This window comes from Calliphora vicina, chromosome 1 (assembly GCF_958450345.1).
Source record: "Calliphora vicina chromosome 1, idCalVici1.1, whole genome shotgun sequence".
NCBI classification, from domain to species: Eukaryota; Metazoa; Arthropoda; class Insecta; order Diptera; family Calliphoridae; genus Calliphora; species Calliphora vicina.
In genome coordinates this window covers 49,686,728-49,758,816 of record NC_088780.1, presented here as the reverse complement: position 1 = coordinate 49,758,816, position 72,089 = coordinate 49,686,728, and the positions used below count along the sequence as shown (strand labels likewise).

At 30.7% G+C, this 72,089-nt stretch overlaps 1 protein-coding gene across 1 annotated transcript; it reads right to left on the bottom strand.

Annotated features, from left to right (window-relative positions):
• Positions 1-24,545: 24,545 nt before the first annotated feature.
• Positions 24,546-49,593, bottom strand: Orco (odorant receptor co-receptor). The gene is made up of 7 exons (XM_065511838.1): positions 49,286-49,593; positions 48,801-48,937; positions 48,324-48,701; positions 48,038-48,239; positions 35,336-35,540; positions 31,311-31,466; positions 24,546-24,596 (listed from the first exon to the last, which is right to left on the bottom strand). Exons 1-7 carry the CDS (start codon positions 49,591-49,593, stop codon positions 24,546-24,548), a joined length of 1,437 nt encoding a protein of 478 aa, XP_065367910.1.
• Between the last annotated feature and the right edge of the window lie 22,496 nt (positions 49,594-72,089).

Genomic DNA, 72,089 nt, shown 5'->3' with positions numbered 1-72,089 from the left:
AGACATGCGCATCCCATACCACAATTGTGGAAAATCAAATCACACCTATTCTTATGCTCTTACAATTTAATAGTCGTTGTCCACTCAACGAGATAACTACCCAGCGGCGAAAAGAAGTAGTAAGCAGGCCTTCTGGAAGGCCTTATTTAGCAGACACAAGGACTTATTGACCCATTCCATACTCATACATTTTTTACACACGATGTCCTAGCCAGCCAAGGCCTTCTTTAACAGGCCTGATAGAAGGCCTTTTTCAACAGGCCTGGTAGCAGGCCTTCTTCACAGGCTTGTTTTCAGGCCTTTTGTAAATAAATTTTGTTAAATAAATTGTATCTTTGATTAAGCCTAAACTATGTTTAAAATTTAATAACTTACCCGGCCTAAGCGATATCTTATTTATTTTAATTTTTTTATAATAAAATCCAATAATGACCAAGTAAAAAATTCTCACAACCGCTTTGTCCAAGAATTAAAGCACAACTATTTTAAGTTTACTTCTTTTTTTCTCTTCACTTTTTGCATTTTTTTGTATTTGTAGCTTTGTCTTTGGAATGTGAGTTTTTAACGGTATTTTCTGCTTGTACTACGTTTGTAGCAACAAAAAGAAGGGAGCAGGTAGGCCTTCCATAAGGTCTTCCTGAGAAGGCAAGCGAGCATGAGTACTGGATCTAAAAAAAGGTCCAGGAAGGTCTTACAGAAGGCCTTATAGCTGAAGGCCTCAACAATTTCGCCGCTGGGTAGTGGTGTATGACTTTTTCTTTATTTTTTCAGTTTTTGTATTTGTGTGTTTGTAGGTGCACTGAATAAAATAAAGAATTGAATGTGTTGGTAAGTGTATTGGTGAGAGAATTAATTTTTACGCATATCTGATATAAATAGTCTTTGATAAGATTATCTGTTTTAGTTCAAGAGATATTTAGGTTGGAACAAAGTTGGAACACGTAAAATTCCCTATCTTTTTTTTTGTAAAAAAAATTTGTATAGATTTTTATATGATCCGGAAAGAGAAGTTAATGTAAAAGCGAGCACTGTAAAGATATCAAATATACGAAATTAAATATTTGAATATAGGCTATGAAATTTAAAATCGGTGCCCAAGTTAACACATAATAGATACAACTGTATAAATTTGAATTTTTAATCCTCAAGAAAGAAAATTATATAAAGTAATCACATCGAAGCTATTAAAAGTAGAAATTTAATACTAAAATAAAAATGCTAATTTATGAAAGTTTGATACACAGTCATTTATCTTACCTTCCAATAATATATGGAAGTAGAAAAAGTTCCTCATTAAGGTGTATTCAATCCGTACAAAACAAAGCTTTAAAACTTGTTTTTAACCTACCCATAAGATTTCATACACTGGATCTGTTTAGACGATATGCAAACAATATTCTACCCATAAACGGCTTGTACAAAATGCAGCTATTAAAATTCGTATTTAAATCAATAAAAGGTCTCGGAAATTCTTCCATTCAGTTTTTTCAAAATGCCCAGGTCACAAATCGAAATACAAGACAAGGACAAAATCTGCCTGTAACAAGATGTCGTCTTGAGCTGACAAAACAACGGATACGTTTTGCTGGTTCTAATGAATTTAATAATTTGCCTGTTTCTTTAAAAAATATTTTACTTTTTTCAACGTTTAAAAAAGAGCTTAAGTTGTTTTTATTAAACAATCTAGAAACACTTCTTACGCAAACTTAAAAGATTTTTATAAATATAAATTCCATTTTTTTTCATAAGTAAATAATTTTCAATATGTTAATATGTAGTGTAAACAAAATGTAAATAAACTAGTTGCCTACTAGCCTCTTTAATGCCAATTTTGGTGCTGAGGCGCGTACTTAACATGTATTAATACTATTTTTAAATAAAAATTATTATTAAAAAAAAAAAAATTTTGGGATTTGAAATATGCATATAATTTTGTTTGTTTTCAAGTAATCAGAAAATTTCTTCAATCTTTCGAAAAAAAAATTTGACATTTTTTTCCGAAACTTCTTTGACTTTTTTTAAAAATGGCCCCTTCTTTCTCAAAAGAAAGCTTAGATATTTTCCTTGAAGATCTATTTGGTCGCTTAGTGGGATGCGAGTTGGATATCTATCAAAATAAATATTTTCTAACTCAAAATATAAAAGTTATGGATTTTTCACAAAAAAATTTTTGACGTTTTCAAGTAATCACAAAATTTCTTCAATCTTTCAAAAAAAAAATGTTTACATGTTTTTTGGAAACTTTGTTGATTTTTTTTTTAAAATGGGCCCTTTTTTAATTTTTTTTGCTCAAAGTAAAGCTTAGGTGCATTCCTATAAAAGGTTTTTGAACGCTTAGTGGAATGCGAGTGGGATATCTATAAAAATAAATATTTTATAACTCAAGACATAGAATTTCTGACTTTTTTTTTAAAAAATCTAGCTTTTTTTAATAAAGCTTAGATCCATTACTTTAACAGGTTTAAATGGACCATTTTGAAAAAAAAGTCAAAAAAATTTTTGATTTCGGAAAAAAAATGTTTTTATTTTTTTTTCAAAAGATTGAAAACAGCTATCTATACACATTTTGCTAAGAACAATAGGTAAAACAAATGGATGAGAAAAAAAACCTGTTGGACCATAATGTCAAACTCGGAGAGTTCTCGACAGATCTTATTGAAAAATTGTGTCGGAATTACTATCCAATGGAACTAACCTTAGGAGATTCATTAATCAAAAAAGTACAAAATTTGGGCCACCCTAATATACATAAAGGGTGAGTAAAAAAAAACTTATACACACTTTTCCGGCCAATACTTAGCCTTGGCGAAACAAATAATATTATATTATCTAAATCATTCACCGAAAATAAAGTAAGTGAAAGAATAATTCAAACTTTTCGAAAAAAAGTCCAATATGGATTTTTAATTTGAAGGTTCATCGTCACACTGTTTCAAAATCCCTTAAACAGTATAAGGAAGAGTTGAACATTGAAAGGTAAACTGGATCAGAAAGATATTGGTAAGGCCAAAGAAGTCGAACAACTTACTTTTTCGAAGAGCACCGAACACTTTTGTGGGAAAAGCTGCGCGTATAGTTAAATGCTCTGATTCTTTTGTACGCAAAGCCAAAGCTAATGCTGGGTTGAAGTCATATAAAGTTCACAATGCGGTAAAGAATTTAGAAGCAAAAGAACAAGCGAAAAAAATTGAGGCTGTGCCGAATCTTATATACCCTTCACCAAATTATACTTCAAAATACAAATTTTAAATATTTTTTGGTAAACAAAATTTTTTTTTGGAAAATTTTATTTTTCGAATTGTTATTTTAAATTTTTTTTTTTTAAATTTGAATATTTGAATAAATTTACATATCGAGCCCTTAGCGCCAAATTATCGTAAGCGACAAAACACAAATTTTACAGGAGAGGGTTTTTTCGATTATTTTGAAATTTATACATAGAATTAAAAATGTAATGATGCGATATAATAAATTTTGGTCAAGCTATTTGTCTACTTTTCAAAAATATTTATAACTATTGACAATTAAAAATTCATGGAATACTTTATTGAAAAATATGACAAAAAATGTTTTTTATTGAATTTTTGCATAGATACAAATTTTTCGAATTGAAATAAAATTGTTATTTATGAATAGTTTTTAATGAAATTTCACAGTTATGTAAAATTTTCTATTTAAAATGGAAAACTAAAAACGAATTTTGAAATTTATTATCAGCAATCCCGCAATTCCCAGAAAAGTGTTGAAAAATCCCAAAAATGGAAATTTTTAGTTTTTTGGATATAATATCCATACCAGGGTCGGAGGTATCGGAACCCTTTACAGAATAATTAAAAGCATATTGGGCGATCCAAAATCGGTTACTATATTTTGATATCGAATATGCGATTTGAGAATTTTTGCCCTAAATAGAAAATTGGTGTTTTTTTAATGAACCTGGTCCCTTCGGTAACAAAAATTTTTAATTTTTTTTTTCATTTAGAATATTTTATGAAAACTTAGCTTTCAGAAAGTACAAATTCCTTGTACATCCTTTTAGAAATTTTTTGTGATAACTTAAAAAGAAAAACAGTTCTTTTTTCCCAAAAAATTAGCGAAAAATCGGCTTATTAAAATTTTTAAATTCAAATGCATATAACTTTGGACTTAGTCATTATTTTTAAACAGTTCTTTTTCAGTTTGACACATACGTATGTTGTTAGTCCAATGAAGAAAAACTGGAGAAAATCGGAAAATATTTGGATACGCTGTTATAAAAAAACTGGAGTAGGTTGGGTAAAAATATTGAACATTTAATTTTCAAATGCAAATATCTCCTAAGCTATAAGAGGTAATTGATAGTTACGACTAGGTCTTTTGTAGCGCTCAATGAAAAGATGTATACGTGTAATTTTTTCTGAAATCGAAACACAAACGAAGAGATATGATCGTTTTAAAAATGTAACATACCCGAGGTGTTCTTCTTTGAGGAGCCTTGGCGCGCCCCTGGTGAGCCCATGAGGTCCACATTCAGAACTTAAACTCGACAGCACTTCTTATTTACGCGTGTGACATTTCATTCAAACCAATCTAACCATTTAGAAGTTACAGATTTATTACCTTATTTTTTTTCTATAACACTATGTGTCGCTTACGATAAAATTCGTTTACTGTAAAATGTAAACATTGACTTACGATAAAATCTTACCCCCTATATTTTTGAAGTTATTCACAATTTTGATATTCTGAGAACGCTAAAACATCAGTCGGTCCATAAAATTTTAATTTTTGCAATAAAAAAAATTAGAAAATGTCGCTTACGATAATTTGGCGTAAGGGCTCGATATTTTTGAGAATTTTTATATTGAACTGCTTAAGCTTTATTTAATTTAATACAAGTATAAGTTTTGTTTGGCACACTCTTTATCTTTATAGATAGTTATGTGTGTTTTACATACATTTTTTTTTGGTTTTAAATTTAGTACAATTGTTGCTGTAACTATAACATAGCAACATAGTTTTAATGGTTTTAATAAACATTTTTCGTTTTATTTTCATTTGTGTTTATTTTGTTTAATATTCGCTCTGTACATACATTGTAACCTATGAGATTATGCAGATACAAAGCAAACATACTTACGAAAATAAACATGTAATGTAATGTGTAATAATTGTACATCATGTAAAAACAAATACACTCATTATACCGTATAAATTATAATGAAAACCCAGTTACAACGATATTTTAGACTAAACCGGAACTTTTACGAAAACTTTGTAAATAACACAACTTTAAATAGAGCAGATATTCTGTATTAAATATATTATAAGTGTGTTAATGAGGAACATAAACCTGAACAAAATGAGTTTAGACTTACATCACTAGTTCTACATTTGTTTAGATTTAATGATAGTACCATATGTAGGGTATCAATTATTTAAAAACTACATTAAAAAGCTAATTATTGTTATTTTCTCTATGTAGATTTAACTTTTAGTAGTTTCCTAAATTTATATACGAGACTGAGAATCTTTGTATTTTACTTTTTGATTCTCATATTCTATAAATAGTTTAGTGTTTCAATTTTACTTCATACACAAAAACACATACAAATCTTCTGTCTGTCAATCCCAATTTTGATGAATGTCTTCTGATGTGTGCCAAATCCAATTTGTAATAAAAATAGTTTTCAATTGCCTTTTGGTGCTGATGCTGGCTAGGCAATATACACATAAATCTACCATGTCACCGGCATCAATGACAGGAATGGGCCCAATTTCTCATTGATTTTTGATGATAATCGATTATAAACTTCCTTTTGGTGTCAATCAAAAAATGACATAGAAAATATTCAATTAGCTGAATTTGTTTGGGATATTTATGATTATGTAAGTAGTAGATTTTAGATAAAATTGTGTGTGTGTGTTGAAGGTCAAAATATACATAAGTATTGGTTGAAAAACATAGTTTTGAGATATTAAGGAATTTTTGTTACAGTATAATGGGACTTAGGTTAGATTAGGGTGCATTCAAAAAACTGATTCCACTGTGATCCCAAGAAATAAACAGCAGGCTTCTTATCCGTTGTTTCCATATTGAACCAACCAGATACTCTCATGAAGGAATGGATGTGTTTCCGATTCATCATCGATAACTATTCTAAATACGAGAGAAAAATATATAATACTAGCTGACCCGGTGCGCTTCGCCACCCCAATTAGAAGAAAGAAATAGTACTAATAAGTGTCCCGCTACCTCGGGTCCATATAATCTTTATTTCATGTTTCTAAATTTATTGGTGAAGAAATTACTAAAAGTACCATTCGAATAAAGAAATAGTACCAAAAAGTCTACCCCTAGAATCCTAACTCACTTAGGAACATATATGTTTAATTTCATATTTCTAAGTCCATTGTTATAGAAATTTCAAAAAAGTACCATTAGATTAATGAAAAAGTACATGAAGTATCCCCTTGAATTTTCACTCACTTAGGACCATATATACTTGTAGTTTCCCACTCACTTGGGTCCATATAAGCTTTATTTCATGTTTCTAGGTTCATTGGTGAAGAAATTACAAAAAGTACCACTAGATGAAAGAAAAAGTATCATGAAGTATCCCCTTGAATTTGCACTCACTTAGGACCATATATGCTTAATTTCATGTTTCTAAGTCCATTGTTATAGAAAATTCAAAAAAGTACCATTAGAATATAGAAAAAGTACCAGAAAGTCCACACTTGTGGTTTCCCACTCACTCGGTTCCATATAAGCTTTATTTCAGGTTTCTAGGTTCATTGGTGAAGAAATTACAAAAAGTACCATTCGAATAAATAAAAAGTACCAAAGAGTCTCCCCCTAGAATTCTCACTCACTTAGGACCATGTATGCTTAATTTCATGTTTCTAAGTCCATTATTATAGAAAATTAAAAAAGTACCGTTATAATAAAAAAAAGTACCATGAAGTATCCGCTTGAATTTTCACTCAATTAGGACCATATACTCTTAATTTCATATCCATTATTATAGAAAATTCAAAAAGTACCATTAGAATATTGAAAAAGTACCAAAAAGCAGCCACTTGTGAATTCCCACCCACTCGGGCCCATGTAAGCTTTATTTCATGTTTCTAGGTTCATTGGTGAAGAAATTACAAAAAGTACCATTCGAATAAAGAAAAAGTACCAAAAAGTCTCCCCCTAGAAATCTCACTCACTTAGGACCATATATGCTTAATTTCATGTTTTTAAGTCCATTGTTATAGAAATTTCAAAAAAGTACCATTAGAAGAACAAAAAAGTACCTATAGTTCAGTTCACACATTTTGGTACCTAAATATTATCCCCTATTCCTAACACTAACTTCAATCAGATACATATCAGCTAACTTTAATGTCGATAACTGAATTAATTTAAAATGTTTAAAAAGTACCATTAGGAGAAAAGTACCAATTTGCCTTTCCTTCCTTAAACACCCCTCAAGTTTGAAATTTAACAATATTCCATTTTGCCAAAATTGTTTATGCTTCAGGCATGTCTGAAAATATTAAAATCTGTGTTAATGTGCCCAAGAATGTTTTAAAAAAGTACCAAACTGTTTACCCGGATTTGGCCCAATATACACCTTGGTACTGTAGTTCCAAATAACACCCTGTTAGTTAATTTTTGTATGGAACCAACGTTAAAAAAATTATCAAAATTGGCTTAATAATTTCAAATATAATGTATTTTCCCGATTTTATCCCCTTTTTGGTACCTTTTTTATCCCCATTGAGGTGGTACAATTTTATTCAAATAAATTTCTGTAACGTGGTGGGAGCTCATAATAAAATATTCGTATGTCTATGTCAAATTATAGAAAAACATATTTTATGAAAAAGTACCAAAAATAAACACTATTTTTATCCCTTAAATGTTCGAATTTCCAAAAAGTACCAAACTTATATTTGTTATTTTTTGATAAGTAAAGAATACGATTTAAAATTTGATTCTATGTTTATTGCTTTAAAAGATACATAGGGTGCCAAAAAAGTACCAAAATACAGTTTTTACCCGTTTTCTCCCCTAAAAGTTTCGAATTTCGAAAAAGTACGAAACACCTGTCAGCTTATTTTTTGAATAGAGTAACATGCAATTTTAAGTTTTTTTGTATCTTTATTAGTTTTGAAGATATAAGGTTACCGAATTTACCCGTTTTTACCCTTTTTTACCCCCTAAACGTTCGAATTTCCAAAAATCCCTTCTTATCGGATCGTTTTGGGTAGGGAGGAACCCACAGTTAAAATTTCGTGATTCTAGCTTCAGCCGTTTGGGCTGTGCGATGATGAATCAGTCAGTCAGTCAGTCAGTAACGTTACTCTTTTATATATATAGGGGGAATTTCATGTCAAGTGAACCAACTTTTGAAATCGATGTCTTCCGATCGGGATGAAATTTGCACCAAGGTTAGCTCTATTGGATAGTAACTCAGACACAATTTTTCAACAACATCGGTCGAGAACTCTCTGAGTTATAGGGGGTAAAATGTTGACAATTTGGTCAAACAGGGGTTTTTTCTTATCCATGTAACTTATTACCTATTGTTCTTAGCAAAATGTGTTCCAAATAGTATAGGTAGCTATTTCTTCGATCTTTCGAAAAAAAATATTTAAAAAAAAAAATAAAAAATTTTTAATATTTTTTTTCCGAAATCAAAAACTTTTTTGACTTTTTTTTAAAATACGCTATTTTTTTTTATTTTTTTTTTTTTCTTAAAATAAAGTTTAGATATTTTCCTTGAACACCTACTTGGTCGCTTAGTGGGATGCGAGTGGGATATCTATCAAAATAAATATTTTGTAACTCAAAACATCAAATTTTTGACTTTTTTTGCAAAATCAAAAACTTTGTTGACTTTTTTTTTTCAAAATGGACCCTTTTTTAATTTTTTTTTTTGGTCAAACAAAAGCTTAGATATTATCCTTGAAGACCCTTTTGGTCGCTTAGTGGGATGCGAGTGGGATATCTATCAAAATAAATATTTTTTAACTCAAGACTTACAATTTTTGACTTTTTTTTTTGCAAATACGATTTTTTTTCCAAATGGGCCCTTTTTTTAAAATTTTTTTTGTAGTCAAAAGAAAGCTTAGGTCCATTCCTTTAAGATATTTTTAGTCCCTTAGTGGGATGCGAGTAGGATATCTATCAAAATAAATATTTTGTAACGCAAGACATACAATTTTTTAATTTTTTTTTGCAAAATCAAAATTTTTTTCCAATATGGGCCCTTTTTTAATTTTTTTTTTTTGCTCAAAAGAAAGCCTAGGTCCATTCCTTTAAGATATTTTTAGTCCCTTAGTGGGATGCGAGTGGGATATCTATCAAAATAAATATTTTGTAACGCAAGACATACAATTTTTTAATTTTTTTTTGCAAAATCGAAATTTTTTTCCAATATGGGACTTTTTTTTAAAAATTTTTTTTGCTCAAAAGAAAGCTTAGGTCTTTTCCTTTAAGACCTATTTTGTCACTTAGGAAGATGTGAGTAGGATATCTATTAAAATAAAAATGTTGTAACTCAAGACATTCAATTATTGACTTTTTTTTTGCAAATTCGAATTTTTTTTCAAAATGGGCTCTTTTTTAAAAATTTTTTTTTAGTCAAAAGAAAGCTTAGGTCCATTCCTTTAAGATATTTTAGGTCCCTTAGTGGGATACGAGTGGGATATACTCAAGATATACAATTTTTGATTTTTTGGCAAAATCAAAAACTTTTTTGACTTTTTTTTAAAATGGGCCCTTTTTGTAATTTTTTTTTTTGCTATAAAGAAAGCTTAGGCCTATTCCTTTAAGATGGTTTTGATCGCTTAGTGGGATGCGAGTGGGATATATATCAAAATAAATGTTTTGTAACTCAAGACATACAATTTTTGTGTTAAAACATTTATTTTGATAGATATCCCACTCGCATCCCACTAAGGGACTAAAAATATCTTAAAGGAATGGACCTAGGCTTTCTTTTGAGAAAAAAAAAAAAATTAAAAAAGGGCCCATATTGGAAAAAAATTTTGATTTTGCAAAAAAAAATTAAAAAATTGTATGTCTTGCGTTACAAAATATTTATTTTGATAGATATCCCACTCGCATCCCACTAAGGGACTAAAAATATCTTAAAGGAATGGACCTAAGCTTTCTTTTGACTACAAAAAAAATTTTAAAAAAAGGGCCCATTTGGAAAAAAAATCGTATTTGCAAAAAAAAAAGTCAAAAATTTGAAGTCTTGAGTTAAAAAATATTTATTTTGATAGATATCCCACTCGCATCCCACTAAGCGACCAAAAGGGTCTTCAAGGATAATATCTAAGCTTTTGTTTGACCAAAAAAAAAAATTAAAAAAGGGTCCATTTTGAAAAAAAAAAGTCAACAAAGTTTTTGATTTTGCAAAAAAAGTCAAAAATTTGATGTTTTGAGTTACAAAATATTTATTTTGATAGATATCCCACTCGCATCCCACTAAGCGACCAAGTAGGTGTTCAAGGAAAATATCTAAACTTTATTTTAAGAAAAAAAAAAAAATAAAAAAAAATAGCGTATTTTAAAAAAAAGTCAAAAAAGTTTTTGATTTCGGAAAAAAAATATTAAAAATTTTTTATTTTTTTTTTTAAATATTTTTTTTCGAAAGATCGAAGAAATAGCTACCTATACTATTTGGAACACATTTTGCTAAGAACAATAGGTAATAAGTTACATGGATAAGAAAAAACCCCTGTTTGACCAAATTGTCAACATTTTACCCCCTATAACTCAGAGAGTTCTCGACCGATGTTGTTGAAAAATTGTGTCTGAGTTACTATCCAATAGAGCTAACCTTGGTGCAAATTTCATCCCGATCGGAAGACATCGATTTCAAAAGTTGGTTCACTTGACATGAAATCCCCCATAGATAATTAGTTAATACGTTTGGATCAACATTTTTCCCTTTTAACCTCAAGTGCAGAAACAGAGTATAAAAAAGGGTATACAAATATATTTAGACAAATTTCAAAATATTTGGTTGTGGGACTTATATGGGAGCTATGACCTATTATTATTCGATTGTCATAAAATATTTTTACGTGATTTTTATGTATTTATATGAGAGCTGTGGCCAATTATGGACCAATATTCACAAAACTCAGAATTATGATTTCTGAATACAAATTACTGATCTGCGTACTACTTTGGTTTAATATATGGATGGACCTATTACGGTCCTAAGTATTTAAGGGCTATTTTTGTAGAATTTCAAGAGTGGACCTTATATGGGAGCTACGCCGAATTATGGACCAATATTTAAAAATTCTTGTAATGCGATTCTTGGATACAAATTACTGATCGGTGTAAAATTTTGGTTCAGTATAGATTTTTTTTGTATACTTCTGCATGTTAATGTGTTTTCCTGAAGTGGTTCTTATATGGAGGTCATGACCAATTATGGGCCTATCATCATAAAATTTGGAACATCGATTTTTGTATATATTGAATAAATTTGTTTTGAATTTCAACCTGATAACTATATTTGTAAGAAATTTATGGATTTTAGTGATTTTCGGGAGTGGACCTTATATAGGAGCTATGGTTAAATATGGACCGATATTCACAAAATCAAGAAGTATGATTACTGGTTACAAATTATTGATCTGTGCGTTATTTCATTTTGATATCGATATGTTTTTAATATTTTTTAAGGTTAATATCTTTTTTCGGAAATGGGCCTTATAGGGGAGCTGTGACCAATTATCGGCCAATCTGCATAAAATTTGGTACAGTGATATCTATATATATGAGTATAATTTTTGTCGAATTTTAGCATGATGAATGTATTTATAAGAGATTTATGAGTACTTAACTGATTTTTGGAAGTGGGGAGCTATGGTCAAATATGGACCGATATTCACAAAATCCAGTAGTATGATTTCTAAATATAAATATATGGATGTGTGTGAAATTTTGTTTTGATATTGATATTTTTTAGATATTTATGTAGGTTATTGTGTTTTTCGGAAGTGGTCCTTATATGGGAGCTATAACCAATTATCGGCCGATCTTCATAGAATTTGGTACTACGATTTTGGTATATATGGGAATTATTTATGTCGAATTTCAACTTGATTGCGACATTTATAAGACATTTATGCTTATTTAAGAGATTTTCGGAAGTGTACTTTATATGGGGGCTATGGTCAAATAAGGGCCGATCCACGAACAATTTTGTAATATAATTTTTTTTACCACGAAACTTATTTTTGCTGATTTTTATATGGATATTCCTATTCTGTAGGCATTTATAGACCATAGAACCAAATTTCGGGAAGAAATTTGTATGGGAGCTAGGAGAAATCTTGGACCGATTCTTTTAATTTTCACCAGAGCTACGCCTTTTATCATAAAAGTAACGAGTGCAAAATTATATTAGCTGCAATATATTTACAAAAAATGTACAAAAATATGTGAAAATTATAAATTTTTTTTTGAGGTTGTCCCACATTTTCATTCATAACTTTGGTTCCACTGTACCGATTTCGCTGATTTTCAATACCAAACTGCTTAGGACAATACTAAACATTTTTCTTGCAACTCTACTAAGTTTGTTTGCGTATTTTGGACGTGAGCGTGTTTTACACAGACGGACATGGCTTAATCGAATTTCATAAGGATCAATAATATATATACTTTGTTGGGTCTCAGATGAATATTTCTCAATGTTACACACGGAATGACAAACTTATATATACCCTCATTCACCACTTATGGTGGTGGAGGGTATAAAAATGAGATTTTTATTTTAATATTTCTCAAAATATGTTAATTTTGATACTAAATTTCTTGTTCTAGTGGCCTGAGGCACATTAAAGACCTGGGGAATTATTAATAACTTTAACATTTTTTGACCACTTTCAGTTTTATATGTATTCTTTTAAATTAAATTGCAAAAGTAATTTTTTAATGGCAAAATTTTTACAAAAACTAAAAAAGTGCAATTTTTCCTATTTTAAATGCATCTCAAAACTTTAGAGGGTACGTTTTAACCTAACCGATTTACCTAAAATTTGTTCATGATGGTTTTTTTTCAATGTTCAGCAAACTGGGGATGAGACTGGCAAAAATCCAACTTTCGTTTATTAAGGGCCATCCTAATGTGGACTTGTCAGCCATGAGGTCAATAGATTTTAAACCAAGAATAATTTATGCTTCGATAAATAGGCCCATATTTCCACATGGAACTGGTTATTAGAGCAGTAGGTCTGAGTATTATGGGAATACGAAGGTCTACGGCTATATAACACAGTTTAGAATAGAGTAAATCCACCTGTTGTATATGTACATTAAAGACTATGCTCTAATACAAAACGATCAAATCAATATTAATAGATCCAGACAATCATGTTTGATAAGCAAACATTACTCAGAGAATATCAAAACTGATTACATAACGACTCAAGTCCATTGTGACATGAAGATTATCACGAGCATTCCTGCAATGGCATAAATAGCCCAAGCTGCATTTCCCAAGCAGATATATTTCCCGTATCTGAAAGAAACAAGGCTGATATCCATAAAGCGATATTACTATATTCTTTGATCATAAGACTGCTATAAAAAAAATTAGAAGTAATGCAGCTGCAGATGAATTAACACGTGTCAGAATGCATCATAATATGGAAATTGGTAAGAAAAAATTCAATAATAAATAGTTTTTGTATTTTATAAATATAAAATTGTCAAACTTCGATAACCCATTATAAATTTATAACAAAAACAAACCATAAAATTTAGCATTCACTTCATCAGTCATTGCCTTCTCTATCACGTAATCGGCTCAAACGCTTTGTATCTTTTCTTCATTCAGAATCTAGAGGACTTGAAGGATATGGACCGATTGGTAATATTAAAATACATGAAGTAATTTAGTCAACACCTGCGAATTCCGCTGTTGATAATGATGCTTATAAATGTATGGGGAGTCATGATGGATCAACAATAATAGTCTTGTAAAATACAGACATTATTTGTATGATTTATTTTCATTTCACAATGACGAAAATAAATTTACTATGTGTTTTTATTTTTTCTAACAACTTCTAAGTAATAACTCTCTACAAATCAAATAAATACAAACAAATCTACTAAATTATTAATGCTCTTAAACTTTATACTTAAGTTACATTTTAAAGAAATTTAAAATTTATAAAATTGTTATAAAATTCCAAACTAACTACAAACAAAAACTTTGTAAATTAACACATTTTGTGGCTAATTGCCACGCTGTTCATTGAGGTAAAACTTCCCAAAAATCCACAGACTAGCAGCCGTGAAAAAACACAAATCAACAGCCTAGCCTGGCCAGTTGAGTAGCAGCCCAGCATCTCCATCAGCAAAAAAAAGTTCAAGATTTTAATCGATAAATGTGCGTGTCTGTATAACTGAGTATTTTTTTGAAAACAATAACTCTGCAGTTCTTGTAGCTAATTCGGCGTTGACGAGAGTGTAAACTAAAAAAAAACAATATTCTTGCATGGATTGATACCATTTACTGGTGATATTAGTTACAAATGAGCTAGTGTATAGTTACATTTAAAACTGCAGGGAAGTTACAGGTGTGAAAGTATAGTAGTACTTTTTTTTGTTGGCACATGTTTGTGTGTATCTATATATTAACGCTATGGATCATTCCCAGCGGGAAAAACAGAGGCCCATAGTAAAGAGGCCTTCCTAAAAGCCACATTCTGCAGACTCAAAGCCACTCAACTGTTTAAATTATACACGATGTTCCATTGGAAGCCAAGGCCATGTACAATCGCTTCTATTAGAGGACTAAAACTTCTGTTAATAGGTCTGAGAATTAATGCGTATTTAAAAGTCTGCTGAAGCAAGCCTTTAAAGAGTGTTATTAGAGGAAATATTTTTAATGAATTCAGCATAAAACCTAGTGAATGAACATGTGATATCAGAAACTATTTCAAGCAAATTTCACAACATAACATTTTATAAATAACTATATTTTTTAGAAGAATTTGTACCTTCTTCTGATTTCGTGTAACGGTTTATGATAAAAAGATCAAAATAAAATTTATTTTAGAGGGACAACATACATATAGGAATAATTGCTTTGGTTTGAATTTTAAATAAAGTCCCTTTATATCATCTTCTACAAGAAGTCGCATTGGAATGAGTATTACATCTTTTAGAATGTGTAAATTTGTCTTTTAGAAGGCCTACAAAGTGAAGCCTTTGAATTTTTTCCCGGTGGGTTGCAAAATTTATAAACGACGAATTGTCTGTAACCACCAGTTGATGTAAAAATAGATGTGTGTGTTGTTAAAAAGTTTGTGGTCACTCACCATGGAAACACTACGTATGCGAGTAATTGTCGATGGTGACTAATATTTATCTAGATAATTGTAAATGATTAACAGAAAACATTTTTTCAGTCGTAACATAGGTTAGGTAAATATCAGGTGTTATCAACAAATATTTTGATACGATAAACTATACACTCGGATATTTTCGGGTATAACGTGAATTATAAATAGATATGAAAGATCGTTTTTCGCAAGCCGGATGAATTTGTAACTCTTGTGGTCCCCGTAACAACGAAACGGTACTGATGACAAATTTGATCAGATCTTGTAAAAATGGTAGGGGCCAACTTCCTCCAAATAACTTCTACAATAGTGGGTAAATAAGTTCTCGATTTTTTTTAATTTCCCGGCTCTTAACTGAGAGGGCAACACTGCTCTGTCGACAGACATCTCTCAGTTGACTCCTGTCAAAATTCGAACAAAATTCGATTGTTTGACAGCCATTGAAAGCAGACAACCATAGACAACAACTAGATAGGTAACTGAGAGCCAAAAACCTAAGTCTGTTGTCAAAAACCTAATTCATGATGTATTTTGTTATTGTATCACCCGTATGTGTGAAAAGAGAGTAATTTTTCCATATATATTACTCTCTCCTTCCGTTCTATGTGTTTATTCTATGCAGACAACCTCGTGACTTGAGGAGAAATTGGGAAAAAGTGAATTCGTCTGTTCATTAAGCATTATTTTTTGCGAAAAAAAACAATACTCAAATAAAGCCAAGTACGGGCTGCGATAAAATATCCGTATGACCAATAGTATTGTCTTTGCTGACTTCGTAGGTGATAACTGCAGGTTCGTTATGATAACTATTAACTATTCCGCAAATCTTATCATCCGCTACTCACTTGTCTCTAAACTTTAAGGCATCTGTTAGTTCAAGCCCTGTGAGATCCGAATGGCTATGGCGTATAATACTGTGCACTTATAGTGGACGAGTCAGCTGGGGGAGGAGATGAAAGTCTCATTATTCATAGAATTGAATAAAGAACATCACCTTGTATTGCATCTATTTTCACAACTATCTTTGTCTTACCAATACCCAAATTATAATTTATGACCCAGCTCTTTAGCAAGTTTCCAGTTCATTATCCGCTGATCAACTCCTAAGTCACATAAGTCTTTATGTAAGAAAGATGTCATAACATGTTTATTTTTAACAAGTTTCACCTCAAGGCCAGCTCAACTAACCTCTTGTTTATAATTACTATGACAACTTCCCTCCATACTTTCGAAAAGCTCCTAATAAGCCATGTCATGTTTTCTGATATCGATTGCTGGAGTACCTCCGGAAATATTCCATTTCGCCATTTATATGGTACTTATGTGGATTAGAGACGCTGATATGTGATCTGAACCAGAGTCCTTACTTTTAATCCAGAAAGTGAGTTTTAATAAGCTGTTCGAATGTTTTGTTACTACTTTCCATAAAGTAATCATCCGGTTTTATCCGGAGTTTATGAGTAAATGACTCATTTGATAGTACTTTCCGTAGATGCGATGCATTCGTGTCACTTTTCAAATCCCTCGTTGCTCTTCTGGTTTCTCTCTAGAAAGTATTGAATTCCACTACGATTGGTGGAATTTTGTAGGTCCATGGCGCTTAAAGCACGAGCCAAAAATTATACTATATAGATATCTTGGATTCTTGTACTAAACCAGTTTAAATTGTACGCAAAGGAAAACATGAATATCTTTCTGACCAAAATGCAGCTGCTTCCACATAGTTTCATGGCAGAACTCTTCTAAGTTAACTTGTTACAAGGCATGGCTCTTGGTTCGTTCAATCTGTACTACTCACTGGCTGCTTGGATTTGTTACAGCGTTTCTCTATCGTCAATATCAATTAAACTTGCATTAAAGCGTTAAGAATACACTAAACTATTCGGAATCGGACGAAAATGAGTTATTTAGATTTATCGTCAAAACTATTCGGATGTGTAATGTTATGTCAATCACGTCAAATATAAGTCTAAACATTTGATCGTGAGTTCAACACTCTGCTGGGTAAATTTTTTTATATTTTTTGGTGATGGTGTAGTGAGTAAGGGAGTAAATTAACAGGCAAAAATAGTTGATGTTCGAGTCGCTTCCAAGCCAAACAACTTTTTTTATACGTAAATCAATTACAAAATACTTTATTGCTGGATAACATTTGATACATTGCGAACAAAAATAAGTACTTTTTCTAGTACAAAATTAAATAAGATTTTGGTAAAACTTGCATTATTTTTCAACTTATGTTCTAAGTAAAGTTTGGTTCAACATAAATGATAATGAGTAATCAACAATCACAACCGTTGGTTCTGATACCAAATCCTTAAAACTGCAATATCACCCTCATCATCATTCTTACTTCAATTGTTCCAACATTAAAAGAAAATCCCCACAATTCGTAATATTTATTTATTTCAATAAAATTATTAATAATTTTTCTTTTTCTTCTGTATTAAATACTTAAACATAAATAATGAGAATTTTAATTAAGTTATAAATAATGTTTTAATAAGACTAAAATTTTAAATTTAGTTTTCTGTGAAGTTACCTTTAAATTAAATTAAGTTTATTGAAAAAGTTAACTGTTGTTGTTTGCAAAACTAAAAACTAAATGTAACAATTTACATTTGCAATATAAAATCTCTAACATCACTTAAAAACGAATGAATTTTGCTTTTAACAACATTTTTTAAAAAATTACCATGAATTCATCTATGTTCCAGCATATACAAATAAAATAAAAAAAGAAAACTAAAACTAAGGAATTTTTGATAAAGAAAGAACATAATACTGACAACTAAATGATTCCTGCTGATGAAGGCAACCAACAGCCAACCAATGCACAATGGGGAAAATAAAATAAGAAATGTGGAAATAAATCTGTAATTTATAAACGGATAATAGTCCGATATTAATAAATGGCTAATCCAATGACTATAGAGGATATATAGTTCAAGTTTTGAATTTGGATTTTACATCACAAATGCGGTGGTTCTTGAAACTCAATACCCCAATTTGGGGTACCTCTGGTATATGAAAAATTATTTGAACAATTTTTATATGCGATATATAAAAAATTAAATCCAAATCTTTCTTAGTAGATTTCATATACACTCCCTTCCACATAAATAGGAGCACCCCATTGTACTTTGTGCAACTGCAAAAATGTGAAAATGAATCCACAAAATTGCTGATCAACTCAAAAGAATCAGAAATGTGGTATCTAATGTTTTGCGGAGTGAGTCAAACTACGGAACAAATATGAAAGGCCGTACTAGAAGTGTACTTTCGGCAACTGATAAACGTGCAATTCTCATAGTAGCATCAAATTCTCACTACTCCTTTCACAAATTAAAGCTAAAACTGGTGTTTCGGCAAGCGTAAGAAATTTCGAAGGCTGAACATCTGAAGCGATTAAAACTTAAGGAAAAACACCACTTAAGGATGCTCCAAAAATATGCGCTTGTGTTTCTAACGAACTCACATGACTTGAAATAACCAGTGGCACCGTGTCATTTTTCCAGATGAAAGAAAATTTAATTTTGAAGGCCCTGATGGCTTCAATTATTATTTTCACGATCTCCGAGGAGCATAAATTGGATCGTTTGCATAGCACAGTGGGAGGAATTATGGTGTGGGGAGCCATATCTTATTATGGTACCCGTAAGCTGAAATTTTAGTCCAGCACCATGAACTCTAATTGCTATATTAGAGTGCTACAAGAAGCGTTTCCTCACTTTCAGAACATTTTTGGAAGCTTACCGTGGACATTCCAGCATGACAATCCAACATTTCACACTGGCTACGCTATCAAAATGTTAATGTCCTTGATTGGCTCCCTTACTCGCCGGACCTTAACTCTCTAACCCGCAAGAGTGCCTCAAGGCATGCATTATAAAACACCAATTATCACAAAAACTAATTATAATTCATTTTTTTAATTTAACTGTGACTTTAGTTACAGATTTGTTAACATTTCCCTTGAAGGTCGAAATACATTCTGACTTTTAGTTTTTGTTCTGTCAGCTGTTTTGTGAGTGATGTCATAATTTTAGCACGTGAAATTTTGTGTGTCACTTTTTTTTTAAATCAAAGTTTTACTAACTTTTAGTCCTCCGATCTATTCGAAATATTTTTTATTAGTTCTTTTTCAATAGTTTTTCAAATAAAATCGTATCAAAATTATTGTCTTTTATACCTAAACCGGCAACAATGCCCTGAGGCACATTTCACCTTTTTGCACCTGGTTCCTAAACTTAATTTGCAAATTAGTTTCTGATGGCAGCTCTGCTTTTAAAAGTTTGCGGGTTTGAGGGTTAATATCATTGAAAATGTTTGTGGATGGCTAGCTCATAATGTTTATGCTTCAGAAGGCAGTACACTACCAAAGAGGAGCTTATTGAAAATCATAAAAGAGGCTTGGTTTCAGGGCCATTTCGCTCGATTACATAAAATCAATGTATAATTCTATTCCCAAGCGAATTTACGAAACAATCTGTAAAAATGGAGGCTCTCCACATTATTTGAAAGACTTTAAAATGTACAAATTTTCATAAAATGTAAATAAAATTAAAAATTTTTATTGCAAACTATACATAAACTGTTTTTATACCCTCCACCACCATAAGTGGTGAATGAGGGTATATATAAGTTTGTCATTCCGTGTGTAACATTGAGAAATATTCATCTGAGACCCAACAAAGTATATATATTATTGATCCTTATGAAATTCTAAGTCGATTGAGCCATGTCCGTCTGTCTGTCCGTCTGTCCGTCTGTGTAAAACACGCTCACGTCCAAAATACACAAACAAACTTAGTAGAGTTGCAAGAAAAATGTTTATTATTGTCCTAAGCAGTTTGGTATTGAAAATGAGCGAAATCGGTACAGTGGAACCAAAGCTATGAATGAAAATGTGGGACAACCTCAAAAAAAAATTGATAATTTTCACAAATTTTTGGACATTTTTTGTAAATATATTGCAGCTAATATCATAAAATTTTGCACTCGTTACTTTTAGGAGTAACTCTGGTGAAAATTATAAGAATCGGTCCATGATTTCTCCTAGCCCCCATACAAATTTCTTCCCGAAATATGGTTCTATGGTCTATAAATGCCTACAAAATAGGAATATAAACATGAAATTCAGCAAAAATAAGTTTCGTGGTAAAAGAAATTATATTACAAAATTTTTCGTGGATCGGCCCATATTTGACCATAGCCCCCATATAAAGTATACTTCCGAAAATCCCTTAAATAAGCATAAATGTCTTATAAATATCGCTATCAAGTTGAAATTCGACATGAATAATCCCCATATATACAAAAATCGCTGTACCTAATTATATGGAGATCGGCCGATAATTGGTTATAGCTCCCATATAAGGACCACTTCCGAAAAACACAATAACCTACATAAATATCTAAAAAATATCAATATCAAAACAAAATTTCACACACATCCATAGTTTATATTTAGAAATCATACTTCTGGATTTTGTGAATATCGGTCCATATTTAACCATAGCTCCCATATAAGGTCCACTCCCGAAAATCACTAATATGCTCATAAATTTCTTACAAATATAGTTATCAGGTTGAAATTCGAAACAAATTTATTCAATATATACAAAAATCGATGTACCAAATTTTATGATGATAGGCCCATAATTGGTCATAACCTCCATATAAGAACTACTTCAGGAAAACACATTACCGTGCACAAATATCCATAAAAATCTACACTCAACCAAAATTTTACACCGATCAGTAATTTGTATCCAAGAATCGTACTACAAGATTTTTTAAATATTGGTCCATAATTCGGCATAGCTCCCACATAAGGTCCACTCTTGTTAATAGCGTTCTTTATATGAAATACTACAAAAATAGCCCTTAAATACTTAGGACCATAATAGGTCATAGCATCCATATATTAAACCAAAATAGTACACAGATCAGTAATTTGTATTCAAAAATCATAATGCTGAATTTTGTGAATATTGGTCCTTAATTGGCCACAGCTCTCATACAAATACATACAAATCACGTAAAAATATTTTATGACAATCGAATCATAATAGGTCATAGCTCCCGCATAAGTCCCACAACCAAATATTTTGAAATTTGTCTAAATATATTTGTATACCCTTTTTTATACTCTGTTTCTTCACTTTAGGTTAAAAGGGAAAAATGTTGATCCAAACGTATTAACTAATTATTATGTATGTAAATTGTTAAATTTCATACGTTCTAATAGGAATTTCAGTTACATTTGAAATAAAAAATCTTCTGCGTAAACTAGTCTTTCTAACAATTGTTATATTATTGCAGTTTTTATACCATCATATTTAGGTGGAGGGTATTTAAGATTCGGCACGGCCGAATATAGTACTCTTACTTGTTTTTTATAGTAGGGTCCTAATAGGTCCGTTCTATTCATGTGACGCAAATTTTTAAGGCATTTTTATACCCTTCACCACCATAAGTGGTGAATGATGGTATATATAAGCTTGTCATTCCGTGTGTAACATTGAGAAATATTCATCTGAGACCCAAAAAAGTATATATATTATTGATTCATATGAAATTCTAAGTCGAGCCATGTCCGTCTGTTTGTCCATGTAAAACACGCTCACGTCCAAAATAGCCAAACAAACTTAGTAAACATTTCCAAAAAATGTTTATTATTGTTCTATTGAAAATCTGTAAAATCGGTATAGTAGAACCGAAGTTATGAACCAAAATGTGAGACAACATAAAAAATGTATAATTTTCACATATTTCTTGTTATTTGTGTAAATATATATTTACTTTTGTGATAAAGAAACTAACTATGTTGAAAATTATAAGAATCGGTCCATGATTTCTCCTAGCCCCCATATAAATTTCTTCCCGAAATATGAAGCTAAGGTCTATAAATGCTTAAAGAATTGCAGTATCCATACAAAATTCAGCAAAAATAAGTTTCGTGCTAAAAGAAATCACAAGACAAAATTTTTCGTGGATCAGCCCATATTTGATAGCCCCCTTATAAAGTTCACTTCCGAAAATCACTTAAACTCACATAAATATCTTATAAATATCGCTATTGAGTTGAAATTCGACACAAATAATCCCCATCTATACAAAAGTCACTGTACCGAACTATATGAAGATCGGCTCATAATTGTTTATAGATCTCATAAAGGACCACTTCCGAAAAACACTTTAACCTGCATAAATATCTTAAAAATTGACATTTAAAAATCATACTAAAGGATTTTGTGAATATCGGTTCATATTTGACCATAGCTCCCATATAAGGTCGATTTCCGAAAATCAGTTAAGCACTCATAAATCTCTTATAAATATCTTCATCATGCTAAAATTCCAAAAAATAATACTTATATACATACATAGAAATCACTATACCGAATTTTGTGAAGTTTGTCCCATAATTGGTCAGAGCTCCCATATAAGGACCATTTCCGAAAAAGATATTTACCTTAATAAATGTCTAAAAAAAAATTGCCATCAAATACTTAGAAATCACTTTCCACTTTCTCATAAAACTATTGAAAAGATAAAATTCCATTAAAATACATAGACATCACGTTAAAATAGTTTATGACAATCGAGTCACAATAAGTCATAGCTTCCATATAAGTCCCACAATCCAGACATACATTAACGCATATAAACATTAATATATAAAAACAAGTAAGAAAGTATGGTCGGTCAAGCCCGACCATATAATACCCTACACTAAGTAAAAGAGCAAAAACATTTTTCTTTTAAAATTTCAATAATTTTGTGAGTGATTTTTGGAAGTGGTTCTTATATGGGTGCTATGACCAATTATGGACCGATCTTCATGAAATTAGGTGGTATGATTTATATCTATATGGAAGTTATTTATGTTGAATTTTGTGTGTATACCAACATTTTTAAGCGATTTATGCACGCTAAAGTGATTTTCGGAAGCGGGTCTATATGGGAGGTATGACTAATTATGGACCGATCGTAACAAAATTTGGTGACATGAATTTTGTATATATAAAACTTATTTGGAGCGCAATTTGTGGAGATACATTTATAAATTAAACATTTATGACCGATAAAGTCCAATTTCGGAAGGACATTTGTATGGGGTCTAGGTGCCAGTTTCAATAGGCTTTGTCCTTGGGCCGAAAAAATAATATGTACCAAATTTGATTGCAATATCTTCAAAATTACGACCAGTACTCTGCGCACAAGGTTTACATGGACAGCCAGCCAGCCAACCAGACGGACGGACATCGTTTAATCGACTCAGAAAGTGATTCTAAGTCGATCGGTATACTTTAAGGTGGGTATTAGACTAATATTTTTGGGCGTTACAAACATCTGCACACACGCATAATACCCTCCCCACTATGGTGGTGTAGGGTATAAAAATTCCACAGAAATTAGTTTCAAGTAGATATAAATCATACCCCCAAATGGGTCTTTGAGGCTCCGCCAACACTCCTCCTTGGTGTGTAAATTTCAAATGCAAATCATAAACACAAACACACCTCCTCTATAGCCATTAGAAATGTTTATTAAAATTTTAATATACGTTTAGAAGTTACAGATTTGTTTCACTTTTTTGTTAGTTTCCCCACTGTGCAACGCCCTTAGACAATAAACGTAAACACACAAATAAACTTCAGTTGATGCTGTTACTACATGAAATTCTAAGTTGGATCCATTTATCAAATTCCCAGATTTACTTCATCAATTGTTGCCTTTAAGGGCAGCCAAAGAACCAACTAACCAAACAGCCAGCAGCCAGGCATCCAACTCTCAACGTAGATGAAAATGTGGTTTGCCCTATATATAAAGTGGTAGGTATTAAGTTAGTAAGTATCTAGTTGCTGTATTACAAAGCTCACAGATACTCATTCACAAATACATAGATACATACATGTTATGTATCTAAATGTAGGTGAATTATTTGTTGTCTTTATAAATAAGTTTAAAATAAGTTGTTGTTGTTGTTGCAGTTGTTGATGATGATGACGATGATGTCCTTGTTTTATTTTAATATTTAGCAGAGTGTTATAGTTGTTGTTGCTGGTATTGCTGTTTCTTATCTTAGAATGTTGCCAATGCAAAAGATACAACAACAATTGTTGTAACTGTTGTTGCTGCTGCTTGTTTTGCATTAAGAATATTTGATGATTTTACTTGAGCTGCACCAACACCATGAAGTATGTGACAACTGCACCAAGAACCTGAAAATAGTACAAGAAAATACTCGTAAATAACTAAATTTCTAAGTAGTATTTTATCTTTTCGTGTATATATTAGTGTGTGTGTTTATATATATTTTGATAAAACATAGAATTTACCAAGTTAATGTTGTTACAAGAATGAATTATTTTCCAAAGTTTTTGTTTTCAAAAAATATTCGAAGAAAAGTTTTTTTTTTGTTGGAAAAAAACAAATTTCTACTTTTGGCACAAGTACATTGGGTTTAGAAAGGATAAAAGGTAGCCAAAATTAGTAAATAATAGATTAATTTAAAAGATAAGATATTTGATAGCTGTATAGTACCACTCCCTCTCATCAGCAGAGAGTTGAATGAGCAGGTACTTTAATATCGGTAATAGGACTGCTTCCAAGTAGCATAGTTGGGGGTAGTGTAATAAATGTTGATTGAAATCAACATTGCACTATCACTCACTAAAATTGCAAAAAAATTTAGTTTGCACTATTTTTTATCAGCTTTAGTGATAATGCTTATTTCTTAACTAGCACTAAAAAAATAGTGATAGTGATAATTTTTTAACTATCACTAAACGAAGATTTAGTGCAAAAATCTGCACTACAAATAATTAGTGCAAAATTTTAACCTGCAATCAAATAAAAGCTGCATTAAACATACTATCACTAAATTTTCAAAAATGAGTAGTCATGAAATTGTTGAATCCAAATTCGAAAAATAAAAATTTTAAATATTTTTTGTTATTTTTAATGAAATATTAGTCTTAAGTTTTAAATTAGTGCACAGAAATAAACTTAAACTATTTTGAACTTAAAAATTTAGTGCACAATTTGAAGTTGCACTCAAATTAGTGCATACAAAAAAGTTGAAATAAACTGATGATTGCATTTTTTTAAATCAACTAATTTCATTTTGAGTGCACATTTTTTTAACTCACTATCACTAATGTTTAGTGAGGCTGCTAATTTTGAACTCAGCACTAAATATGAACAAAATAATTGCACTAATTTTGCACTATCACTAAGTATTAGTGCAAACTGCAAAATTAGTGCACTACCCCCATCTATGCCAAGTAGTGACTAAAATAACCCAGCAGTTAAGCAAGTAGTCAATGTATCCCTTAAAGACAGTAATTGTCACAAATGTCTCGTCACTTGGCTGACCCCACGTGTGTGCATTTTGTAGTGCAGAGAGAAGACAATTGGTTACTTTATACATCCCAAGTAATCTAGCGTGAAGACAATTGACACTTAAGAGTCTCTATGTAATCTGGTTTGTAGTCACTTTAAACGTTTTGTGAGTAATTCGTACAAACTGGTTTTATACAAATTGTGTTGATATAATTCTCATACAGTTTATTTTTTATTTTTGTTTAAGTATACTGATATCCTATGTAACATAGCATGAAGCCAATAGTCACTTTAGTGTCTCTTAGTAACCTAAAGATTTACATTGGAGTGGCACCTTAGTGGCCCACTAATACAATACCACCACAACAATACTAAACTGTGAACAATAATAAGTGAGATATTCGGGCAAAATGTTAAGACTTCCACGACTTCAGATATTAGAAAATAACTATTTACGCAGTATGGGAGGGTCCACAACCCCTGTTCCGCTCCATCCCATTTTTGGTTAATTTTCATGCACTGATATTAAATGGATTCGAATAAAGTTTGTAGTCTATCACAATAATAGTTCTGCAGATATTAGAAAATAACTATTTACTTAGTTTGGGTGATGCCATGCCCATTTATCTAATTCCGCTCAATTTCAGCCAAGAAGCGCTCAATGGTACCGAAGTAAATTCCGCAAAGCTTTTCGGTTATCACAATTATAGTTCAGCAGATATTCCATAACAATATATTTCAAAATAAAGAGTATCCTTCCAGATATAGGGGAACATACAATACAAATTTGGAGAGGATCGGTCCAGTGGTTTAGGCTCTTAAAAATCACAAACAATAAAACTGATATACATTCATTTTTATATATTGGGGGTTTCATGTCAACTTTAGAAATCGATGTCTTTCCTATTGGATAGTAATTCACACACAATTTTTCAACAAAATCGGTAAAGAACTCTCTGAGTTAGATCGGGTCAAAATTTTACATTTTGGCCAAACAGGTGTTTTTTCTTATCCATGTAACGTATTACCTATTGTTCTTAGTAAAATTTGTCCCAAATAGTTTAGATAGCTATTTCCTCAGTCTTTCGAAAAAAAATTTAAAAAAGTTTTTGATTTTGAATTTTTTTTTAATTTTTGTTTTTAAACTAATTGGGACAAGTTTTGTTGAGAACAATAGGTAGTAAGTTACATTGATGAGAAAATACACCTGTTTGGTCAAATTGTACAATTTTGACCACCACTAACTCTGTCCTTGACCGATCTTGTTGAAAAATTGCTTCTGAATTACTATCCAATAGAACTAATCTTGGTGCAATTTTCATCCCGATCGGAAGACAACCATTTCTAAAGTTGGTTCACTTGATATGAAATCCTCCATAAATATGTAAGTAGATAGATGAATTGTGCGAACAGCGACTAGCTGGTTTTGGTACTGTGGTACTGTAACTACACCAATTATGTTCTCTCGAAGCCATATTGCCACTATTTTGACGAAGTTTTTAAAATACTGTGCAATATTAAACTGATTGTTTTTAATCGATCGTTCTTGTTTTCCGAATTGTATTCTGCTTTAGCTTTTAGAATATCATTCGTAAATGATACCCGATTCTACTGTATTTGCTGCAATATTAATATTAATTCAACATGATTTCTCGATCGCAACTGATATCCAATCCATATTTTGCTGAAGTTTTCCAAAATATCACTGGTTTATAGTTCGGTCTGTTAATTATACATATCATAGAGTTTTAAAATAAAACCAAGTATTTAGCTGCAGCTTCGAAAGTACAGGGTGAAACCCCCGCATTTTTACTACTTATTATTTCATCTCTAGCGAACTGAAATACAACACCATTCCAATTTCAAATGGCAGCACACAGTGAATACCATAAATACAATTTGAGGACATTCACTTTACAGCCTATCATTTTGTACTTTTTGCTAAAAAAAAACTGAAATAAAAGACTCTTACAAAATATGATCCCTTTAGTGTCTACCGTTTTTTTTTGTACATTTAGCATTCGTGTGACAATAAAAATGTATGTGTCACAAACATGCCAAACTGTTACATTCAAGCTGAGCCTTTCATAAAAATTCGGAATAATATTATTCAAAAAGGACAAATCGAAGTACATACATACATATGTACTTATGTATGTAGTCTGTTAGAAGCGATGTGATACCAATATTAGTTCATTGCCAATATTTGCTTTGAAAGTCACTGTTTTTTTTTTAAATGGTCCTGGGTGAAGTAGAACACACAGGTATGAATCAATATGCATTCACATGCGTTATTTGTGTGTTAGGGTGGCTCTTATATTAGAATAAAATTACTTTCCGATGGAATTTTTAGCAAAGACGGATAATTTTTTTTTTAAAAGCCCGTGTCTTTTTGGTAAAAAAATATTTTATTTTTCAACATAGTCTTCTTTGAGCTCTATGCACTTGGTCCAACGTTTCTCCAATATTTGTATTCCCTCAAAAAAATAGGATTTGTCGAGATCATCATTTCTCGTTGGAGACAAATCTCTTTACGCCGAGACATTTCTTCAGGTTTGGAAACAAGAAATAGTCACTCGGGGCTAAATCCGGAAAAATAGGGAGGAAGAGGGAGCATTTTGTAGCCTAATTCATGGAAACTGCACGTGTGTGTAAACTTGTGTGCACCCGAATGTGAGCAAATGCGGCAGCAATCTTGCGGAAAGCTTTCTCATACCCAAGTGATCATTCAAAATAGAAACCACTGAGCCATGTGAAATGCCTATGGTATTCACTATGTCTCGTAATTGCAAAATCCGATTGGTAAACACCATTTTTTTCAAACGCATCGGGTGTAGAGATCTGAACTGCAGAGTTGCCATATTTGAGTGATGCTATTTAAAATAGAGAAAATCGGTCCACAAATGGCTGAGATATAAGGAAAAAACTAGGACAACCTCATTAGTATAGTCAATATGGATATATAATGAAAGATATTTCAAAAACCGAAGCAACGAAGCACAGTGGCGCCATTTGAGTTTTTTCGTTGCAAAAATCATAACTTTTGACCCAAATGAGAAAATCAAAAAATTTAAAAGGCATATGTTAGAAAATTGATCAGCATATGAAATGGTTCTACGCCTTCAAGGTGCCTACTTATGGGTTAGCAAAATTGAAATTTGTGGAAAAATCAATTTTATGGGAAGTAAAATTAAATATTTTTTTAAATTTTATAGATTCTTTTTAAAGGCTTTTATGATTTAAAATTATTCCAGAAATCATTAAAAAACATTTTTTGGTTGGTTTTTCACGGTCATATGTCATTTTTGAATCCATGTCTTTTTTGAATTTTACATCTAGCAAAAAATGGGGCAAAAACGGGCAGATGGAAATTTTTGCATTAGGTAAAGAAATAATCAAAGAACTTATTTTGAAAATATGGCACATATAGAAATTGATGGTTCTTTTTTATTTTCCTTCAAAGTTGAGAAATATTGAAAAAATGGATAGTTGCTAAATAAAGCAAACAGTACAATTTTTATTTATTCTTTTCTTAATAAATATATCTATCAAAAGATTCTAAAATAATGACGATCAGTTACATATTCGATATGTTGTATCTGAAAGCGGACCAAATTACCTAAAAATTGTCTGTTTTTTTGAAAACTGAAAATCAGTCAACTCTGAAGGTCTATATCTTCTGAACCAAAAATCTGATTGTAATAAGAGTAGCATTTTTGAAATCGTTGGACAATTTACTGTAAAAGAGGTTTATTCAATATTTTTTAGGGGCACATGAAATTTTGATTTTTGCAACCTCACTTATTCTACGGGCGCCACTGTGCGACGTACAGTGGTGGACAGGTAATTAAGAGAAAGATTTTTCTACAACTTGACCAAATTTTTATTTTTTTTAAATAAACATATTTTCTAAAATTTATATCATTATATTTTTATTATAAAATATTCGGACCAAATTTCATATTTTTAGTTCCATTAGTTTCGGTGATATCATGTTATTAACAGCGGATGTTCGCTGGATGAGGTGAGTCAACGTATTTCCAAATATATGTTGTACCGATTTTTCCAAACATTTTTGAGAAACCAGAAATATTAGTAATAAATTTCATACCCTTAGGTGCTTTTGTTTTTGCTCTATCACCCTTAAAATTCAGTTGATGAAAAAAATTCAAGTATTTGTCTTAAATAGCTGGCCACCACTGTATATAAGACCATAGTAAGATGGGTCAAAATCGGAAAAAAATATTTTTTAACCCGAATTTTTTTTCACCAAAAATTTTTTTTCGCTAAATATTAAAAAAAAAATTTAAAAAACAAAAAAAAAATTAAAATTAAAAAAAAAAAATTTTGAAAAACAATTCAAAAATATTTTTTTTTTCCAAAAAATGAAAAAAACAATAAATTTTGTTTACCTGAAAATATTTAAAATTTTTATTTTGTAGTATAATTTGGCGAAGGGTATATAAGATTCGGCACAGCCGAATATAGCTCTCTTACTTGTTTAAAAATACATTTGATAGCCTATTTTCTAATATTTAAATTCAGATTGTTTCCTTGGGTTGCTTATTTATGATTTTGAAATTTTAAATGTCGCTTAAATCTTGGGTGAAACTTGTCCAAGAAAGTTAGAACTCTACTTTAAAAATTATTAAAAATATTGGGTGTATGACTTGAAAATGCGGGATTTTTCATATCTAGCTTTTATTTTAAAACATTTGTACAATATAAAATTTATTAAGTATTGGCCATTGTTAGCAATAACCTTTTCCCATGTTTCTGTCAACATATAGATTCTACGCCAAAAGAACTGCTCATCTTTTGAGGAAAGAACGAATCAATTCAATGTCGGATATTCTGTTACAAAGTGAAGCGTATACCAAAGAGAGCGTTCTGCATCGATCGAAAGAAATAGTAGTCGGACGGGGCACGATCTGGTCTACAAGCCGGTTAAGCAAAACTTCCCAACCACTTCTTTCTAAATAGTTTTTAAGAGGTATTGCAAGATGTGGCTGAGTGTTGTCATGATGACATATTACGGTTTCATGCTGGCCGCATATTCTGAGTGTTTTTCGGCATATTCTTGCTTCAAACGATTAGGTTGCATTCTGTATAGTTTCCATATGAAGGTCTTGCCAGATTTCAGCAGTTCATAATAGATAGAACCTTTTTGATCACACGAAATACAGAGCAATTTAATGAAATCGACTTGTTATTCGAAGCGTTATTGCCGAAATACAGCCTCATTTACTGCGAAGGGTGTGTAAAAATTGGACCTCTACGTTACGCCATAAATCGTAAAATTACCTAATTAATAAAGCCAATATGATGGATATTAAAAGCGTTTTTCTCTGTTTTATTTTAATTCAAACTTCTCCACCTCTATACAAAAAATTACGGCCACCCTAATACACATACACACACATAGGAACGCATATATTTTCTGTGGATATGTGTGGAAATGTCAGGATTTGTGTAGGTTTGTTTGTTTTTCTCTGTACATATTTGTTATTTGTCCACATGTCCTGTAATTTTTCTTTGTAAACTAAAACAGCAAAGAAAAATCGTTTAAAAAAATAAGATAAACAACATACCGAAGCAAATAAATCCAATGAGACTGTAAAGAATTTTGCACCCGAAATGGACATTGCTTTCTGGCATTGTTGACAAACGATTTGTACAAAAGTTTTGGCCTCTTCAGAACCATCATACCAGTGACAAGAGTATGCAGCCTCCATAACGGATGAACTCTGGCAAACGAGAATGGAAAAAGAAACAACAAATAGAGAAATATTAAATATTAAACGATAAAATAAAATAAAAGTTGTATAAACTTTAAATTTGATAATAAAAATATATAATTTACAATAAACAAACACACACTCACTAAAATAACATTACTATAAATAACTAACATACAAACATATTAAATACAATACATATATGCATGCATGCAGCCTTACTAACACTCATAAACTTTCTCCTCGCATGACACACAACAAAAGCACTTTAGTGCATTTCCGGCTTTCGAATTTCCGCTGAGTGAATGTGCTGATACTTTTTTTCGTGCATTTGTACTTGCCCCCCTCCATTTTTTCATGGTCATTGTTGTCTGTGAGCACACAAAAGGCTTTGAAATGTGTAGACAGTGAAAAAGGCGAAAAATCTATTTTTGTTGTGCTTCAAACGGAAGTTCTTCAAAGTGTTTTTTAGCTTGCATGAGTCTTGTTTTATTTTTTCTACTTTTTAATTTCCTTATTGCACTAGAAAACGCAAAACTAAACAACATGATTTACACTTTAAAGTCATGAACAATTTGGTTCGCTGTAAATTTATTATGTTTTTAGTTATTCGAACATTTGTATATCTAAATATTACAGGTCAAAAAATATTGTATTTTCTATGTTTATTTTCATTTTCATTTAATCAGGTGTTCAAGTTAATACATACAAATAAAATTGGAATGAAGACTGGATTTGCAGACTAAACAAGAAAAACTATAGTAGTTTGTAGCAGCTGGAACAAATGTATGAATTATGATAGGAAACGCATCATAGTTTCTTGGGTAGATGTGAGCAGTTTTCCTAATGCTGAGTAGTAAATGATCAGCATGGTGTAGTTGTTAAAGAGCTTGCCTACAAAACCGAGCACCCCAGGTTCGATCCATGGCAGAGGACGAACAATATTCATCATGGTTTTCGAGTTTTTAAAAATTAATCCCCCTCTAAACAATCCCCCTGGTAAAGAGGATAACATCATGGTAAAGGTCAGGCAACCCGTCTCCCCCTGGAAAAAGGTAGGAATCAATGAATTTCAGAGGGCGTTGTTTCTAAGTAACGACAGATGGTAGCCGCATTATCATAGACCAGCTACAACATACCAATAATCTACTTAGTTGGAACAGCAACCGATTAACGAAACTGACACAAGGCAAAAATAAAAATAGACTGGATCTTATGGCAACATCGTACCTGTATCCTTGGACCAGCTACATCAAACCAATCATCTTCTTAGCAGGAACAACAACCGTTTAACGAAACTGATACAAAATAACAATAGACTAGTTTTAATGGCAACATCGTACATGGACACGCACGATACTCCAATAACTAGGGCAATGCAATCTACGTGTTGGAGATGCCTTGTGGAAGCCAAATGCTCCCAAGATGAGTAACGAGAAAAAAGTGATCAAGACAATAAATTATATTATGTATTATTATACAAATGAAATTAGTTTAAAGCTGATACCCTTATCCATTACTGCCTGCAAAGATAGCATTCCTGTCACTAAATTAAAGCCTACTGGGTCAAATTTTCTTCTCTCTCTATGATAAACGAGTACAGTTTTAGCTACCGATCACTTTTTAGAAGATACATGAGATATGTGAAATCACTTTAACGGCGCCCCGAACTTATCGAAACTTTTTTTAGTAGAATAAACACCTTCTTCTTGCCTTTGCACACTGTGGTAAATCACAAATCTAGCTGGACAAAATTAAAAAATAAATGTCTGGCAACATTCCCTCTCATCATTTAATGAGCTTCTCAATACAATAGGGAACTGTAATTCATGTTTTGTTTTTTTTTGGTTTTTAGCTCCGATTAGGAAAAACTAAGCTTTAAAGCCAGTTGTTGTCAACAGGTACATTAAGATTTCAAAGAGAAGTGTATTTTTTGTGTGACTTTGGTTTATGATTAAAAAGGCTACGGTGATTTTATTGTCATAATTTTTGTATATTATTAAGCTCTATTTCAAGGAAATATGCAACAATTTTCATTTAATTATTTCCATTGTAACTATTAAAAAAAACAATTTTTTTTGAGAAGATCAGAAATTGGAAAAAATAAAATATTTCCTATTTTCAAGTAGAGTTAAAGCTGTTTATTCCGCATAGTTCCGCTGTAAAACTATATTTGGGTTAATCTTACAAGTGTTCACTTCAAGGTAAATCAAAAACATCTTGCGCATTCTTGGTTGGTTTTTTATAATCGTTTATATATTTGAACTCATTTTTTATATGATTCATAAGTGAGAAGTGAACCCAACGTGATTTATTAATTTTGTCCAGTTAGATTTGCGATCTACCACACTGTGCTTTGGAGTAAAAAATGAGCATAATAATACAATTGAAAAAGCAAGCCTGGAATCAATATGGGCGTTATAAAAGACATCTGCAAACACCTTCGATCATTTTAAAACACCTATTCAGGAAAAGTAGTAAATTATGCATGAAGTTGGGAAGAATTGTAGCCGCAATATAACACCAAAAACAAAAAGAATAACTCGGATTCTTTCCCAACCGATCATGCATAGACCAGATAATAAACCAGATATCGCAAGATTTAATCAACAACTATTGGAAAAATCCGATCAAGTAATCGTGAACACACAGATAGGAAAACGGCCATACATTTCAAAATCATTACAACTTACTCCCATTAACACGAAGTCTGTTTAACTTATAGTTAAACTGTCTGTTAATATAATTTTTGGCATAATTCAAGATCTTCGAAAATGCTTGCATTTTAATAATTATTTTGGTGTAGATATCTTTTATAATAGATGATGTCGTCATATGGATCAGATGTAAGCATCCAAACTTTTCCAAATACTTAGGAGTATTACTCGATGTATGGAAAATGCTGATAGAATATGAGCTTTATACAGAAGATCGATTGGTCTAACTTACTATAAACGAGTGTACTACTACCAATTCTAATATATGCCTCGATAGTATGTTTTCAAGCTATTTATAACAGATGTTTCATAAATAAGTGATTGAACGGGAATGAACTAAATACTTTCGTCTTTCAGATTGCAATACTATTTTCCAGGCTACGATAATGGAGATTACTGAGGGTATTAAATGGTTGAAGAGGATTGATTAAAACTATAACTCGTATTTTTATGGATAGTCAAGCGATTGTGATCGCAGGTACCCTAATTTGAGCCCCCAAAGCGTATGTAGGGCCCATTTTAATAACTTAAACTCGAATGCTCCTTGGCTATGGCCACGTCAAATTTTATTCCAATCGCAACAGCCATTTAGAAATGCCAGATTTATTACCAAAAAAAATTCGATTCTGCCCCACTGGGCAATGTAGGAATGAAATAAATTCTTACTCCAATTGCAAAAATCTTGAGGCAATCATGGCATTATCGGGAACGAAATTCCTATCCAGGATGGAATACCCTCACCATGGAAAATGTCAAGCTCTTCACAAAATTTAAAAATTAACATAATTAGCACTCAGAAGACTAGACCTGGACATACAGAATTGAAGTCTTATCTGGCTTGTATTGGTACAAGCCAGATAAGACTACTCAATCTAGGTTCCATGGGTAGCCACTCTTCAAGCAGCTCACTTGGGTCCATTAAGAAAACTGATCCCATCAATCTAACACCAAGTCGCTTTTGAACATATTTATTCATTTATTATTATTCTTTTGCTAACATGCATTTCTGAGTTACTTATTATATTAAAACTACCACCAAGCTACGACATGCAGTGTTGAACAATAATTTAAGCTGTATTAAAATATATTAAATTATACCTTAACAACTGACAAAGTGCAAATAAGTGCTTTTGCATATATGTGTATTTAAAATCGACTTACCTCTTCAATTAAACGGTTGCCAAAAATACAAAAGTGAAATACTTGGGCCAATGCATAACCCAAATAACCAATAACGGTGAAAGCATAAACATTGACACCCGTTATTTTGGTTGCCTGATATGCCAACAGTGTCAACTTAATGGTTGATGTCAACATGTGTAAAAGTAATGCGGCGCCATATGTATCACCGATGGCAGCAACTAATCTGCAAATGCACAGGAAAATACATATATGTATAAATAGAAAATCGTTGATATTAGAGGGAGAAAGTATGAGTGAAAAACAAAAATCATGTTATTTTTATCCTAAAATATAGGTATGTGTTTGTACTTTAAATACTTGTACAATGTACATGTTAAATACACTTACAAATACATATAAAGTTTGTTTAGTCCTTGTTAAAAGCAAATTTTATTAAGGTTTACAAAATTGTATTTATGTGTCTGTGTTTGTTTATGTATTTAGGTAAGTGTGTGTATGTGTGTTAAACTATAAATATATTTGACAAATATTGAAATATTGAATACAATTCATTTAGATTCCTTTTACATAAATCAATATTTGCTTTTAGTTTGACATTTTTTCTAGTAATTGTGTTTTAGACTTCTTAAAAAAAATACTACGAAATAAACAAACAAATTCACATTAATGTACGAGTCATAGAGAAATACACATAGAAAGGAAACTATGTATAAAAAAACTCATACAATAAATTACTCAAAATAATCACACTTACTTATTTTAGTGTTATTTTTGTTTTCACATAATTTTTTTCCTAAAACATTCTCATCATTTATGTTTTAGACAACTGAGTTAGGTTTTTGACAGGAGAGTTTCCAATCTATGTATGTATATATGTCTAATGGTTCGAGTCCTTAGTATAAGTATTGAAAGTTACCTAAAGCAATACAAATTTATGTTCTTTAATCTTTTGTTTGCAGATATTTTGTTGAGTAAATTTAGTTTGGAAATTTTTTTCTTGGAAACTTTAGAGATAGAAAATCAAATCGTTATTGTTGGATAATAAATTATACATTTTGTGGTGAACGGGAATAACGTAAGTATTATTTTTGGTAGTAATTGGAGAGCATTGAAAGAGAATTATTTAGGAGATTACAAAACAGGCTATTCCTTTTAACAAGACCTTAGGAGAAAACGTGAACCGAATCTCACCATATTTCATAAAATATGTCTAACTGAAATTAGCAAAGACTAAATTCCAGCTTTGGGATTTTAGAACATGTGGGCCAAAGTTGAAATTTTGATAAAAAATAGGTCAATTTCCAAAGGGCGTAGGGCCAACATTTTCCAAAAATAGGACATGTTTTTTATACCAAAATGTTCTCCGTAAAGAAACCTTATAGAAAAACATAAAACTGCGCCAAAATATCGTAAGCGACAAAACACAAATTTTACAGGAGAAGGTTTTTTTTGATTATTTTGAAATTTATATATAGAATTAAAAATGTTTTGATGAGATATATTATAATTTCGTTCAAGCTATTTATTGGCAGCAAAAAAATTATAGTTTGTTCACATTGTGCATTAATTATGGCGTTTACGATATATTTTTTTATATTAGGCTACTTTTATGGAAAAAACTTGTCTTTAAACTTTTGATTTAAAGCGATAATAAGTTTAATTCTATATCCCAGTAAGCACCAAAGCCCCAAAAATTCAAGCACTTGAACATTTTGTTGGAATTTGACTTGAATGCAAACTTTAGACATGAAAAATATTTAAAATTTATTTATTTTTCAAACAAAAAACATATGGCTTGAATTTATGTTTCCTTTTTACTGGAGAATGCTATTGAAGTAAAGTGTAATACAACTGTATTTCAATTGCTTGACTATAATTCAAGGCTTGAATTACACTTGCTTTCAACTTGAATTCCAGTAAAAATGCTTATTGGGATATATGTATTTATGTTTTCAATTTATTTAAATTAAATATAAATGAATTCAAAAAAATATAAATTATTAAGTTAAAAATAGTTACATGTAGTAAGTAGATACATTAGAAAAGTTAAAATACATTTATCAAATTTCAGTGTCTATCTGCATCTTTGTAGCTTTCTGCAAGCGTGTCCTCAATTTTATCATCACTTTTCATATTAATATGCTCCTGATAATATCTTTGAGGGATTACTTCTGTTTCACACAAATTCCTTAAGTCTCTAAATTTTTGAATATGAATGAAAATAGCAGTGTAAATTCTCTGCGAGATATTAAGTTTTCCTTAATTAAATTGCCACGTAAAAAACATAAGATAGACATGTTATATATCAGTGGATAGGGGATTTTTTCTATTTTTCAAAAATGTTTTTAGTTTTTGAAATTGAAAAATGTATGGAATACTTTTTTGAAAAATATGACAAAAAACAACAAAGATACAAAATTTTAAAATTGAAATTTCCAGATAATCTGGGGCAGTTCAGCGACGAACATGGCGAACGTTTTCACCAAGAAATGGTCACAATAGAAAAACGTTTCGAAGGAAAAACATAAGGAAACCATTTTCCTTAAATAGCAATAATAGTACACACCAAAAGTTGTAGGCGAGAAGGTATAAATAAAAGTAATTTAAGCCCTCAAATGGTGGAAAGTTCATTAAAGAAGCAAAAGATGAACGACAATCCTTTCTTAAAAAATCGTTATGCGCTCTTAAGTGAAGAGCGCATAACGAGAGAGCTATATTCGGCTGTGCCGAATCTTATATACCCTTCACCAAATTATACTTAAAAATATTTTTTTTTATATATTTTTATTTAAACAAAATCAAAATTTTTTTTTCCAAATTGTTTTTTAAAAAAGTTTTTTCAAAATTTTTTTTTTTAAATTTCTTTAATTAATTTTTTTTCAAAAGTGTTTTTAGCTTTTGAAATTGAAAAATGCATGGAATACTTTTTTGAAGAATATGACAAAAAACAACAAAGATACAAAATTTTAAAATTGAAATTAAATATTTTTTTATGAATATTATTTTATGAAATTTTACAGTTATATAGATTTTTGTATTGAAAATGGAAAATTAAAACCAATTTCTAAATTTGTTATCGTGAATCCCGCAATTCCTAAAAAAGTTTTGAAAATCCCAAAAATGAGATTTTTTTTAGTTTTTTGTCTATAATTATTTATAAAATAATTAAGAACATATTGGGCCATCTAAAATGGGTTATTATATTTTGATATCGATTTGAGAATTTTTGCCCTAAATTTGAATTTTACATAAAAAATAGGCGTTTTTTGTGTGGACCTGGTCCTCTCGGTATCAAACATTTTCAAATTTTTTTCATTGGAAATATTTGATCAAAAAGTATAAATTCCTTAAACATCTTCTTAGAAAATTTTTAAATAATTAAAAAAAAATATTTAAAAATTAAATTCAAACTAGGCCAGTATTTTTAAACAATTTTTTTTATTTGACATTTACATTTCTTGATAGTCCAACAAAGGAAAATTAATGAAAATCTGGAAATATTTGGATCCGTTATTATCAAACAACAGGAGTAGAGTGGGTAAAAATGTTAAAATTTAATTTTCAAATGCGAATATCTCCTAAGCTATAATAAATAATTGATATTTACGACGAGGTTTTTTGTATTGATTGACGAGGAGAGTCTACATGTGTAATTTTTTAGAAATCAGAACACAAACGAAGAAATGCGATCGTTTTAAAAATTTAACATACCCGAAGTGAGCTACTTTGGGGACCCCTGTCCGCGCCCCTGGTTGTCCCATGTGGCCCTTATTAAAAATTTAAACTTGAATACACTTCCTCTTTGCGCATGTGAAATTTCATTCAAACCGGACTAATCATATAGAAGTTACAGATTTATTTCTCACTTTTTTTATATACCACTGTGTGTCGCTTACGATAAAATTCGTTTACTGTAAAATGTAAATATTGACTTACGATAAAATCCTACCCCCTATATTTTTGAAGTTATTATCAATTTTGATATTCTGAGAACACTAAAACATCAGTCGGTCCATAAAATTTTAATTTCTGCAATAAAAAAAATATTTAGAAAATGTCGCTTACGATAATTTGGCGCTAAGTGATCCATATGTTCTTAAAGAAAGTTGTTTTTAATAAAAAGAGTTAAGTCACCTTTTTGTCCAAAAAACAGCAAAAATATACTATTTTTTGAAATTTTAAATTGAAAATCGTTTATTTTTGGATTCGTAATTGATATTGCTCTGAAATCTTTTGTATGTTATTGGTAATTTAGTTGTCTAACTATCGAGTCCATTTGGTCCAAAAGTGCGCCTTATATTTTTAAAAAAGCGGACCAAGGTATGGCAAAATTTTAAAAGTCCTATAACTAGGAAATTTTAAGAGAAATAAGTAGCACATGCAAGCATGTTTTTTCAAGACCTAGCCTAGAGCTATACACAAATATAAAATTCTTTGAAATCGGATGGGAAACAAAAAAATAACACGTGCTATTTTTTTGTTAAATACTTTACATGTCGAAGGTACCCTACTTTGAGCCCCCGTAGCGCTGCCCCTGGAGCATTTGTAGAGCCGATTTTAATAAATTTTAAACTCGAATACTCCTTGGCTACGCCCAATTTAAATTTTATCCCGATCGGACCAGCCGTTTAGAAATGCCAGATTTATTTCCAAAAAATTTCGTTTCTGCCCCACTGTGCAAAGGGACCATCACAATTCTGTCATAGAAGTGAAATCTATCGGAGATGCAAGAATATTCATCATGGTTAATAAGATACTCGCGCTCATAAAAAATATCGATTATCAGACTAAATCTTACGTTAACTCAGGAATAAGTGAGCTGTCTATATGTGTTTCATAGACTTTGAGAAAGCGATGGACACCATATATAAAATAAGTCAGAATAAACTTATAAACACTATTCCATCGAAAAATTATTTTTGATCCAACAAATTATTATTGATTAATCACGTTAGCTTTTAAAAATATGTCAGTTATTATTTTCTAAATCATTAATTTTCAACTGTTATTTAATTCAAAATGGACAGCGATAAAAAGCACGTGAAAAAATAATTCAAACAAAATAATCCAATATGGACTACCTAAAAAAGTAGCAAAAGATCTAAAGGTTCGACGTCACACGATTTCAAAAGCCATTAAACAGTATAAGGAAGACTTGTATATTGAAAGAAAACCTGGATTAGAAAGAAAAAAGCTTCAACATAATATGTTATATATTATATTGGTAATGCAAAATAAGTCGAGCAACTCTTTCGAAGAGCACCGAACACTACTATTATAAACAGCTCGTAAAGTTTTGTGCGCAGAGCCAAAGCTGGTTTGAAATCGTATAAAGTGCAGAAAGTCCAAGATCGTAGGTATGATAGACACAGAAATATGTATATATTACGAAGTGTTTACAAAATATCCTTCATATATCTGGCCCGATTTGAAAAAAGGCCCTTGAGTAGTATTCAAACAATAATGTAAATTTTGTACCACGGGAGGCAAATCCACTCAACTGTCCGGAACTTCGGCTTGTGGCAAGGTATTGGGATCTGACAATTGAAACACTGTATGATAGAGCCACCTATTGCATACGGCATGGACAGCAGTTGAGTGATGCGTGCTATCGCAACTCTTCAACATTGTGATTGATGCTATAATGTGACGAGTATCCCAAAACTATCTTGGAATTTACAGTGCAATTTTAGCAAACAAACGCTTATCCGGAATGGTGGAAAATGTAAAGAAGTTCTTCGCAGTTGTCGGACTGTCCATAAATATGTTCAACACAAAATAATTCTGATTAACATCACCAAGCCAACTAAAATCGGGCAAATGTCGGTTTACAGTGTACCCTCAGTTCCTTTAAAAATATTAGGAGATAAACACATATTTCAGTACAAAAATTAGAATATTCAACACGACCATTAATTTAGTGATCCTATAATTGGAACGCATCGAGAAGGGAGCTAAAAGCATTTATTGCGATGTTTGCGAAAAATCATCCGCGTTTTTTGGCTAAATACAATCTCTAACGAAATCAAGAACCCGTCATTGAGGAAATCCGGTGCTGCAAGCCAAAGTGGAAAAGCCATAAGCTAAGCAAAAGGCATGATGATATTACCCGCACAATTATCGACTGTAACCAGCAGGGAAGTCGCAAAAATGTACATTTATTTGGACTGTAGGTTCCTTTCTCCTCACTTAGATCCACTAAGAAGAAATATTATGAAATGCATCTTTATCTAATTTACAAAAAAGAGATTTCTATTTTCAAAAGATTACCAAACACGTGTTTGGTACTTTTTTGAAAATAGAACTCTTAGATGGGTAAAAACTATTTATGGTGCTTTCTTAAAACATATATACTTTTCCTTATATTTGAATCATTTCGGACATATCTGTGTCTCAAAACATTTCCCTAGAATGGAACAGAAATAAAATTGGCAACTTGTCTTGTTACTTTTTGAATATTTTAACTTATCGATATAAAAATTTGCTAATATGCCTCTGTTTGAAGTAAGAATCAGGAATAGGGAGCTATAGCATGGGTTAGCTAATATGATCATAAATAGGGTCTCATGAACCAAGTGGTACTACTTTTTAGTTTAAAATTTCAATCTTAATTGGCTTAACAGCTCTTTATGAACAAAAATATTTATTAACAGATTTCATTGATTAAATCTTTTCTTCCTATTAAGCTTTCATTAAATATTAATTTCATTTATTTGATCTAATATTGTATATATTTATAAAACAAAATCCTCTTAGAGCAACAGCTCAGAAAAATATTGTGTTAATAAAATCCCATTTATCCGGAAAATCATCGCCGAATGTTGTGCTAATGAAAATAAATAAATAAAGATAATTCACATACAGATAAATCAATGAAAAACCAATGAGACTAAATTGTATATTTATCATTGTTGCTATAAGTAATTAAAATATTTACTTTATATACCATGTAAAATACATACTACATATTCATACACACATATACATTAAACAAATATGGAAACGGAAACCAAACAATCAGACAGACTTACTATACATACATACACTCTAACAAACATTGGATTGCTAAACAAGCTCATCAATGCAAGCATGATGAACGATGATGGACGGCCAGGACTAAGAGTATATGTATCAGAGCTGTAAATGAATCATTCTTTTTTGATTTTAATTCATTATGAATTAGCTAAATTTTGAATTAATTCATTGAATTGAAAAAATGAATTGAATGAAATTTGAATCAATTCAAACGAATTAAGCAGAAATGAATTTCAATTCATTTCTAATTCAAATGAATTTGTAAAAATGAGTTGCAATTCATTTACAATTCATTTGAATTGAATTCATTTTGAATTAATTCAAATGAATTAGAAAAAAGAATTAGCAATTCAAATGAATGACTCGAAAATGAGTTGCAATCAATCAAATTCAAGAGCAGATCTCTAGGGGGAATGAAAGATTTCTCCTACCAAAATGAAAATATCCAGTACAAAAATTGAAAAGCCTTGACATATATACGCGCCTGATCAATGAAAACATGGTGTTTGGAGTTTATTTCTTCAAGAAGAACTGATTTTTATTTTGAAATACGCTGAACGACAAAACATATTTAATATTCAAGAAGCAATTAATAATTTTTGAAATTTTGTGACCCACGACCACCCAACGACAAACTTTTTGCTAATGTTTATATTATATTTATTTCAAAAAAATAAAACTATCTTCCAAAAATAATCAAAAATCAGGAAAAATAACAATGTATGTAGTTCAAAACACAATTGAGTTTCATAAATAAGGCTAATTAGATTTAATTAGAATGCATTTGGAAATGAATTGCTAAGTTTTTTTCTAATTCATTTGAATTAATTCAAAATCAATTCAATTCAAATGAATTGTAAATGAATTGAATTAATTCAAAATCAATTCAATTCATTTGAATTGGAAACGAATTGCAATTCATTTTTACCAAATTCATTTGAATTAATTCAAAATCAATTCAATTCATTTGAATTAGAAACGAATTGCAATTCATTTTTACCAAATTCATTTGAATTGACTCAAATTTCATTCAATTCATTTTTTTGTGTGAATGATTCGCGAATTAATTCAAAAATGAGTGATTCATTTACAGCTCTGATATGTATGTAAGATATGGAAAATGCTTATTGACTTTATTCTCTATCTATGTATATTTTTTTGCTTTAACTACTTTGCCACAAATAAACAAAGCAACAAAGTAAAACCAAATAAAAAGAAGGATAGATAAATAGAGAACTGACAGCCGGACGGACATACCGATGGAAGGACCTAAAGCTAGTAAAGACCAAACCAACTCATTTGTTCATAAATAGTATATAAACTGTGATGAGTATGACAAACACACGCTGGTAGTTACAGAAACATTTACTCTGTTGCACGAGGTAGACAACACAAAACTGTCCTGTTTGTTGCCTTTAATACTTCATCATCCGTCACACTAATAGCAAAAATATAGTATAATTTCTCGGGAACCTGAATAATCTATCTTCAAGTAATCATCCCTAAGAAATTAATTATTTTCACAGCAGATCTTTAAAATATTGAAAATAAGTCTGACTGTCAGGCTGTAATTCTGAACATGGAACAAACTAATCTTTTAACATCCGCCAATATTATAATGTTGATACTGATTATGCAGAAGAACATGAATAAATATAAAAACTAAACATAAATATGCATATTTGGCACTTCAACTATATTTTCCTTAAAGAACTATTATTTTTGAGTTTTAGTTACTCAGGTCATACTCTACGGTGGGCGAGTTCCCATAAATATGGACAGACAGATAACACTACATATCTGTAGAGCTTTGACCCGTATAAATCACAGAGTCAGAACAACATCATACCAGTTGAACTTCAGCGGATCTGATTTCACCCTCGTAGATTTGCTAGAGAAGCCGAATATACCCATCCATCATACCGTAGTCCTGAACCTGGTGTACTGTTGTCTTCCTTCCTAGGGGAAGTTCTTTAGGTTCATATTACCTCTTGTAGGATAATCGACTAGTATCTGTGATCGTCGATAGTTCAGGCCGGAATTTTTGCTTCACAACACGTCTTCATGAAAGGCAAATCCATTGAGACTGCACTACAAACTGCAGAGAACAAAAAGTATGGATTGTTGGCCTTTTTGGACTTTGAAGTGACCTTTAACAATTTGACACCGGAGTCGATCATAACGGTTCTGGAAGGATTGTGTGAAAACCAGTACAAAATTAATCGGCTTGTTGGCATTTTTGGACTTTGAGGTGGCCTTTAACAATTTAACACCGCAGTCGATCATAGCGGTTCTGGAAGGACTGTGTGAAAACCAGTCGAAATTAATCGGCTTTCTAACAGTATCTGAATCATCATTCTGGATTCTAAAAATCCAAGAACAAGGACATTAAATGCACCTTTTGCCATATATGAATACAGAAGGGAAGGATTACTACTTTTAAAATGGTGATCAAGCCCATACCAAGTATTATTCACTGCTTTAGTGGATGGCACACTTGGTAAATAAGGGACATTCAAAGAGATTCTGCGGACTTTTGCACTGATGTATTTTATTCTGCGTGCTTCGTTTGCTGCTATGATTTTGGAAGACTGGTAACACCTACCATGTGACCATTTTCGGGTGTGTATCTATTGTAATATCTCTATGAATATTGACTATTGCACACCTAACAATACCAGTTTTGACACACGATTGTCTTTATCGATCAGGGGCATTTCACCTATGACAGTTGATACGTTCAAGATCTTGTCTGCAATACTATTTGGTTGCTGTTTCGCTTTCATGTTTTCATGAAAACTTTATGTGCCTGCTAAGATCTATTAGTCTACTTTGATTACGTGCTCGATATCGAAGTCGGCGGCTGTGGCCTCAGCTCAGATTGAATACTTCTTCAGCAGAAGGTGTCCTGACGGGGATAATGAGAGACGATTGAACAATTCTTCTGTCTTTATGCTTCTCTCTTGCGGACAAACACTCCGACATTAGGCAATCAATTTTTGCTCTTCGGTATCAACATTCACACGGTCATGCAAAGGATCTGATAGGACATGGACCCAAGTTAATCGGCCTAAACTTGGTAATTTTCAAGGTAATTAATCGAGTGTCCATTATGCACAGTCGATGAGAAAATTTTGTTCTAAGTTGAACATGAATTCTACCATTTCCTTTTGAATTTCTGTTGTGACCATGGGATTTCTTTCTAAGACTTCTTTAAAGAATTTTGGTGTTGCTCACACTTTGGCTCACATTTTTCATTCCCGGGATATAATAAAAAAATATTTTTATTCCCGGGAATCCCGTTAAATTTTTAATACTTAATAATACCAAATGAATGAGTGGTATTCTTAGAATTTTGCCAGCATTTTAAAATAGTTGTACACTATTTTCGGTTGTCTATCGCTTAATGGTATATGACCGGTATTGGAATACTCGTGGTTTCAATAGGTCAAAATTCAGTAAATTCTATTACTAAAATTGGTTCTTCGAGTTAAATCTTAAAAATACACATATTTTATATATTTTTCGTTTCGAAAGAAAACCTTATTAAATCATAATGTGTATAAGCAAATTTAAACCACGAATATTATCATTTTCATACCCTTCACCTTCTTGAGAAAAGTTTGTCATTCCGTTTGTAATTTCCACAATATAATTTTCCGACCCTATAAAGTATATATATTCGGGATGCTAGATAGATAGCGGAGTCTATTAAGCCATGTCTGTCTGTTGAAATAAACATTCCGAACCCTGAGAGATACAGTAATTTTGACTTACTTGCACAACCAACTTTGCACGATATTTTGTGCAGGTAAGATAAAAATGCAGTTAACCTTAATACACTTAGGTGCTCATTGATGCTGGTAAGTGCATTTAAGTTTACTGCCCAAAAAAGCGACAAATAATTTACATGAAGCTTTGTGATTTTTCCGTCTAAACATAACGACAAATTTGTTATTAGCTACGTTTCAAATTATTAAGAAGTTGCAAACTTCTCATTTTTTCAAAATCATATTTTCCTTATTTTGTTTTGATTTAATTTTGTATTAGCTAAATGAAATTTTTTTCATGAAAACCAGTTATAGCTTCCAAAAGTATTATGCACTTATCTTAAATGTGCAGGTATGAACAATGCACTTAAATTAACGAATTTATATGGAGTTTGGTAAATAAATATACAAAACACAAGTTTTGTGCACTTATATGCAAAATGCTCTTAAGTGAAAGGCAGGTAAGTTAATACTATTGTATAAGGAAAAAACCAGGACAACTTCGATTTTTGTCCTATATCTGGATTACTAAGTCATTAATATGGACAATATGGTTATCTAATGATAGATATTTCAAACACCTTTGCAACGACGTATGTATATAAGACTATAGTAAGTTGGACCTACAATAGGTCAAAATCAAAAATTTTAAAATTTAAAAAAAGAAAATTTAAAAAATAAATTTCCAGAAAATTAAAAAAACTTTGGAAAAAAAAATTTGTTGACCCAAAAATATTTTAATTTTTATTTTGAAGTATAATTTGGTGAATGGTATATAATATTCGGCACGGCCTCTCGAAATATGAATATCCTAAGAAATTGTAATCGTAATAATTTCTTTAATAACTTACAGCTTCAATTTGTATTAAGACAAAATATAATTTGGTTGGCAAAAATTCGGTTATTTAAGTCGTAATTCTTCTTTTTAATGTTTTGTTTTCATACCCGAGTGGTAAACTTTGGCACCCTGTAGGTCATCCTGTATTCAATCATGCAGTTTATCAGTTAAATATCCAATTTTTTCCCCCTGTAACTTGTTTACATGTACATTAGGCTGGGTAGATTTGTATGGCCGATCAAAAAGTAAAAAATCGTACAACAGAAACGCAATCTACGGAAAATTCTAAGAAAGTTTCCTCAAGAAGCCAAAGGTGTAAAATCAAATCCTATATTGCGCATTTCGTCTTTTATCCAATAAAAAAACTATTAAAAAAAATAAATATCATTGGATAAAAGACGAAATGCGCATTTGATTTTAGACCTATTTTCTTGGAGAAAATTTTATAGAATTTTCCGTAGAATGCGTTTTGCTATACGATTTTTCGTGAAAAAAATTGACCCACCCTAATGTACATATTTAGCAATTTAGTTGATTCACATTTAGTAAATTTGAGTGGAAATTTGCGTCACTGTGCGTCCTTTCAATTCTAGGTGCATTGGAAACCGTTCAGAGGGACTTAACGAATATAACGGACGGCATAGGTGCTTATGGGAGGGATCAATCTTATAAAAAGTATCTATAATATTGAGAATTAAAAGTCATACTGTTCCGAAATGAATGGAATACCAGACGGCCTAATTTTAATAAATATCTATGAATTTAATAATGTTAAAGCAAAATTAATTGTTCATTAGTTCAAAACTAACATCTTTCTCTGAGCGTTTTTATGTTTAAAGGACATCACACTGTTCGTTTGTAATTAAAATTTAAATTTCCTTAAACAACAACTGTTTCCTTCCTTCCATCCATCACTCTCGATTTGTTTTGTTTTCCTTTTCGTTACGTTTGAACAAATCTGTACGAAGCCGATATGTGACAAGCAAACAAACAAACATGGGTTCAATAAACGAATTTTAGTGCTATAAATGTGATTGTGTTGTTGTTGTTGGGTCGGTCGCTGACTTAAATATTTACCTGACAACATGTTTATGCCTCTCCACCCAATATTTGATTGCGCTGCGTACCATCATTTCCTGTTTCTTTGTCAAACCATTCGGATTGCCACCGTTGACGCCATTAAACGTTTGCAGTGTTGTGGGCGCGCGGAATTGTGCACCCCAATCGGCCTTGGTGCTATAGATGCCGGTCATATCCAGGTCACTGGGAGGTTCTTTCTCTGTAAAACGAAATTAAAACAAAATTGATTTATGTACATTTATCAACTGTCATCACTCTGTACGGCAGCTGCCTCTTGGCTTACCTTCATTAATGATTAACTCTGACTTGGAGTTGGCAGACAGCGAACGAAAGAGTGCTGCAGAATTGGGACGATATGTATCTAAGGAGGCTGATAATTCCATTAAAGGTTTCATAATGCCCTTCAGATGTTGCAGTTGTTCGCAGGCAAATATCAACCATGAGCAGAACAGGACATCACACAAGTTCGAGTGTACCATGGAGAAAAGCAAGTAGTAGCCCTGAAAGGCGAACGATATCATATAGAACATACCCTGGCTGGCATCCCAGGGATAGAATGATTTAATGGGCAATCTTGGTATCTCCACCGTAATGGAGGAGTTGGTCTCCTTGTCGAAAGCAAACTTGACACTTTCACCAAAGAAAGTTATGGTTATCCATGCTAAAGTGCAAAGATAAATTTAATTAATTACCACTTAAATCACAGCATTACACATTCATCCGTAGCCACCCCCATAGTTACTGGGCTCCTTAAACTTACCCACGGCTGATACTACTGTCGTCAGCATTACCAAGAAGAATAATTTCCTCATTTTGGCCAAAGCGATTGAATGATAGCGAGCATCAGATTCAGCAAACAATGGATGTGAATTAACCTGATTCCAAATGTTCAATGTTCTGCATACACGCACCACCAAAGTTAATGGTTGGAAAGGAAGAAAAAAGGGAATTGAAAAGATACAAGCACAAAAACAATGAATAATTTTTAATGAAAAATAAATTACTCGATTAATTGATTCTTGTGTCATTTTGCTGTGGCCCCGCACAGCCTAGACACAGCCACATCATGAAAAAGACCCATTTAACATTGTCAGAGGCCAGATTTAATTTATTCCTTGTACTTTATTCGCATTTTGCACAAGTAGCAATTAAAAGCCAACAATAATCATGGTTTCATTTTCAATCCCATAACCGCCCATTAAACATACACATACAACAAACACACATAAGTAGTGACCCACTCACCTGTAAAAATTCTTTTGATTCACAGCCAGATAAATAAATTTCGTAACAGAGTGCGTAAAGAATAGTGCGGTAATTGTATTACCGGACAACTCATTTACTTCGTCGGCATTCAGGGCCATGTTGACAAGTATGAAAGCGAATTGTGCCAATACTAACACCAAATGTATGGACGAATAGACCTTTTTCAGCAGCGGCGAACCACCCGTGAATGCATGCATAAACAAGCCAGAGTATTTCATCAGCTTGATGTTGGGCATTAAGTCGGCCACCAGGCCAACATATTTTGTTGGTTGTAGATTTGACTGCATCTGTGGAGATAAAGTTAGTTAAACGTTAAATTAATATACAACATATTGATGTATAAATAACTCCAAGTTTCAGAGGACTATTCAATGGCTAGTAATAACATTATATTATACTTTTTTTAATAGTTTAACAAGTAAGAAAGTATATTCGGTCAACACAGACCATATAATACCCTACACCGTATATTGGAGCAAATTATGGACCGATCGTGATTACCGGAAGTGGACCATATATGGGCGCTATGACTAATTATGGACCGATCCTCATTAAAGTAGGGTTCCTACAAGTGAAAAATTTTTCGGGAATATTTTTTTGTTAATTTTCTGGAAATGTTTGTCGGGAATTTTCGGGAATTTCTTAATAAGTTTTCTTCTAAAATTTACAATTTTCAGATTCGTTTCATTGGGAAAACGTATGGAGATGAAATTTTCCCAAAATATTCTTTGTTGATCCAAAATGTTTGGTATCAAATCATCCCGTATAATAGCATTTCAAAACCAATTCGCATGAGGCTATACACTGATGGCTTCAAAAGTAATAATATGGTCGATGGTGGATTCTTTATCGGGTACTATGGGATAAAATCCTACTTTAGGCTACCTATTGCCTGCACTGCTCTTCAGGCGGAAATTACTGCCATATAACATGCATCCAACTCGCTTGCGTATTATGAAATATTTTAGGATATCTATAGGAGACTTATATGAGAAACTATATGAGACTTAACAGAACAGGTGGAGCAATGAATCTTGTTGTGCTAAGATATGTTGCCGGTGGGACGAATCAACTTATAGTAATCCGTCGCGAATAGATAAAACTAAAGCTGGAGGTCCACACTACGCGTCTTCGCGTCAAAGCATTGCGTGCTTTTCATACCTACTTCGCATTCTACGCTTCAAGTTACATGCGATGCTTTTTAAGCGTCAATTTTTTGTTTTATTATTAAAAAAACTTCGCGTTTTTTGCAGCTTTTATTTATTTTTTCACCATTAAACTTGTTTTAATTTATTAAAATTGAAAAATACACATTAAAAAAATAATGTAAATTAACAAAATCAGCTGACATGTTCGTGCGCCGCTTGTGACGCTTATAAAAGTAGAAAGTAGATCAACTATAAGCATTCTACGCATCAAGGCATTCTACGCTTTTCTACTTGTAATTTGCAGCGTACAAATGCATTGATTCTACTTTTTTGACAGCCGCGTAGAATACGAAAGAATTGTACAGAGGACCCAATCGAAAATTTTTAGGAACATGACGGGTGCACTATGGTACACAAGAAATGAGAACATCCACAGGGACTTAAAAATTGGCTTATTGTTGATCCAAATTCCTAAGTTGTGCTATACGTTGTTGACCTTTGATATAAGCAAATTACATACATATGCATTTGCCGAATTGACAAAAAAATTTACTAAATATTCTTAATACTTTCTCCACACCAAAATTTAGAATTCGGATTTTATTGATTTACAAAACCATAAGTGAATATTTCTTTAAAATTGTAGTAGTTATAAAGCAATTGCATTTTTTTTTCAATTTCTCTCTGTCGAATTTTGATAAATGTATTATTTTATTTTAATAATGTAAATTTTTTTTGACACATAAATACATATGTATATTCTCTATTTTTAATAAATAAACCAAAAAGACCATTGATAAAAAATCATATAAAATTTTACAATTGTTTTTGTATATGATTTATGTATGGAGAAACGTGCTGGTGTTAAATATAAAGAAATAGTAAAAACAGTAGGACTTGAAAAAATGATTTAGTTGTTTAGTAAATTACAACTTTTTAAGGTTAATTGAACACTTTCAAAAATGCATCATGAATGTATTTTATCGGAACAAATATCAATAAAATCCGACATCAACTTCACGCAGTGATTTAGAAACGTTTTGATTTTGGAAATAATTCGGTTTCTCGTGAAATATAGGAGATATTTTAACGAAATTTCACAAGGTTGGAGCTGAGGTTAATTTTTTCGGGTTATACATTTTTTAAAAATCGTCAAAAATCTATTTATGATTCAAATGAACTGAAATTTAAAATATAAATATTTCTTGAGAAGATCTGTAAAAAACGCTTAAGTGTGATGTTTATTTCTTTTAGTTCAAGAGATATTTAGGTTATTTTTTTCTAAAATATCCGCTATATTTGCGATTAAATTATCCCCTCCCTATACAAATGCACCCAGAGTTGAAAAAAATTAAAAAGCGCCGTATTTTTTACGTTTTTTTTTCAAAAAAGTCCCTATATTTTTGCTTTTATACAATAAAAAAATATTTCTTCGGGACTATATTTAATTTAATATGATCCGGAAAGTGAACTTAATAAATAAGCTTGTAAAATAAAATTTGGCTCATTTAAGAATTTTGGTATTTGATAATAAACAAGTTAGGACTTAAATACCCTCCTGCATTCATATTTTTTAGGTTGATATATATGGGAGCTATAACCAATTATAGGCCGATCATCATAGAATTAAGTATAGCGATTTTGGTATATATGGGGATTATTTATGACAGATTTCAACTTAATAGCGATATTTATAAGATATTTATGCTAATTTAAGTGATTTTCGGAAGTGAACTTTATATGGGTGTATGGGCCGATCCACAAAAAATTTAATGTTGTGGTTTCTTTTAGCACGAAACTTATTTTTGCTGAATTTTGTATGGATACTGCAATTCTGAAGGCATTTATAGACCATAGAACCATATTTCGGGAAGAAATTTGTATGGGGGCTAGGAGAAATCATGAACCGATTCTTATAATTTTCACCAGAGTTAATCCATTTATTATAAAAATAACGTGTGTAAAGTTTTATGGTATTATCTGCAATATATTTACACAAATAACCAAAAATATGTGAAAATTGTCAATTTTTTTTAGGTTGTCTCACATTCGACTTAGAATTTCATAAGGATCAAGAAAATATATACTTTGTTGGGTCTCAGATGAATATTTCTCAATGTTACACACGGAATGATAAACTCATTCACCACTTATGGTGGTGGAGGGTATAAAAATGGCAAAAAATTATATTGGTATTGATTTAAGGATTGATTAGTTCCATATATTGTTGTGATATCTTTAACCGTTAAATCGAAACATTAAAACACATTTTATATGTTTTTTCATGAAAAATAACCATACTATAATTATTTTATTGGGTGTATGACTTAAAAATGCGGGATTTTGTCAATTTTTTAGCTTTAGTCTTTCAACATATGGCTTCCGAGTCAAAATAACTGCTCATCTTTTGAGGTGAAGACCGAATCACGCCAATATCGGATACTCTGTTCTGAAATGAAGAGTATCCCAAAGAGAGCGTTTTGCATCGATCGAAACAAATAGTAGTAGGGCAAGGTCTTTTTTGGCTAGCCTGGGCGATCTTTGTCTTCCGTGTCAAAATCACCACTTCTGAACAGCACAAACCATCTCTCGCGCGTTGAAACCGATGAAACACATTCACCATAAGCTTTGTGGAGCAATCGGTGTGTTTCATCGACACTTTTTTATCAAATTAACCCTCCGTTACTCGCAACTGATCTAGTTGATACAGGCAAACATTTTTATACTGTAAATTTATTTACACGCCCTAAATTTAAAGCTATTTTTTGATAAAATAATAAGGGTACTCATTTAAATGTTTAAGTTTCCCATTTGTTCAATTGTGCAAATTTACGCGATGTGTTTCATGAACCCACCTAATTTTGTGCAAGTTTATACATTAAATTTCTCTCTATTTAATATACATAAATGTCAAATAAAAATAAATTGAACAAAAGCCTTAAACAAATTTTCAAATGGTATAAATTTTAATTTTAAAAATGTTGAACGAAAGTTAAATCTTTGGAACAAACGGTGATATACATATATAGTTTGCAAGATTTTGTTAATGTTCTAGCTGTTGGTTAATGTTTTCATACACAATGCCATTTAATACAATCATTCTGTTCCAAAGTTACACAATTTTCACATGCATACAATTTTTATATTTTATTAGATTTTTATTTCTTATTAATAGAATTAAACAAAAGTAGCTGATTCATCAAATGCACAATAAATTCAAGTTTGCGAGTCTAAATTGTCGCGCAAACTTATCGGAGTTGTGCAAACGAATTTCCATACATTTTTTGACAGTTAATTTGCGAGAGTGTAAATTGCACAGATTGCACAGTTTGCGAGGCATTTAAGCGTTTACATGAGGACCCTTAATATTTTTACTGCAATTTTTTTTGTATTATACCGTAGACAGACGATAGAGTTAATTTGCATTAATAGCACACTAATGTGAATTAAAATTTAACCCTGACACACGACAGTTTTTGCATTTAGTAAACAATTGATTGTTTGTAAACTGTTTAATGTTGAAAAAATTTGTTGCAAATTGGTAAATTCTCTGCTAGATGTTAAGCTTTCCCAAATTAATTGCAACGTAAAAAACTCAGCGAAAAAATGAGCGAAAAATCACATTTTTAAATTCAAATGCATATAACTTTGGACTTAGTCATTACTTTTTAAAAAATCTTCTTCAATTTGACACATACATGTGTTGTCAGTCCACTAGAGGAAAATTGAAGAAAATCGGGAAATACTTGGATCCGCTGTTATCAAAAAACTAGAGTAGGGTGGGTAAAAATTTAGAAAATTTAATTTTCAAATGCGAATATTTCCTAAGCTATGAGAGGTAATTGATAGCTACGATGATGTTTTTTGTAGTGCTCGATGCGGAGATTCTATATACATAGTTTGCTTGAAATTAGAGCACAAATGCAGAAATAGGATCGTTTTAAAAATTTAACATGCCCGAGGTGTCCTACTTTGGGGACCAGTGGCCGCGACCCTGATCAGCCCAGGTGCTCCAAGTTCAAAACTTAAACTCTACAACACTTTCTCTTTGCGAATACGAAATTTCATACAAACCGGGCTAACCGTTTAGAAGTTACAGCTTTATTTCCTTCTTTTTTTCTATTCTACTGTGTTACGTTTTCTTTTAAAATAGTAAATAATTTTCCTACAGCTGATTGATTTCAACGGTATTACCATATTGAAATAGCTAAATTCAGTATAAATTCAGTTTGATTTTGTGTATTTACGTCAAAGCTAATGCGCATTAGGATGGCGATAATTCACAAGTTAATTTGAATTAATGCTGCTAATGCAAATTAACGCTGTCGTCTGTCTACGCTATTATACTCTTTTAAATATGTACATTAATATTGGTTTTATGTTTTCGAAATAAAAAGTGAAGAGATTATTTTCAATTGATTTTTTATTGATATCAATTTGATACATTGAGACTAGTCTCGATTGAAAATGATTGCGACTAACGGAGGGTTAAAGAAATAAAGCAAAACTTCTTGCATGTGACGCTTTTTTGGCACACAATTCGACATTTTCGAAGCAAAAAAAAACTTTGTACCTTTCAAAATGACATATCGTCGTTGCTCTGACATGATCGGTTATGTGCAAAATTTAGAAAATTTGTTTACTGCTCCCTTTTGAACCCTTGGTAATGATACATCTACCCACCAAACCCTTTAATGATATCTTTATTGGTTTAGAAGTTAGCAAATGTAGCTATGTGTAAGCCATATACAAAATGTGCCTACAAAAACAGCTATGTGTAAAAATTCACATAACCGTTTTTTAAACCATTTAAATTTTTTTGAAAAAATGGTCAATAGATTTAAAAATTTGTTTTTTTAAAACTATTAGATTCATAGTCGTTCTATGAAGTTTATCCCATTTATCCCATATTGAACTGGTTTCAATTATTTCATAATTAAATCAAGTAATCATTTGCTCAAAAACAAAATTTCTTGATATTTTCTATTGAATTTTGAGTTTGGAATTTGATTATATTGACAATTGAATATACAATTTTCGTTATTGGTTGAATTTCAAATACAAAAATTAATGAATATATAATTTTCGTAATTGAAACATAAAAACTAACGAAAATGTGTTTTCAATTAAGAAAATAATTTACTCAACAATTTTTGTATTTGAAATTCAACCAATAACGAAAATTGTATATACAATTGTCAAAATAATCAAATTCAAAACTCAAAATTCAATAGAAAATATCAAGAAATTTTGTTTTTGAGCAAATGAATACTTGATTCAATTATGAAATAATTGAAACCAGTTCAATATGTGACAAATATTTGAATTGAAACGGTTTAAGAAATAGTTTTTTCTGTGAACGGAGTCAGAAATATATGGTGTGGAAATTATAATTCTTCATTTTAATTTTACAGCACAGTGTTATTAATCTACTTATGTTTCTTTACTTTTTATATAAAAACATAAAATAAAATCCGAAGAAAATAATTCTCCTCATTTATTGATTTTGACTTATAGCATCGTAGTTTAAGACTCATAAATTTAAATGCCATTTGAAAACAAAATAATTCACTTATAATTTCAAAATACTTTTTTTTAGATATAACTTTAAGAATATGTTTTTTTCTTTCTGCCTTTATTTTCATACCTTTAAGTTGTTGGCTTTTTCCTAAAAACTTTAAATTTTAAGTAGATTTTAATTCAGTTTGTTTTTTTTTCTTCAAGTTTTTTTTTTTAAATCTTATTTATCTTTTCTTGAACAACATTTTGCAGCATTATTTGATATGACTTGCAGTTGCTGTGTCGAATATTTTCAATCTGTAAAAGACACGAATTTATCACAAGCACTTTGTCTAGAATTTAAATAAAAAGCAACAACAAATTGTCCTTTTTTCTTGTTATTTATTCTTTTTTTTAACAATATGATTTTTTTTGTAAAGTCTTTTTTACTCTTGTTTGTTTATTTTATGAAATGTTCTTAACTTGTTAAAGTCCAATCATTAAATGAATCAATTTAATCTGTCGAAAAGGACGTGTACTTAAAATGTAGTTTGCCTTTTTTTGCTTTTCATTTTCAACTTTTTTTCTTTTATTCAAAATTCTCACGTTCAATACAGCGACACAAAAAAAAATTAAAAATTAAAAAAATACAGACCTACATACATACTTATGTACATATATAATGAATATATGGAAAAAGGCTGGTAGCAGTCAGACATTTTAAATATAATTTCATAGAAAATCAGTGTTGTGTATAAGAGGTAAAGGACAAGCAGAGATGTAATGCGTGTGGTTGAGTTCTTTTTAATTAAGTCAAGTCCAGCAGAGTTTTCTTGAGTGGGTCAAAGGAATAACTAAATAAATAAATAAAAGGTGGGGACTTAAAATTGTTTCACATTGGACATTGATATTGAAAATTACTGTTTTCAAAAGTGAATATTTTGTGTGTTAGTGCATGAATCCACACAGACATATCACTGGTGTTGAAGTTTTTATAATAAATAAAGGCAGCATGTTTGCGTGTAGTTGTATTTGAACGTCTGTTTTAAATTTCCAAAATTCCCACAATTATCTTTATTCATTTTATAAAATGTGTGTTAATAATACAACCAAAACTGCAACTATAACTTATATTAGAAATAAAAATAAAATGTTAATAAATTTCAAAATAATAACATTTATTAAAATACAGGCATACGTTTTAACACTAAATAGCCTGAATAGAATCATTAAGATTTGTCAGTCATGGAAAAAATAAAAAAAAATAAATGATTTAGTGTGTAATACATATGGGACATTTCATGTCAAGTGAACCAACATTTGAAAACGATGTCTTCCGATCGGAATGAAATATGCACATATGGATAGTAATTCAGACACAATTTTTCAACAAGATCGGTCGATAAATCTGTGAGTTAGAGGGGTTAAAAATTTGACATTTTTGCCAAGCAGGTGTTTTTTCGTATCCATGTAACCTACTACTATTGTTCTTAGCAAATTGTGTCCCAAATAGTTTAGATAGCTGTTTCTTCAACCTTTTGAAAAAAAATATTTAAAAACAAAAATTAAAAATTTGAATATTTTTTTCCGAAATCGAAAACTTGTTTGACTTTTTTTCAAAATGGGCCCTTTTTTCTTAAAATTAAGGTTAGCTATTTTCCTTGAAGACCTCCCTTTAAGGGGAGAAAACGGGTAAAAACTGTATTTTGGTACTTTTTAACACCCTATGTATCTTTTTAACCAATAAACATAGAAGCAAATTTTAAATCGGATTCGTTACTTATGAAAAAATAACAAATACGAATTTGGTATTTTTTGGAAATTCGAACTCTTTTTTTGGTACTTTTTTCATAAAATACGATTTTCTATAAATTGAAATAGACATATGAATATTATATTATGAGGTACCACCACGAGATAAAAATTTATTTGAATCAAATCACAAGAATTGGTATAAAAATGGTACCAATAATGGGAGTAAAAATAAAAAGGGAGACTTACCCCCATTTTCTCAATCTCTGGTTATTTTTTATCGTGACGATAAATTGACTGTTCTCATACAAAAAAACATGTTAATTGGAGGTTTATCGTTACGAAAAACGATAACCAGATATTGAGAAAATGGGGGTTAATCGAAACTAACACAGATACAAAATAACAAAATAATGCATCTTACCCCGTTTTTATAAAAAGCTGACAGGCGTTTGGTACTTTTTCGAAATTTTAACGCTTTAGGGTAGAAAACGGGTAAATTTTAAATTGCATTCTTTACTTATCAAATAATTAATTTGGTACTTTTTGGAAATTTGAACCCTTAAGGGATAAAAATTGCGATTATTTTTTGTGCTTTTTTATAAACTATGTTTTTTTTAGACATATGAATATTTGAGCTCCCACCACGAACAGAAATTTATTTGAGTAAAATTTTAACACCGAAATGGGTACAACAAAAGTATCAAAAAGGGGTTAAAAACGGGAAAATATTGTACATTTTTTTTCCTGCATTTGTTTGGAACTCGAGTGCCTAATCCGGGTAAACAGTTTGGTACTTTTGTTAAACATATTTTCTTCTTGAGCACATTCACACAGATTTGATACGTTTGAGCAATATCTCTAGCACAACAAATTTTGGAAAAAGGGAGTATTTTTATTTCTCAAACTTGACGGGTGTTCAAGAATGAAAAGGGAAATTGCAACTTTTTTAATATTTTAAATTATTTAACTTATCTACATTAAAGTTAGCTGATATATTTCGTTCTGCTAATGGTGATTTTTTTAATTTTCTTTAATAATGGATCTAGAAATGTGAAATTAAGCATATATGGTCCTGAGTTATTAAGAATCCAAGGGGGAGATTTTGTGGTACTTTTTCTTTATTCGAATGGTACTTTTTGAATTTTCTATAATAAAGTAATATGAAATTAAGTACGTGGGTGAGAAAAAATAAAGCTTATATTGACCTAAGCGTGGATTCCTCCAAAAGTGGGAATTTTCTATAATAATGGACCTAGAAAAATTAAATTTAATAGGAATCAAATTGAATAGGACGCTTAAACATTTTGAAAATTATGTACAAACGTAATTTAGTAAGTAAAGATCTCTCCTGCTACATAAATAACAATTTTTTTTAATTTACATTGATATACATTTACTTTAATGTCAAAATTAACGCTAATAAAGTAGCGAGTAAAATGCTAGTATTATAATAAAATGTAAATGTCGGTATTTAAATTAAAGTTAGTGTAAATAGTGTTAATTGTTGAAATTATGCCACGTATCCCTGTTTCCTTCAATATTTGTTTTGGTATTTGTCTATGTAATATCTACATACCGCAGTATATAAGTTGTAGTAAATATGTATGTTTAGATTATTTCAAGTCATAGCAATGTGTCCGTGTGTGGTTTATAAACAACTGTTGAAATAACAAACATCTGCATGCATACAGCCAATTCATATAATAAAGAAGAATAACAACGATATTATACATGGATGAATAAATGTGTGTATGTATGTAAATATACACCCATTCAGTCATATTTACTTGCATACAATATACAATACATTAGGGTGGCCCTTATTTTGCAGTTTGCACTTTTCTATGCTCCCAATTTTTAAAATTGTCCAAAATCATATGCTAAAAATATAATTTTGGTTTTTCATTTATCAATATAGGTTATATATAAAATATAAATATTTTCGATAATCCATTATAATATAATAAGAGCATTTTTTTGGAGAAACTTGAAGAGCTAACTGCCACCTTTTCGTTATTCAAGAAATCCCGGTATTAATTATATTCATTTATTATACCCTCCACCACCATAAGTGGTTATATATAATTTTGTCATTCCGTGTGTAACATTGAGAAATATTTATCTGAGACCCAACAAAATATATATATTATTGATCCTTATGAAATTCTAAGTCGATTGAGCCATGTCCGTCTTTTCGTCTGTCCGTCTGTCTGTCTATGTAAAACACGCTCAAGTCCACAATAGGCAAACACAATTCTCCTAAGCAGTTTGGTATTGAAAATCAGCAAAATCGGTTCAATGGAACCAGAGTTATAAACCAAAATGTGAGACAAACTAAAAAAAAACTTGCTAATTTTAATATAGTTTTTGTTATTTGTGCAAATATATTGTAGATAATACCATAAATTTTACACACGTTATTTTATGTTAAAAGGACTAACTCTGGCAAAAATTATAAGAATCGGTCCATGATTTCTCCTAGCCCCCATACAAATTTCTTCCCGAAATATGGTTCTATGGTCTGTAAATGCCTACAAAATTGCAGTATCTACACAAAATTCAGAAAAAATAAGTTTGTGCTTAAAGAAATAACAACACCAAATTTTTTGTACATCGGCCCATATTTGACCATAGCCCTCATATAAAGTTCACTTCCGAAAATCACTTAAATAAGCATAAATGTCTTACAAATATCGCTAAAAAATTCGTCATATGTAGTCCCCATGTATACCAACATTACTGTACCCAATTCTATGAAGATCGGCCTATAATTGGTTATAGCTCCCATATAAGGACCACTTCCGAAAAACACAATAACCTACATAAATATCTAAAAAATATCAATATCAAAACAAAATTTTACACAGATCCGTATTTTATATGTATTTAGAAATCATACTACAGTACACAGAACAGTAATTTGTATTCAAAAATCATAATACTGAATTTTGTGAATATCGGTCCATAATTGGCCACAGCTCCCATATAAATACACAAAAACCACGTTAAAATATTTTATGACAATCGAATCATAATAGATCAAAGCTCCCATATAAGTCCCACAACCAAATATTTTGAAATTTATCTAAATATTTATATACCCTTTTTTTACTCTGTTTCTTCACTTGAGGGTAAAAGGGAAAATAGTTGATCCAAACGTATTAACTAATTATTATGTATATAAATTGTTAAATTTCATACGTTCTAATAGGAATTAGATACAGTTTTTTGTACATTTAAAGTAAAATATCTTCTGCGTAAACTAGTCTTTATAACAATTGTAATATTATTTCATTTGTTATACCATCATATTTAGGTGGAGGGTATTTAAGATTCGGCACAGTCGAATATAGTACTCTTACTTGTTTAAATTGGAAAAGTTTGGATAAGTCTGGAGGCGACTAGATCCACTTAAGTGATCCAAGTTTTACTTTACACGTTTTTGCATTAGGTTCACTTTTCAGGTCATATACAAATTTTATATAGTCATGAAGAAAATTTTTTTCTACAAAAGAAAAAATATATTTCTACAAAAGAAAAAAATATGTTCCAAATTTGGATGCGTGTAACTTTTTATTGGGATGAGATAACTGTTAGCATGTTATTTTTATTGTATTCGAGATTTTATTGCAAATATAGATGATATTTTAAAAAAAAATTTCGAACCTCCATAGGCCCGCTATATCTAAAAAACCAAAAAAAGCAGAATTAAAAAAATAAATAAATAAACCTTAATATCTCTTGAACTAAAAGAGTTAACTTACGTATGAATGCATATATTTCGTAGATCTCTTTAAGGACTATTTACATTTTACATTTCAGCTCATTCGGATCATACTTGGATTTTTGGAGATTTTTTTAAAAAATATTTTGCTAATTAAGCGTAAAGGGCTTTATTTACAACTTTTGTGTCTTTGGTGACCTGCACTGAAATTTTAAGGTAAAAAATTTAGTAGAATATTTTAATCCTTAAATGTTCATTTTGAAAGGACTTTTTTTCGATTTTTTCAAAAAAGGGGTCAAATTCACCCCTAAAGAGAGGAGATAGGGGGTTAAGATCTTCCACAAAAATTATACCCATAAAATTCCACAATATAACTCTGACAATAAGAATTCTCTCAGATATTAACTTACAACATTTTTATCAGTTAGTATAATGCTGATTTTACCCACTGTTAAAAAAATTCAGACCAGCTGGACTATAAGATTGTTTTACAAAAATTATTTACTCAACAAGCCCTTTGAGATTTATGGGATCGCTAGTCTGTTCCAAAAATGCTGTTGGACAGTGAAATTATAAAGGAACATTTTATAAACTTTTAAACATTTGTTGCTGTGGTCATCAGTGTTGCCAATTTAGGCCTTTTCAATCTTGTAAATTAAAATTAATTTAGCCTTTAGCTATTTTTTTAGCCTTTTTTGTTTTCATTTAGCCATTCTTATGACTAAATCAAAACTTATATATTTACTCTAAAGATCTAAAATTTTTGCTGTTGAAAATTAGTAAAATCAGTTCAAAAAAAATTGTCAGGGATATTATGACAAAAATTAACTAAAAATGTTGAACCAGTAAACAATTTAAGCACATACAAATTGTTGGACCTTCCATACATTCCATAACTAATATAGAGAAAATTGACGTTATTTGAATAAAAATTGTTAATAAATATGTTAATGTTTTACGCGCGGGTCCGGGCGTTTATAAAATCATTATAGGGTTAAAGAGAATACTTTTAAGTTTCTGTGGGCAATATTTTATAACACATGCCATGCAGTATGCCGTTTTCAAAGACTACAATCCAACCAATTTAGAAAGAACAATTCAGTTCATTATCGATAATAATTTAGCTAAGCTCATTTTTATCTGATCAAATATAGAAAATTAACTTTTTTCCAAATTTAAATTAAATATTTATGTTTACATATTTTGGCTACCTTAGTTTTGATATGTTTACTAACTAATGGCAAAATTTATGTTTTTGCCAATGAAAATCAATTCTGTCCGGCGACGTGTATAATTTTTAGAATATTTTTTTCTGCATTACATGAGAGGCATATTTGCCATATATTCACTTATTAAAATATTCTCCATCGAAGTTATCACAAAGGAATACTTTATACATAATCCTTCATATAAAAAAATTTGCCTAGGAGCATTTTACGAGGCTTTAAAACATGGCCCCATATTACGTTATTTTAAAGTTAAGGATCAACATACAGGAATAAATATTTTATTTGTCTATTCGGCATAGCCAAATGTAACATTCTAAGTTGTTTTTTGTGTCAAATGTATGTATTTTTTAATTAAAAATGTTAGCCCTTTTTTAGTCACTTTTTAGCTTTTTTTTTCCTAAGTATTTAGTCCTTTTTGTTCACCATGAATTGGCAACACTGGTGGTCATACCTGTAGATTGTGCCAAATCCGGGTAATATAAAATTAATCATTTCTGGTTCTGAGTAAATGAGAATTCAAAAGGCATAATTAATGATCGTATGTATTAGAAAATGTAGAAATGGTACTTTTTCAATATTGTTACGTTTTAACCTTTTCAAAACGTTGGTTTATTTCCTTTAAATAAACCGGATACTTTTGATTGCAAATAAAAGCCGTTTAGTAGTTTGAAAATTGTAACAGCTCTTTATTTATTTAAAATATACAACAACAGAATTAAATAGTCACTCAATGTTTTTTTATACACGTTTATAAATTCGCAGAAATACAGACACACTTTATAATGTACACGAATTCACTTAACAAATACAGCACACTTTATGGCACTCAGTTGATGTTTATTTGAAAAGCGTCTCTGATAAAACTAACTCATGACTGCAACCTCTGCCACTATTTATAACACTGCCATCTGCACTCTAGATTGCTCTTTAACTGTCTAGAGCTTTCTAATATATACGCCATCTGTGGTGTACTTTCTACAATGTTCTTTAACTGAATATTCGAATTCGAATATACGGTCGCAGCAAACAGCGTTGCCATACTTACGATCAATGATCAACTGAAAGCTTTTATTCAATGTTAATAATGCCCACAGATATGTTACAGTTTGCTATTACAGCACTGCTATTTGAAAGCATTATGCTACTTTTAAATCAGCCGTTAAAATCGTTATACATAATTGAATTCAAGTACAATTTCGTGACAATATTTTATAAATATGGACCTAAAATTGATTCAATTATCCTGAATGAGTTCGTATTTTGTAATATCTATAATAGTGGACCTATGGTAATTTTCTTTATTTTTATGGTACGAAACGAAATTCACAATACAATGAACCAATAAACAGGAAACTAGAGACATGTTATCCTGAATGAATGCAAATATACAAAGCGAGTGATATTAGTACTTTTGCTTTCTTGAAATTGGGTTGGCGAAGCGATTCGATTTTGCTCAAATTTGCAGCATATGTCTATTAGATGACAGAGAAAAGATATTTTGACATTAGGAGCATCATAAGTCGCTAAAATAATGTCCACCCTAATATATCTACAAAGTATGTAGAGTACATTTAAACTTTGAACATCTGCTTTCATATGCAAAAATTCCGACTCATCGATAGCTGTTGTTTTTTTTTCTTCTCTGCTCTAATATGTAAATTTTATTTGTTAAATACATACATACGTATATGTTTGTATGTATAAATCTACATGTACATATAGTATATACACTTTTATTAAAACTTTTATATAAAATTTAAGTGTGTAAAAGTTTGTGCATACATATATTTGTTTATATTTGTTTTGTATAAGTATGTGTTGAATAGTTACATGTGTGTGTGTGTGTGTAAATCTGACCCTACCACAATCCAACCATTTACAAATACACCTCCATTGTTGTAGATTGTACTTAGGGTTTTTAATTTGCCGATCTTTTTGGATTCCCGGGAATCGGGCAATTTTTTTGGTACCCAAGATATCCCGAAATATATAATTATAAATCGAAATATTGAATTCATAAAGTTTTCATTTTAATGTCTTATTGTTTACAAAATGTAAAGGTTTAAATATCCCATAGACGTACTACGTCTGACAATGAACACATTTGGTCGATTCACAAGGTTTCCTTTCAGGTAATATTTCATGACTAGGCGGCTCGTAGTAACCGACTCTTATTCGTTCATAAAATAAAAAAAATCGAAACCAAAATATAACTGCCAAATGGTTTTTCTATTAATACTATTTACTATTTGTATTATCGAAGCTTCATTAAAATGTCTTAATAATGTTAAATACAGTGTGCCTAAAAAATTAGTATACACCAAAAATTATGTGTTTTTTTTAAGATAATGAAAATTCTAAAATTTATGCTTCGATTAATATTTTAAAGTTTCGGTTTTTTGGAGATTGGGTTGAATAATAGATTCGGTTGTGAAAAAAAAGATTTAAGTCGGACTATAAAGATTTTCATGATCTTAAAAAAAATAAAAAAATTCGCTGTTGTTTACTCACTTTTGAGGCTGTGTCTAAAGGATTTTTTTTGTTAGTAGGATTTAAATTTAGATGTCAACGAGTGCTGTATTTTGAATAGAATATAAGCGAAAAACTGTAAACAACACCTTTTCTAATTTTTTGGTGAGAAAATTTGCGTTTCAACTAGCAATCTCTGTATTTTCATCAATTGTAAATTCCCGGGATTTTCAAAAAAAATCTCTGGAATTGGTAAAAACTCCGGGAATTCCCGGGATAAAAACCCTAACCGTACATAGAAGGATGATTTTTTTTTTGGTCCAAAATATAGAGAGTGAATAGTTAAACTAACACACTAACAAAGTTATAAGTATTTTTCACAAACATTATCAAACATAAGTACAAGTGCCCCCAAGGATACGACCATAATTGATGAAATTTGCATAAACAACTTTTCCCTTTACTACAATAACAATAACAACAGCAACAACAACAACGACAACAAAACTAACATCCTCAATTTATAGAAATAGCAAAAACAATGATTTCCTATCGTTATTGTGTAATAATAAAGATTCGAACGTAGCAAAATCTGTTAACTGAAATCTGCAAAGAAAACATTTGTCTAAAAAAAAACCCACAAAAACAAATTTCAGCCAAAAACTCATTTTAAAACACACTCACCCAAACACTGCTTGTCATAACAATATTGACATCTTGTTATTTCTTTGCTGAAAAATATGACATTTTATTGAATTTATTTCAAGAAATTACGAAATATTTTTATGTTGTACATAGTGATGTATGGTTGCATAAATTTAAATATGGAGCGATTTGTTAAACTCATTTTATTCTTTTTAAAAAACTTATGTGCTGTTTTTCTATAGCAGTATATTAAACAGTAAACAGCACATTAAACAGTAAAGGTGTGATTAAAATATTTTAAACAAAAGTTGATTGGTATAGATCCCTATTTTGTAAGTTAAACTTCGGAGAATTTGTTGGTTCGATATCAACTTAAAGTAGACATTTATGTTTTTTAATGTGTTTTTTGGAAGAGATCCTTATATGGGAGTTATTGGTTAAATGGGCGTAGCACCACCCATACAAAGCAAATAGTTATTTTCGAATATCTTATGAACTGTAATAGCACTGTACAACAGTACAACAGTAGTTTTGGAACAGAATAGCGACCCTATAATTCTGAAAGGACATGTTGAGTAGATCACTTTTGATGAATAAACTCATAGTCCAGCTGGTCTCAAACTAACGTAAAAATACGTCCATTTTTACATGTTCCAACTTTGGATGCGTGTGACTTTTTATAGGGAAGAGATAACTGTCTAACCACCGTAGGCCCGACATAACTAAAAAACTAAAAAAAGATCCAGCAAAATTAAAAAAAATAAATAAATCTTGACTTAAAAGTAGAGTTTTTCTTTTCCCGCACTTTCTCATTTCCCGGGAAAGTGGGATAGATTTTTAAATTTCCCGGGATTACGGGAATTCCCGCCTAGAACAAATAATACATTTTTTGAATTTTTAGTCGATTTTATTTAAAATATACATTCATGAGATCCAATTCTTAAAACAAAAAAACAAAATAAATTCTAGAAGGTAAAATTAAACAAAAAATAAAAAAAATATTTCATTTCTAAACATGGTTATAAAAATAAAAAAAATAGTTATAAAGGTAAATATAATAATTATATAAATGTTTATTTAATATTGCTATTAAAATGAGTTTTTAAAACCGACAATGCATTAACAGACTCATCCGAAAGTCGATTTCTAATTTTGGTTACATATTTTCCTGCGAGAGAAAACACTCTCTCACTTTCAACAGAAGTGGGCCTAATTGTTAACAAGGCTTCAAACTATTTTTCAATGTTTTCCGTTTTTTTTACCAGATTCTTCGAAAAATGTTAATGAACTTGTTGGTGATTTATAGTTAGTTTGATTTTGCACTAACGTTATTTATGGCATTATTTAAAATTTCTTCAAAAGTTTTATCTTCTAAAATATCACTATCGTCGCTGCTTTCTATTTCTTCTAATTCGATATCATCTTCACTAAACAAACGCTTATAAGTTTGTTCTGCATATAATATAATAGAGTTTTTTGTAGTATTTGTAAAAATCAGTGTGTACAATTTCATATCTCTTCTTTCTCCAATTCGATATAAGAGAGATTTGTACATTGGTTTTGCAAGTGCAGTATTTGTTGATGAAATTTGTTGGCATAAAGTATTCACTATAACATCAGCTGTTAAAATATTAACTTCACGGTGACATAAAGCTTCTACAGCTAATTTGATTTGTTTCAAAACGCTTAAAAGGTTCTGCAAATCATTTATATTAGATTCAAACCAGAGCTCACTCATTTCTAAATCAATTAGGCATTTCCTGATTGCATTTTGCAATAGTAGAACTTTCTCTGCCATTGGAATTATAGAATTTCATCTAGTTACAATATCTAATTCAATGCAAATTTCCTTATTGTATTCAGCCATTACATATGTTTGCAAGACGCAGTTTTTTGTTGGACTTTTTTTAAATCATAATATTAATAGGCAAGTTGATTTCTTTAGACCCCTTTTACGCTCACATTATACATTCAATTTGGGCAAGAAATATACCATTTTAAAAGGATTTATTCACAGAAGTGCAGAATATATATTTTATTGAAATCTGTTCAGTTTTTTAGGAGTTATAAGCGTTTAAAGATGTTACTAACACATATGCAAAAACGTGTACATGTGAACCTTAAGCTGAAATGTAAACAAAGCAATGTGTGTTTGTCCAATTTGTTGTTGTAAATAAATAAGAGAAACAATTAAACAGTATTGATTTCGCTCTGTTTTAAGTGAGAGTTGTTATAGAAAACAGAGAAGAAGACTTTAGTAATTTAAAGTCACTTAAAAAACTATATTTTGAATGTGTTTTTTGTTTGTTTTCTAACTCTCATATGCATAAACAATTTTTAAATTTATTTAAGGTTTATAAATCAAAATTTGTTTTATAAAGCTTTGACAAATTTAAAAACAGTTTATGCAAATGGGGGTAAATACTTAATACGAATCAATTTCTTATCACGGCATGAAGTTTAATAAAAAATGGGACGGGACGGAACAAATGGTGAGTCACCTCCCATACAAATTAAATAGTTATTTCTAAATATTTTGTGAACTATGATTGCAAGATTCTTCAAACTTAGTCTAAATGGCTCATTTATAATTTTGCATAATTTCTTTGAAATTTTTCGGGATTGAAATAGTGCCCAATAAAAAGTAAATAATTAATTTCGAATATATGTAAAACTATAATTGTAAAAGTGTTTAAACTTTTTAAGAATTAATTTCTTATTACTGTGCGGAGTTTAGCTGAATATAGACGGAATTAGATTAGATGGATGAGGGGTCGGGAAAGGAGGTGTGTCACCTTCCATACAAAGTAATAAATAATATATAAACTCTGTATCAATCAATTTATTACCATTCTACGGAGGTTAGCTAAAAACGAATTTATTCCTGATCCCTATACGAAGTTTAGCTAAGCGTGATCGGCGTAGTAGGAATGACCCCTAAAGGAAAGTTAAAGTAAAGCTTGATATGAGTTATTTTTTACATAAAAGATTTAAAAATGGGTGGGATCAGAACAGTGGAGTGGTATCTCCCATACCAAATTAGTTAGTTATATTTTGCATGTGTTATTTTCGTACCATTGTACGTAGTTAGGTTGTATCAGAAATCATTCATATTTTTTAATTTTACTACGGTAAGGGTAGCGAAGTGCACCTGGTTATGCTAGTAATTTAATTATACGACGAGTCTATTCTAATATCACTTTGTAATTGGTATTGATTACAAAAATAAAATCTTCGGAATCGTTTTTTAATTCAACTTCGAAATCGTTACCATCGCTTAATTCCAAATCAGCAGTTGAAGGTTCAACTGTAGTTTTTTTATATAAAATATCAACAACTGACAAATGTAATGCATGGCTAAGACAAAATATGCCATCAACTGGACTTTCTCTGACAAATTTTTTCATTACATTTGGGCCATGTTGCGACTATGTGCTTTTGTAAGTTGATATTATACTCCTTTAATCGCGTTTCCATCAGATTACGGATCTCTAAAGCTCCACTCTTTCCGGGAATATAAACCATTCCTAAGTTGTATAAGGTATTTTCTTTTCCAAACAAACGTATATTTAAGTATCTTCTGTTCTAGTTATGGCCCATTCGACCATAACTAGAGAAAATCTGGACTTATTTTTTAATTGTGCTTCAATGTTTTGTGTCATTTCATTTTTAATTTGAACAAATTTTTCAATAATCAGTTGTTGTACATCGCGTTCAGTTTTTGGAAGATGAAACCCTTTAAGCAACAATGACTCTCTTATAAATGAACTTCTTGTTATAGATCTAATAGAAAAGCCATCAGTAGCTGCTAATTTTGAAACAATTTGGCTTAAATCTTCTTTTTTGGTATTTTAGTATTTTAATATTGTTTTCTGAACCTTTTCGGGAGGTTCTTCCTTGGATTCCACATTTTCAAATTGTTTATTGTGTATACCTTTCAAATGTCGAATTAGACCACTTGTGCTTCTTCCTTTGCAAAATATTATTTTTGAACACAATGAACAAACTGCAGTGTCTGATGTTTTCTTTTTAAAATATTCCCATACATAGGACTTTCCAACATCCAACTACAAAACAATTGTACAGATCTTATTAAAAAAAACAGAAAGTATTTAATATATCTATAATTTAGCTTAAAAAATGTTTTACTTGCAACCAACACAAAAATAAATGTTGAAAAACGATCAGCTGTTATTATGAACAAATAAGAGTACCATATAATAAACATTTTTCATTCACAATAATTCCCGGGAATTGCCGCATAATTTCCCGGGATTGCGGGATTGAAAATATTGCAGAATTTCCGGGAATTCCCGTGAAAAACTCTACTTAAAAGCCATAACTTACATGTTTATGCATTTTTTTTTGTAGATCTTCTTTAGGACTACTTATATTTTAAATATCAGCTCATTCGGATCATTAAAAGATTTTTGGGAATTTTTTTAAAAAAATTAGACCCAAGATGGAGTGTAATTTTACTAATTAAGCGTAAAGAGCTTTATTTACAATTATGGTATCTTAGGTGACCCCCACTGGAATTTTCCGGCAAATTTTTTCGTCAAATATTTTAATCCTTAAATTTCCTTTTTGGAAGGACTTTTTTTGATTTTCTCAAAAAAGGGTCAAATTGTCCCCTAAAGAGAGGAGCTAGAAGGTTAAAATCTTCCGCGAAAATGTCCCCTATAAAATTCTACAATATAACTCTGACAATAAGAATTCTCTTAGACATTACTTACAAAATTTGAAAATTTCGACCCACTGTAAAAAAAAATTCAGACCAGCTGGACTATAAGTTTATTCTACAAAAATGATCTACTCAACATGTCCTTTCAGAATTATAGGGTCGCTTTTCTGTTCCAATCAAAAAGTCTCAATTTGTTGGACAGTGTAGTTAGTGTAGTGTAGTTATAAATAACTTTGATATCATTGGTAGTAGTTTAACTAAAAACATACTGGATCGAAACATTTCCACTGTAAAGCCTACGAAATTATACCAGAGCGAACGTTTTAAGGAAACAATATTTTTTTATACTTTCAATCTAAAAAGCATGGCACACAATTAACTTTTTGCGGTTGGGTGGTCAGTTTACTAATCACATTTTCTATAGTCTTTAAAACATAGATTACTGGCATTTATTGCCATTTTGTTAAACAATTTTTTGAAGTCATCATTTATGATTTTTTGTCTGCTAATATAAATATATTAATTTGAAAATATTGTTACGAAATTGTACTTGAATTCAAATATAACGATTTTAAGGGCTGATTTGAAAGTAGCATAATGCTTTCAAATAACAGTGCTGTAATGGCAGGCTGTAACATATCTGTGGGCATTATTAAATAAAAGCTTTCAGTTGACCATTGATCGTAAGTTGGCAACGCTGTATTCAAATTCGAATATTCAGTTAAAGAACATTGTAGAAATAGAGCTTTCTAGATGGTTATGCAGTGTTATAAATAGTGGCAGAGGTTGCAGTCGTGAGTGAGTTTATCAGAGACGCTTTTCGAATAAACATCAACTGAGTGCCTTAAAGTGTGTTGTGTTTTTCAAGTAAATTCGTGTACATTATAAATTGTGTCTGTATTTCTGAGAATTTATAAACGTGTATAAAAAACATTGAATGGCTGTTTAATTCTGTTGTTGTACATTTTAAAGAAATAAAGAGTTGTTACAATTTTCAAACTACTAAACGGCTTTTATTTGCAATCAAAAGTATCCGGTTTATTTAAAGGAAATAAACCAGCGTTTTGAAAAGGTTAAAACGTAACAATATGTGATGGTGACAATTTCCATGGGTATTGGAATTGATTTTTTGATAAATTCATTGTTACAAATTAATAGTTTTACTAATGTTTTAGTCTGGGTGTAGGAATTTTTTATTGAAATTTGTTTTAAAATATTTAAAAGTTAATTGAGTTGGCACTGATTTTATTTGTTTTGGATTGTCAAAATTTTTGAAAATTTTCATCAAACGAAAACTATAATTCAATTGAAAAGGTTCAACATACGGATAAAATTAGTTTCAATTTGTTTTTCAACATCAATTTTTTTAAAAAAAAACGGATTCTAAAGAAATCCTTATATTGTGGTTGAAGGAACGCAAATATTACTTGCGAAAACGGATTTTATTTCTACTTTGGTAAGATTATTAGATTCGTTTGAATTCTGGAGTTTAATTGTTGTAATTTTTTTATTAGGGTTTTGAAAATTGGCTTTATCCTTGTATAGAAAAATTGCAATTGCCTTGTTTGTTTTAATATCCTGCGGATTTTAATTAAATTAATCAATTTCAAATTGTTTGGCCGAGGAAAAG

Bases quoted from the DNA above. Each gene is read 5' to 3' on its own strand.
- Orco (XM_065511838.1), bottom strand. From the start codon at position 49,593: ATGCAGTCAAATCTACAACCAACAAAATATGTTGGCCTGGTGGCCGAC. The intron at 48,938-49,285 runs GTGAGTGGGTCA...GCGTGTATGCAG, and splicing joins AATCAAAAGAATTTTTACAG to AACATTGAACATTTGGAATC. The intron at 48,240-48,323 runs GTAAGCCAAGAG...TTCGTTTTACAG, and splicing joins AGAGTTAATCATTAATGAAG to AGAAAGAACCTCCCAGTGAC.